At 34.0% G+C, this 72089-nt stretch overlaps 2 protein-coding genes and 1 long non-coding RNA gene across 6 annotated transcripts; 1 reads left to right on the forward strand and 2 right to left on the reverse strand.

Annotated features, from left to right (window-relative positions):
- Positions 1-847: 847 nt before the first annotated feature.
- Positions 848-19302, reverse strand: LOC132625108 (cysteine-rich receptor-like protein kinase 10). 3 transcript variants are annotated; one of them, XM_060339901.1, is made up of 7 exons: positions 18295-19302; positions 3774-3932; positions 3513-3640; positions 3188-3398; positions 2670-2907; positions 1692-1842; positions 848-1303 (listed from the first exon to the last, which is right to left on the reverse strand). In XM_060339901.1, exons 1-7 carry the CDS (start codon positions 18803-18805, stop codon positions 1001-1003), a joined length of 1701 nt encoding a protein of 566 aa, XP_060195884.1. In that variant the 5' UTR covers positions 18806-19302; the 3' UTR covers positions 848-1000. The 3 variants fall into 3 exon arrangements, with proteins under 3 accessions (XP_060195884.1, XP_060195885.1, XP_060195886.1); XM_060339902.1 differs by lacking the exon at positions 3774-3932 and having other exon boundaries at positions 18295-19301; XM_060339903.1 differs by lacking the exons at positions 3513-3640; positions 3774-3932 and having other exon boundaries at positions 18295-18484.
- Positions 19303-37036: 17734 nt separating this feature from the next.
- Positions 37037-39374, reverse strand: LOC132623944 (cysteine-rich receptor-like protein kinase 44). 2 transcript variants are annotated; one of them, XM_060338761.1, is made up of 3 exons: positions 39109-39374; positions 38150-38300; positions 37037-37552 (listed from the first exon to the last, which is right to left on the reverse strand). In XM_060338761.1, the coding sequence occupies exons 2-3, from the start codon at positions 38291-38293 to the stop codon at positions 37238-37240; spliced, it is 459 nt and encodes a 152-aa protein (XP_060194744.1). In that variant the 5' UTR covers positions 38294-38300; positions 39109-39374; the 3' UTR covers positions 37037-37237. The 2 variants fall into 2 exon arrangements, with proteins under 2 accessions (XP_060194744.1, XP_060194743.1); XM_060338760.1 differs by having other exon boundaries at positions 38150-39374.
- Positions 39375-53506: 14132 nt separating this feature from the next.
- On the forward strand, positions 53507-54362 carry LOC132623945 (uncharacterized). The gene is made up of 2 exons (XR_009576486.1): positions 53507-53834; positions 54061-54362. It is a non-coding gene; the product is annotated as an uncharacterized LOC132623945 (long non-coding RNA).
- The last annotated feature ends 17727 nt before the right edge of the window (positions 54363-72089 follow it).

The following is a 72089-nucleotide window of genomic DNA, read 5'->3' on the forward strand; positions in this document are numbered from 1 at the left end:
TTTAATTAATAACTATAGTAGAAGAGTGGGTGGATGATGACCAAACCCACTCTTCTAATATAGTAGAAATGTGATAGACTTTACTTTTTAGTCTGTCTTCTCAGAATAATTTTACACTTAATGAACTGATTTAGCGTCACACAAATATCTATAAGTCCATAGGCGGAGCCAGGATGCGAAGCTTGTGGGTTTGGGGTTCTAATTCTTTAAAGTTACTGGATTCTTAATTAATAGTGTGTACAAAGTTGACAAAAATTTTAATACAAATAAATGGTTTGGGCAAAAGCTACTGGGTTGGGTCGAACCCACACTCGATGGGCTGGCTCCGCACCTGTCTATGACTTGTTTTAAAGCTCAAGTTTCAAAAGGTTCCTTTCTTTCTTAAATTCCGTGCCTAGTCAAATTATATCACATAAATTCAGACGGAGGAGTAATAATTTCAAAGTCATTTACCAATATATCGTACATATAGAGAGTATGAGCAAAAGTTATTCGGTCCCTAGAAGCCCATACCTAAAGCTTTGTATCCCCCCTGATGCTCTTGTAATGTAGAAGAAGCTGGCCATGGGCGGTAGAGAATAAAACGAAGAGACGTTGATTTCAGGTGTGAGATGGTGGAACAGGGGTGGGTTAATGGTTGTGCATGGAACAATAGTGATGAGCTGTTGTTCTGAGATATATAGTGTCATTGGATGGGGATGAAGAGTAGTGTCACTTTAATGTGCAGTGAGGAGCTCTGTCTAATCCTCCAAAAATATGACTGAATTTGTGTAAGTTTTGTGTGTGCGCGCGCGTTGTGAATTGCAAAGAGAAAAAACAAAGGAGTAGTACTCATGAAACAAATCCGAAACACAAAATCATTAATTAATCATGCAACATTCCCTTACTATTGGGTGGTTCGAACAAATAGCAAAGTAATAAGAAAGCACAGAAAAACGCTATTATGTTTAAGGATGTTATCGGGGATATAACTCAGTTAAAGCTATTATGTTTAAGGATGTTATCGGGGATATAACTCAGTTATTGACGCCTCATTTCGCGATACACAAATAGATTCACTTTTAGCTAATTTACTTGACTCTGACATTCTTGAATTGGATTCTTGAATAAGTGGAAGACTCAAAGAATGGCTATTGAGCATGAGAACAACTGCACCCATGGTTGGTCTATTTGCAACATCTTCTTGAACACACAATAAAGCAATGTGGATGTATCTCATTATGTCACGAACGGATCCTGAGCTTCCAGTCAACACGGGGTCGATCAAATTTGAAGTTGTTCCTTCACGCCAGTTTGACCAAATCTGTGATAGTTCAATTCTAGAGTCAGACAAAATCATAGATCACACTACCTCTAATCCGTATTATACATTTCTTGAAGTTTTTCGTTCCTCTTGAGAGCGATACTTGAAAGCCTTAATTATAATAATATTTGTCTAGAATTAATTTCTCTCTTAAACGTTTCAATTAATTAAAGTTGCACTAATTAGAGTAGTAAGGGTGAATTTGGAAACAAAAAAAAAATGTGTTCTTCTTAATTTCCTAAAGGTTAAAATTATGGAATAAATTTAGTATACCAAAAGACTAAAATTTGAGAGGCGAAGAAAATAACATATTTCATATGATGCATGTTGCGGGTCTCCATTAGTTTGGTATTGAGTTGCACTTGATTGAATTGACCGGGTTACTTACACAGCTCAGAAGGTCTTTCACAGATTCTCCATGTCTGAAACAACTGTTTTTTTGGCCACTTACAATTTCTAGGACTAGTACTCCAAAGCTAAAAACATCTGACTTGACTGAAAATTGCCCGTGCATTGCATACTCTGGTGCCATATACCCACTGCAAAACCAAAACAAAAATTACAAGATATTGAATTCTAACAATTCCACAACTTAAACTGCTTTTAAGTTTTTCTTTTACACATGTTAAGCACTTCCATCAACGTACTAAGGTAAAAAGGCCAAAAATTTGATTATGTCACTTAGTAGTCAGAACAGGGTGGTCAGCAAGACAATTGATATGCTGCAAACAACTTAGGAAGTAGTAGAACGTGTGTTTATAGACCAAATTGGGTAGTTAAGGGCTCTTGTAAGTAATGCCTGTTTTTCAAAAATTATTTTTTGTCGCTCGTTAGTGAGAATGTATCTCACTCCAATGTGAAGACCATACTTGAAATAAACTTCATTTTCATCATCAGATATTTGCAGCTTTGGTGGTGAGTGACGACCAAACGTTACATACAGTTTTAGTACATATATGGTACTCCAACGATACCGAAATCGGAAATCCCTTTAACCCAGCTCTCCATTACGGAAAAAATTTTGCGCACCAAAATTCTCCCAAGGCAATACACACCATTTCGGTGTTTGACCACTTTTTCCAATATGTATGTAACACACCAGTAATATCATTATATTATGCCATTAACCATTAAAAAGATGGAAGAAAAGGAAACCCCATTATTTATCACGATGGGTCGCTCGAAAAAGATGGAAGAAAAGGAAACCCCATTATTTATCACGATGGGTCGCTCGAAACCATCACCCGTCACCGGCAGTCAACCTCCCATCCCAACACATCGAGGTTTTGATTTGCTAAATTGTTAAAGAATCCTTCCTGGCGATAGCAAAAATGACAGTCCATCTAATGAGAGATGTAAAACTTACTAGGTTCCAACGATTCTCTTTGTGTTGCCATGAGTTTCATCCACTGTAAATAGCCTTGCCATGCCAAAGTCTGCAATTTTAGGATTCAGTTCTGCATCAAGTAGAACATTACTAGCTTTGAGATCACGATGAATGATGCGAAGTCTAGAATCCTCATGAAGGTAAAGAATTCCCCTTGCAATGCCTCCTATGATTTTGGATCGCCTTTCCCAATCCAGTTGGCCACATTTAACTCGATCTGGAGATAGGAGGAAATTATATAACTTAAAAGTTAAACTTCTATACATTAATACTATAAAAAAATTACTTTATAAAATAAATTAAAAAATTACCACAAGTAATTTCCATAATAGGTACAATTAGTTTACTGAAAAATAAGACAGACAACAGATATGAGATAAAAGTGTCAAATTAAGTTGACAAAATAGATATCATTTAGATCATACGTGTATCTACGTTAACTTCATAATAGTTGATGCTGAAGCTCCATAGTTGATAAAAGGTTAAGCAATATTTACCGAATAAAAAGTGGTCAAGGCTCGCATTGGGAACAAATTCATAGACGAGAAGTCTCTCTATTCCATCTAGGCAAAATCCCAGCAACCTAACCAAACTCCTATGCTGAAGTCTGGCAACCAACAAGACCTCGTTTTTGAATTCTAGATCACCTTGGCCTGAATCTGCTGACAATCTTTTCACAGCTACTTCTTGTCCATTTGGAAGTTCGCCCTGAAACACAAGAGCACAAATTGAAAAATTAACAACAAAGCCTCAGTCCCAAGCAAGTTGGGGTCTTTTGTATGAATCCTCACGTCCAGTTATGCATCAAGTAGGCCTAATCACCTTATACACAGGACCAAATTCGCCCTGTCCCAATTTATTCGCATTTGAGAAGTTATTTGTTGCTGCTCTAATTATAGAAAAATCATATTGCAAGGACTCTACTTTGCTAATGTCATCACCGAGTGTACCTTCACCAAAGTAGTAATAAAAACTTACAACAAATATTTAGTGAAACATGGTCCAAAAAAAAAAGTGAAACATGGTCCAAAAAGTTGAATTTTCCTTAGTCATACTGTTTGATAATATTCTATGTTGTCTCACCTTGAATTTTGTCCGCCAATTTCCTCTTTCGCTTCTTCATTAAGATGACAAAGATACATACAGTAAAAATAATAATAGTAACAATTGGCACAATGATAGCAATGTGGGGTCGAGCTGTTTTATCATCCTTCACTATTGTATCATCATTCCCTGTCGGAGCTGTTTTATTATCATTCCCAACAAAGATGCTTCAAGTTAGTATCGTAGGAGTATTAGTTTTTAACTACTCCTCAAGTGAAAAACTGTTACCTTGTCTTCCCAATTTGACTTTCCTACTTCTCTTTTCAGGTTATTTCAGAAACTAATACATACTTTAAATATCACAAATACAATGTTGTTCCTATATAATGTGGTCCGTTTTAACACAAGTCAAATTTTGTACTATGACGCTGTTGAATTGTGACACTATTTGTCTAAAAGCTTAAGTTATTGGCAGTAACATACTTTATTTACTTATTTTTATTTAACACTTCTATTCACGTACTTGCCGGCTGGGTCAAGCATGAGAAATTTTTCTTATGAGGGGATGACGGTGAGAACCCGGGATCTTTATCTGCTTTGCTATATGTGTACAAAGAAACCAAAAAAAAAACACATCAAATGGATAATCCGAGTTAACTCGAGAAAAAATCCGACTAGTGGTTTGGTTTGACTTAGTTTGGTATTTAAAAAAAAAAAAAAAAAAAAAACTTGACCATGCTTGGTTTGGTTTTAACTAAAAAAAAGTCCAACAGAATCAAACTAACCTAAAATTATATGTATACAATTTGTAAAAATATTTTATGCATAAATGTGATTTATCATAGTGTAATTATAATTTTTTTAAAACTTTTCTTTTTGCCTTTTAACATATTATTTCAAGCTTGAACTTAAAATTTTGAATGGTCCAATAAGTTTTATAGCCCATATGCCCCATAGATGTTGGTAACTCAAATAAAGCTCAAACCAAAACCAAATCAATACTAATAAAAGAAATTCGATTCAACACTAGGAATGACAATAGTGTTGGATATTTATTTTTTATGCATTGATTTAGACAGTTAAAATATATAACTTAATTTTATTATTTTCCTTAATATTTAGTCACGTAATTTATGTGAACCTATTACTATTTGGGCAGTCTTCGAGGTGGATCTTTGACCACGTTTTCCTTACATTTTTTCTAAATTATTTGAATTATAAATTATCATGATTTATATTACTTCTTATGTAGTTTCTAAATATATAAATTTTATTTTTACAAACTTGAAAAATCAATGTCAAAATTTAAAGTCAAATTTATAAATATATAATGTATTACATAGACAGTGGATAATGATATCAAGGGCATAATAGACTGCATAGCATAAAAAGGGGGAGAATGACTATTGCTCAAAGTTGAGCGGAAGTTTGATTTTTAAGGTAAAATTGAGGGGGTAAATGATTTTCACCCTTTCAGAAACTAATACATGTTAAATATCACAAATACAATGTTGTTCCTATATAATAGGGTCTTCTTTAATGAGTCCGGAACCAAAATAACCCAAAAAAAAAGGGTATGAACCAAAATACCCCAGGAAAAAAAAAAGGTACAAAAGTACCTTTAACGCATGATTTTCATGCGTTATTGGATGGTCTCTTTTTTTTTTTCTTTCTTTCTTTCTTTCTTTCTTTCTTTCACACTTTTTTACATACTTTAGCCATAGATGAATCATGCTTCGAGACTCCAAAACTTGAATATTTTATATAGAACTCTATTTATTTTTGTGCGATTAATAAGGTAGGATCAACACATCAAGGATACACAAAACTTCGGATTGTCGTTTTAGTGGTTGAAAAGTGGTCAAAGTCCATTTTTGTTTGAAGACTTGTTGTCATTAGCTTTAAGTTATTTATGTTTTAGGGTTTCGTGTTATTTTTATATTAATGCGTAACTTTATTTTGACAAATTCACAAATAAATAAATTAACAATAAATAAAAAAAATTAATAATCCATAATCAATTAACAAAATATTAATTCATAATCAATTATTTCTGTGTAATTTTTTTTTCCGTTATACCCTTCAACACCCAACTAATTGGAGTCTGCAACTTAAATAACTCCAAAAGTGGGTGTGGGTACCAAAATAATCCATTAACGAATAACGAACAATAAGCTAAATCCCGAATAACGAACAATAAACTAAATCCCGAATAACGAACGATAAATTAAATCCTGAATAACAAACGATAAGCTAAATCCTTAGTTTTGGATTGAACATCATTAACATAATTTCTGAAAAGGATTAGTTAGTTAACATAATTTTTGGACGAAGGATTAGTTAGTTAATATAAAATTTTGTTCGTTATTACTTTAACTATATGAGTTAAGTAAATTATAATCAACAATACAATATCATGGATTATTCAAAATAACTAACTAAATCCTCCATAACTTATCCTAGTTAAGTAAGTTCTAATTAGATATAAAACTTTAGTTAATTTCAAGAATAATGAATAATTTAGTATTTACAAATACGCACCTCCATGGATCTCCGTTAATTATTTATTAATTATGGCATTGTTAATATTTGTTAATTATGTCATTGTTAATATATTGATTTCTGAAATTATGTCATTTTTGTTTGAAGACTTGTTGTCATTAGCTTTAAGTTATTTATGTTTTAGGGTTTCGCGTTATTTTTATATTAATGCGTAACTTTGTTTTTAGTGATTACAACTTTATTTTTATAATCAATTAACAAAATATCAATTCATGATCAATTATTTATGTGTAATTTTCTTTTCTTTTTTGCGTTATACCCTTCAACCCCCAACTAATTGGAGTCTGCAACTTAAATAACCGAAAAAATGGATTTGGGTACCAAAATAACCCATTAAAAAACCTTTTGCACACTAATTTATTTGTAAGTTGGTGAAATTTTAAATGGTCATAACTTTGCGCTCGGATGTCCATTTGATGCGATTTTTCTTTTATTTTAGGTATTTTTTCGAGATATATGAGTCTGAACTGCCGCAAGGCTGTTCGCCCGCCCCGAATTTTCCAAAAACGTCCGTTATCCCATTCAATTTTAATTTCCCCCCAAATTCGTGCGCAATTTTCATTTATTTCTTTTTTAAATCTAATGGCGAAAAATATATTTCAATTCCATAATCCCGTGATAATGATGTTTTCAATGTCAATTTCAAGATTCCAAATTCAATTTAAGAAAACAAGTTAGATAGCATTAGTGAACATACAAAATAATAAAAAGTGTCTACATTGTTACTTTAACCAACTTGGCTTGGTGGTAAAGCCTTTGGCTTTTGACTTTTTTTTATCTCATCCACCAGGGATCAAACCTCGGCAGGAGTGTTGAGAAGATGTTATTAGTAAAAAGCGAACTAATTTATTTAACGATTAACATGGGATAAACAAGTAATTAACATGGGAAAAACAATTTCAGAAATAAATATATTAACAATGACATAATTAATAAATATTAACAATGCCATAATTAACAAATAATTAACGGAGATCCATGGAGGTGTCCTATTTGTAAATACTAAATTATTCATTATTCTTGAAATTAACTAAAATTTTATATCTAATTAGAACTTACTTAACTAGGATAAGTTATGGAGGATTTAGTTAGTTATTTTGAATAATCCATGATATTGTATTGTTGATTATAATTTACTTAACTCATATAGTTAAAGTAATAACGAACAAAATTTTATATTAACTAACTAATCCTTCGTCCAAAAATTATGTTAACTAACTAATCCTTTTCAGAAATTATGTTAATGATGTTCAATCAAAAACTAAGGATTTAGCTTATCGTTTGTTATTCAGGATTTAATTTATCGTTCGTTATTCGGGATTTAGTTTATTGTTCGTTATTCGGGATTTAGCTTATTGTTCGTTATTCGTTAATGGATTATTTTGGTACCCACACCCACTTTTGGAGTTATTTAAGTTGCGGACTCCAATTAGTTGGGTGTTGAAGGGTATAACGGGAAAAACAATTACACTGAAATAATTGATTATGAATTAATATTTTGTTAATTGATTATGGATTGTTAATTTTTTATTTATTGTTAATTTATTTATTTGTGAAATTATCAAAATAAAGTTACGCATTAATATAAAAATAACACGAAACCGTAAAACATAAATAACTTAAAGCTAATGACAACAAGTCTTCAAACAAAAATGGACTTTGACCACTTTTCAACCACTAAAACGACAATCCGAAGTTTTGTGTATCCTTGATGTGTTGTGCCTACCTTATTAATCGCACAAAAATAAATAGAGTTCTATATAAAATGTTCAAATTTTGGAGTCTCGAAGCATGATTAATCTATGGCTAAAGTATGTAAAAAAGTGTGAAAGAAAGGAAGAAAGAAAGAAAGAAAGAAAGAAAGAAAAGACCATCCAATAACGCATGAAAATCATGCGTTAAAGGACTTGACGGGTCCGTCTCTGTCAAGTCCTTTATCATGCGTTAAATGTACTTTTATACCTCTCTTTTTTCCTGGGGTATTTTGGTTCATACCCTTTTTTTGGGGTTATTTTGGTTCCGAACCCTTCTTTAACCCACTAGATAACCTAAAGCCTATGCATGCACGGCCCCAATATGATTGATTAGGAACTTCAAATCAATTACATATAGAGCAAATTAAAAAATTTCTATTGATATTATGCCAATTTAAGGGAAATAAAAGGGAAAATGAAGATATTAAAAGTTCACAAAATTTGTGTAGATATTTTAACCAACAATTTATTGGTCCTAAGCAAAACTTTCGAATAATTTAAGTGATAATGTAACCTAATCCTACAATTTTGTCAAGTATTGTTAAGTATTAATTATGATAGATTTTTTTTAATTATAAATCAACTGGAATCTACCATTCAAATTGCTCTTTACCATTGTGCAATTATATAAATTCATGAGGATGAGCCATTATGTGTTGTTGTCCTGAAGGTCATCCCTTCCAATTTCTTGATCAGAAGTTGCATTTATATCTTCATACGGATGAACCATTATGTGTTATTGTCCTGATGGCCACTCATTTCAGTTTCTTGCTCAGTTCAATTTATAACCCATTATCGAACAAAACTAAGTGTGTAACTTGTGTCAACAAATAGTAAAAACTATTAGCATGATACAATATTTGTTTTCAGTTTTTCGATCATGATAAAATGATACATCATTAAAAATATTTGCATCATTTATGTATGTAATGAATAATGTTACATATAGTTTCAAATAATAAAGCGTATTTTTTAACATTTCTATTTGAATTTTAATTTTAATTTTAATTTTAAATTTATTTAATAAAGTTCCATTTCTTTATGATTTATAGTTACATATAAAATTAATAATAAAAAGGTTATTACGTTTTGCTATGAACATAAAGCTAGTGGAAACTCAAATTTGTCAATATAGTATGTTCATGGAATTTATTAATATTTCAAAATGTAAAAAGATTTTATTGTTGTTGTTGAAAATTGAAACCAAAATATACTTATTCTTTATATCAAATTTTAATTTGGTATGTAGGAAAAATAAATCAAATTGTTTTAGTTCATATATATAAATGAAATTCAAATGTTTAAATGAGACAAACTTCAAATATGATTTCCATTTAACTTTAAAAAAAATTCCCCCATTTCAATTCAAGTACACAATCTTTAATTCGGGATTATAAGATTTTAAATTTTATGCTTATTCAAATTAGACACTAAACTGAAATGGAGAAATTTCTTTTATTAAGTACTCTTTGTTTACTTTAATTGAAAGTAACAAAATATACTAATTAAATTGGGAATCACGCTAATTTTGTGAAGGGAAGGAAAAAGAAATTCAATAGTCTTGATTTTTTGTCTTGTTTTTTTTTTTTTAAATATGGGGCCTACATTCTTTTGCTCCAATGTGATGACACGCACGGGGCTATCACTGCACCTTGATAGTGACATGTTCACTGACTTAGTTGGGGTGGACCAGCAATTATATCTAAGTTGTTTGGTTTTTTCGCGAATTGAATATTGTCAGTGCACAGTGTACAACTACTCTAAGCTGGGATTTTTTTAAATAGACGAAATTGCCCTTGGTCGTCCTAGCTCTTCACTCTTTTATATAGTACTAGACGGCCTATGCCTGTGCTGCGCACGGGCCCAACACTTTAGATTATAGTGCATTTATGTGTATGTAGTTGTTTTTGAATAGTGACAATATATATATATATATATATATATATATATATTATGTTCAAAACACGATTAATATAACATTGTAATTTGTGCTCCGTATCTAAAATTTTATTATATTAATGTTTGCTATGAACACAAAATCGGCAAATTTATTAATATTTTTTAAAAGAGAAGACTTGTTTAAAAGGAAACTATTTTCTTCTCTTTGAGATAAAACAATAGCAATATTTAAGCATCAGTTGATACTTTCAATTTTAATTCGATTAATTTAAAGGTGTAAAATACTTATTATTTTTTATCAAATTTTGATTTGGACAATTCTAATTCAAATTATTAAATTAATTTTACATGTTTAAAATGAAACAAAGTAGAAATTGATTTTTTATTTAGACGAAGAAATACTATTTTTTAATTTTTAGTAAATGTTCTCGGTTTAGCTCATTTTACTTGTCATGTTGTCTTTTGCATGGTTTTTTAAGAAAACGTCGATTAGAATTATAATTTGACTAATTTACCTTATTCATTATTTGATCTGCATTTGATATATTTTTTTTACGACATTAATTTCTTTTCACATTTATTAGAGTAAGAATAAAAATAAAAAAGTAATTAAATTCTATCTTATTTTAAAATATAAATATTTTAAGTATATTTATTTTAATAAACATAACAAATAAATGACATGGCGGAATAGCAAATACAACAGTTTAATATCTAGATTACATCTCAGGCTAATATAAAAAAAGAAAGAAAATTGTATGGTTTGACTACTTAACCTTTTGAAGAAAAGCAATTTCATCGATTGACACGCACGTGGTAATGAATTTTCATTATTGACTTAATTAGATACATTGAAAATTACATGAATATTCTTTGATTTTTTAATAGGGGTGCACTTTTTTTTTTGACATTATTAATTTGCACTATTTTTATGCATATATATATATATATATATACTATATTCAAAACACGATTAATATAACATTGTAGTTTGTACTCCGTATCTAAAACTTTATTATATTAGTGTTTCCTACGAATACAAAGTCTGCATTTTTTTTTGACATTATTTTTTTTTAATATGGGGTTCACTTTTTTTTTTTATATATTATTCGATGTCGTTTAGTATGGAGTCCACCCTTTATGGGGTGCACTTTTTTTTTTTGGACATTATTAGTTTGTACTATTTTTATGCATATAATATATATACATATACTATGTTCAAAACACGATTACTATAACATTGTAGTTTGTGGTCCGTATCTAAAGCTTTATTATATTAGTGTTTGCTACGAATATAAAGTTTGCACTTTTTTTTTTTTACATTATATATTTTTTAATATGGGGTTCACTTTTTTTTTTAAGGGACAACGGACGACAAAGCATGGGTCTAAACCCATGCTTTATATAGTTTTTTTTTTATATTGCTTGGTGTTGTTTAGTATGGGGCCCACCCTTTTGGACATTATTAGTTTGCATTATTTTTATGCATATAATATATATTATCCGTATCTAAAACTTTATTATATTAGTGTTTGCTATGAATACAAAGTCTGCACTTTTTTTTGACATTGTTTGTTTTTTTAATATGTGATTCACTTTTTTTTTATATTACTTGATTTTGTCAATATGGGATACTATGTTCAAAACACGATTAATATAACATTGTAGTTTGTGTTCCGTATCTAAAATTTTATTATATTAGTGTTTGCTACGAATACAAAGTCTGCACTCTTTTTTTGACATTGTTTATTTTTTTAATATGGGATTCACTTTTTTTTTATATTGCTTGATTTTATTAATATGGAGTCCACTTTTTTTTTTCTCGTGAGTTTGGAGATGGTGGGTTCCACTTTATTTACTTCTTTTTTAAAAAAAATATATTGGTTGGTGTTTTTTTTTATTTTTTAATATTGGTTGGTGTTTAATATGTGGACCACACTTTTGTTTTTAAATGTTTAATTGGTTGGTGTTTTTTTGAATTTTTTAATATTGGTTGGTGTTTAATATAGGGATCACACTTTTTTTTTTAAGTATGTTGCTGTACAATAATTTCATTTGCTCCCACTAATGGGTTGATACGCATGTGGCAATAAATCCATCATTATTAATTTAATTGTTTGATTTTCTAAGCACTTTTGTATTTTAAGTATGTTGCTATGCAATAATTCCATTTGCTCCTCTAATGGGTTGATACGCATGTGGCAATGAATCCATCAGGCTATATGGGCCCACAATTTGTTTTTTCTTTCAAAAATTGGAAAACAGATATATATATAAGTATTTTAAGTATGTTGCTGTACAATAATTTCATTTGCTCCCACTAATGGGTTGATACGCATGTGGCAATAAATCCATCATTATTGATTTAATTGTTTGATTTTCTAAGCATTTTTGTATTTTAAGTATGTTGCTGTACAATAATTTCATTTGCTCCCTCTAATGGATTGATACGCATGTGGCAATGAATCCATCATTATTGATTTAATTGTTTGATTTTCTAAGCACTTTTTTTTTTAACATTGTTTATTTTTTTAATATGTGATTCGCTTTTTTTTTTAATATTGCTTGATTTTGTTAATATGGGATCCACTTTTTTTTTTCCCGTGAGTTTGGATGTGGTGGGTTCCACTTTTTTTTTCTTCTCTTTTTGTTTTATTACTGGTTGGTGTTTAATATGGGGCCCACAATTTATTTTTTAAATATTAGTAGTTGTTTAAAATATGTGGGCTCACAATTTTTTTTTAGGCCCACAAACGGACGACAAAGGGGCACCAACCGGTGCTTCTAATATAGTAGTAATAATAGACGGTCTAGCACGGGCCCAACACTTTAGATTATAGTGCATCTATGTGTATATAGTTGTCTTTGAATAGTGATTATATATATATATATATATATATATATATATATATATATATATATATATATATATAGAGAGAGAGAGAGAGAGAGAGAGAGAGAGAGAGAGAGAGTATATTATATTTAAAACATGCTTAATATAACATTGTAGTTTGTGCTCCGTATTTAAAATTTTATTATATTAATTTTTGCTACGAATACAAAATCGAAAAATTTATTAATATTTTTTAAAAGAAAAGACTTGTTTGAAAGGAAACTATTTTCCTCTCTTTGAGATAAAACAATAGCAATATTTAAGCATACTTTCAATTTTAATTCGATTAATTTAAAGGTTTAAAATACTTATTATTTTTTATCAAATTTTGATTTGGATAATTCTAATTCAAATTATTAAATTAATTTTACATGTTTAAAACGAAATAAAGTAGAAATTGATTTTCTATTTAAACGAAGAAATACTATTTTTTAATTTTTGGTAAATATTCTCGGTTTAGCTCATTCTACTTGTCATGTTGTATTTTGCATTAAATACTATCTTATTTTAAAATATAAATATTTTAAGTATATTTATTTTAGTGAACATAACAACTTGATTTTGTCAATATGAGATACTATGTTCAAAACACGATTAATATAACATTGTAGTTTGTGCTCCGTATTTAAAACTTTATTATATTAGTGTTTGCTACGAATACGCATGGTGTTTAATATGGGGCCCACTTTTTTTTTTAGCATTGTTTATTTTTTAAATATGGGATTCACTTTTTTTTTTCAATATTGCTTGATTTTGTTAATATGGGGTGCACTTTTTTTTTCCCGTGAGTTTGGATGTGGTGGGTTCCACTTTTTTTTTTTTAATACTGGATGGTGTTTAATATGGGGCCCACAATTTGGGATTCATTTTTTTTTATATATATATTGCTTGATTTTGTCAATATGGGATACTATGTTCAAAACATGATTAATATAACATTGTAGTTTGTGCTCCGTATTTAAACCTTTATTATATTAGTGTTTCCTACGAATACGCACGGTGTTTAATATGGGGCCCATAATTTCTATTTTTTTAATATTGCTTGATTTTGTTAATATGGGGTTCACTTTATTTTTACCGTGAGTATGGATGTGGTGGGTTCCACTTTTTTTTTTAATACTGGATGGTGTTTAATATGGGGCCCACATTTTTTTTTAATATTAGTTGTTTTTTAATATATATGGGGCCCATAATTTTTTTTTTACAATTTTTTTTAATCGGCCTGTTTAATATGGGGCCCAATTTTTTGTTTTATATATACTATGTTCAAAACATGATTGATATAACGTTGTAATTTGTGTTCCGTATCTAAAACTTTATTATATTAGTGTTTGCTAAGAATACAAAGTCTGCACTTTTTTTTTGACATTGTTTATTTTTTTAATATGAGATTCATTTTTTTTTATATTGCTTGATTTTGTCAATACGGGATACTATGTTCAAAACACGATTAATATAACATTGCAGTTTATACTCCGTATTTAAAAATTTATTATATTAGTGTTTGGTACGCATAATATGGGCCCATATTTTTGTTTTTAACATTGTTTGTTTTTTAAATATGAGATTCACTTTTTTTTTCAATATTGCTTGATTTTGTTAATATGGGGTCCACTTTGTTTTTTCCCGTGAGTTTGGATGTGGCGGGTTCCACTTTTTTTTTTTTTTTTTTAATACTGGATGGTGTTTGATATGGGGCCCACAATTTGGGATTCATTTTATATATATATATATTGCTTGATTTTGTCAATATGGGATACTATGTTCAAAACACGATTAATATAATATTGTAGTTTGTGCTTCGTATTTAAAACTTTATTATATTAGTGTTTGCTACGAATACGCACGATATTTAATATGGGGCCCACAATTTTTTTTTTAACATTGTTTATTTTTTTAATATGGGATTCACTTTTTCTTTATAATATTACTTGATTTTGTTAATATGGGGTTCACTTTTTTTTTCCCGTGAGTTTGGATGTGGTGGGTTTCACTTTTTTTTTAATATTAGTTGTTGTTTAATATATATGGGGCCCACAATTTTTTTTTTTACAATTTTTTTTATGGGCCTGTTTAATATGGGGCCCATTTTTTTTTTATATATATACTATGTTCAAATCACGATTGATATGACATTGTAATTTGTGCTCCGTATCTAAAACTTTATTATATTAGTGTTTGCTAAGAATACAAAGTCTGCACTTTATTTTATATATATATATATATATATTGCTTGATTTTGTCAATATGGGATACTATGTTCAAAACACGATTAATATAACATTGTAGTTTGTGCTCCATATTTAAAACTTTATTATATTAGTGTTTCCTACGAATACGCACGGTGTTTAATATGGGGCCCACAATTTTATTTTATTTTTCTAATATTGCTTGATTTTGTTAATATGGGGTTCACTTTTTTTTTACCGTGAATATGGATGTGGTGGGTTCCATTTTTTTTTTAATACTAGATGGTGTTTAATATGGGGCCCACATTTTTTTTTAATATTAGTTGTTTTTTAATATATATAGGGCCTATAATTGTTTTTTTACAATTTTTTTTAATCGGCCTGTTTAATATGGGGCCCAATTTATTTATTTTTTATATATAGTATGTTCAAAACACGATTGATATAACATTGTAATTTGTGCTCCGTATCTAAAACTTTATTATGCTAGTGTTTGCTAAGAATACAAAGTCTGCACTTTTTGTTTTTGACATTGTTTATTTTTTTAATATGGGATTCATTTTTTTTTTATATTGCTTGATTTTGTCAATATGGGATACTATGTTTAAAACACGATTAATATAACATTGTAGTTTGTCTCCGTATTTAAAACTTTATTATATTAGTGTTTGCTACGCATGGTGTTTAATATGTAGCCCATATTTTTGTTTTTAACATTGTTTGTTTTTTAAATATGGGATTCACTTTTTTTTTCAATATTGCTTGATTTTGTTAATATGTGGTCCACTTTTTTTTTCCCGTGAGTTTGGATGTGGTGGGTTCCACTTTTTTTTTTTTTAATACTGGATGGTGTTTGATATGGGGCCCACAATTTGGGATTCATTTTATATATATATATTGCTTGATTTTGTCAATATGGGATATTATGTTCAAAACATGATTAATATAACATTGCAATTTGTGCTCCGTATTTAAAACTTTATTATATTAGTGTTTGCTACGAATACGCACGATGTTTAATATGGGGCCCATAATTTTTTTTTAACATTGTTTATTTTTTTAATATGGGATTCACTTTTTTTTTTTTTAATATTACTTGATTTTGTTAATATGGGGTTCACTTTTTTTTTCCCGTGAGTTTGGATGTGGTGGGTTCCACTTTTGTTTTTAATATTGGATGGTGTTTAATATGGGGCTCACATTTTTTTTTAATATTAGTTGTTGTTTAATATATATGGGGCCCACAATGTTTTTTTTACATTTTTTTTATGGGCTTGTTTAATATGGGGCCCAATTTTATTTTTTATATATATATATTATGTTCAAAACACGATTGATATAACATTGTAATTTGTGCTCCATATCTAAAACTTTATTATATTAGTGTTTGCTAAGAATACAAAGTCTGCACTTCATTTTATATATATATATATATATATTGCTTGATTTTGTCAATATGGGATACTATGTTCAAAACACGATTAATATAACATTGTAGTTTGTGCTCCGTATTTAAAACTTTATTATATTAGTGTTTGCTACGAATACGCGTGGTGTTTAATATGGGGCCCATATTTTTTTTTTAACATTGTTTGTTTTTTAAATATGGGATTTACTTTTTTTGTTTCAATATTGCTTGATTTTGTTAATATGGGGTTCACTTTTTTTTTCCCGTGAGTTTGGATGTGGTGGGTTCTACATTTTTTTTAATACTGGATGGTGTTTAATATGAGGCCCACAATATTTTTTTAATATTAATTGTTGTTTAATATATGTGGGCTCATAATTATTATTTTTTATAATTTTTTTTATAAGTCTGTTTAATATGAGACCTAATTTTATTTTTTTATGAGGGGGTCCACAACGGACGACAAAAAAGGAGCAACAAGCAGTGCTTCTTAATAGTAGTAAAAGATAGACAGAAAAGTCAAATTTTGTGCTATGACGCTGTTGAATTGTGACACTATTTGTGTAGAAGCTTAAGTTATTGGCAATAACATACTTTATTTACTTAAAATTTATTTCAACACTCCTATTCACGTACTTGCAGACCTAATTCTTTTTAGGGTCAAACCGTCAAAGCACGTGAAAATTCTTTTTATGAAGGGATGACGGTGAGAACCCAGGACCTTTATCTGGTTTGCTATTTGTGTGCAAAGAAACCGATAAATCGCACTAAATCAATAATTCCTATCAAATCGAGAAAAAAATCTTACTAGTGGTTTGATTTGACTTAGTTTGGTATTGGGAAAAAAAACTCGACCATGCTTTGTTTGGTTTGGTAAAGCCAAATAGAATCAAACCAATCCGATATTACATGTATACCATTTGTAAAAATATTGTATACATTTATTGTAATGTAATTATATATATATATATTTTAAAACTTTTCATAGTTTTTGCCTTTTAACATATTGTTTCAAGTTTTGACTTAAAATTTTGAATGGTCCAATAAGTTTTATAGTCCATATGCCCCATGGATATTAGTAACTCAAATAAAGCTCAAGCCAAAACCAAATCAATACTAATAAAAGAAATTTGATTCAACACTATGAATGACAATAGTGTTGGATATCTATTCTTTAGTTTTGCATTGATTTAGACAATTAAAATATACAACTTAATTTTATTATTTGCCTTAATGTTTAGTCACGTAATTAATACTTATTTGTCGTACTTATTTTAGCATGACTTAGTACTTTTAATTTATGATCATTTCCACTATGGCTTATAATTAGGAGTAGCAATATTTTTTTATGCGATTTTATATATATATATATATATATATATATATATATATATATATATATATATTAGTACAATGTTATCAGTCATCTCACGTTTTGTTTATTTTCTTAAACAATACCTTAGATAGTTGTATCTTTACTAGGACTAAAGAAATATTTGAAGCACAAGTTATATGTTTTATATGAAAACTGTAACAAAATAACCCGAAAAATTCGAGAAATTCAAAAACCTCAAGGTTGAAAAATCTGATTTTTGTTGGCTTGATTTATAAATTTAAAAACATGACAAAATTAATTTGGTTGGTATATGAAAAATCCGAACTAACTTTGACTATGTACAATCCTAGTTATCATACTAAATTGTGTTATCATCTCATCTATAAATTTAATTCAAATTGGTAGAAAGAGTAAACTTTAATTTATTTAGTTATATATATATATATATATATATATATATATATATATATATATATATAGGTCTTCGCCAGTCAATTTGGAATAATTAATGTAATTCACCTGCAGGTGGCGGAGCTTCCAACGCCACATCCTTGAAGAAAGAGTAACTCTCATAACGGAAGTTGCACCTAATGCCTACTTCTCTGCCACCCTTCTTTCCATTGCAGCGAGTCAGATTTACATAAGCATCAGTTAGACAGTCGAAGCAATTCTGAGGTGATAAATCAGGAATACACTGCGCAAGTGCATATACAGTCTGAAAATCTGGACCTGTCGTATTACCACTAGCATATTTTAGAAGAGAACTACCATTTGCAGCACGGCCTTGTAAACTATCCAATAATTTATATACTTCCTGATTAAATTGCTCAGGTATTGAGGCATTCCACTCACTGCACATGTAATATAGAGCAGAATTTGACCTAGCGCCCAAAATGGATCGATTAGAGTACCGTAACATACATTCATCATAGCCACCAAAAGCTTCTGTTTGGTTAGGACATTTATGGACACAACCGCGACATTCTTGTACCTCCCAATCTGCTCTACATAGCACAATAGCACTGGCCATGTCGGAGTTTTGACCAATGGAAGCATTCTAGAAACCATATTTATCCATATTTGAGGAAAGGGAAGAGAGGAGCGAGTTAAGATTTTTCTGGTATACACTATTTTTAGTATAGTTACCCTCGACACCACATTTAGAGTATATTAACTCAGGCAGCTGTGCTAGGATGAGATCGTGAAGATGTATATGCAAAAACAGAAAGAGCAGCCACTTCTGAATAACCATGGTCATGGCTGTCTAGCTGCTGGATATATAGAAGAAAATAAATTATATAGAATAGTTGGCTACAAGTGACAGGGATTTTGATAGTAAATTCAGTGCTGAATGTGTGATAGTACCAAGAAATTTGTTTATATATAGAAGCTAGAACTACAAGAGCTTGAAAAGTAAATAGAGTTTGAGAAAACGTAATGAAAGGGTATAGTGGACTACATTTGCGTAACCAGAAACAAGTGTACAATTTCAAACACATGAAATCAATGAAGATAAGGACAATGATATTTTAAGGTTAGTTGCCTAGCGCAGAGGTCTTACCCTAGAATTAACACTGTTGGATTGGATGCAAAATTTAAAGAAAGAAAAAAAAAATGCTTTTACCATCAATGATCTTAAACATGCTATAAAATTCATGTGATTATAAAGTATGTTATTAAAGATAAACTGAAAAATATAAAATTAAATTATATTAGATATAAAAAAATGTTCTTCGTACCAATTTGTTTGACACTTTTCCCTCCGTAATTGTTTCATTTGTCTTTTAAATTATTAATTATGGTAACTTATAGTACGTTTTACGTAGTTGCCAAAATTTTATTTCGATAATCTAAAAATTTTATGTTCAAACACACGGTCAAAATTAATAAGTTTGAATCTTGAAAAATGAAAAGTGACAAACAAATTGGGACAATATCAAATTTCTTTCAATCAGACTAACAATTTCTTTTTTGTTATAAATATTAATATGTTTGTCCATGAATTTACTTGTAAATTGGATGCCCACCAAATATTTGGGCACCAAGTTGTCCCTTATGGCCACCAAGTTCACTTATTTCCTCCTATAAATAGGAGTGTGTTTTCTTGTATTAGAACCACCACAAAAACAAGAAGTGAAATATAAAATTTCCTCCCTTTCTCTAAAGTTTTTCTTCTTTGCAATTATTTAGTTTTATAACATTTTTGAAATAATAAACCAATAAGAAAATAATGCCACGTATAGTGGAATAGGGAATATCTACTTTTGACTTGGTCAATATCTGGACTAATTATCTTTTAGAATTTATGGAATTCCACGACTCCAATACATGGGGGCGATGGAAAGCAGTGGATAAAAACAACGAGAAAAAACATCAATGCCACTGAAATAATTATCTTTTCATGTCTCCTTTATTTTTATATTCTAAAACTATTTACTTTTTTTATCTATTGTAGTTTTTATAGGTAATTGTCTCCTTTTTTTTTATTTTTATTTTTTATTTCTCTACTTCTTATCTTTTTCTTCTTTACTTTTTTTTTTCGTTTTTTTTCCTTTTGCCCCTTTTTTGTTCATTTATTTCTTTCCCAAATTGTATTATTTTTATTTTCTTTTTCACCATAATTTGATTCCATATTTAATTCTAGCTCCTTTATTTTTATTTTTTCTCTATTTTTTAAATTTCTTGTTCATTTTTAATTTCAACTATTTCTTTTCTTTTTCTTTTTTTTATCTCCATAATCTAATTTCATTCATCTTTTTTGTTAGTTTTTTTTTTATTTATTTATTTTCTCTTTTTTTAATTTCATTTTTCAAATTATTTTTTTCTTTAGTTTTTGTATTTTTTTCATAAACTAATTATGACTTTTGGCTTCTTTATTTTTATTTTGTTATTGTTTATATCAATAAGAATGATAACTAATATATTTTTCACTGCCAGAAAAACTCAAATTACTTGGGGAATTTCTTGGTGATTTTGAAGAAAAATTCGCAAGTAAATAAATTTCCTGCAGATTTTTCGGCCACACAAATTCCATTGGAAAAAAACTCGTGTGTAATTATTACCTGGGGATTTAAAAGTCCCCAGATAATTTACTTGGGGATTTTGATTTTGCAGGTAAGTTACTTGTGGAATTTCTTGCCAAAAATACTAATTGTTCGGAAAAAAATTTGGTAAAAGATCATGAAAAGAGGAATTTTCTTGTGAATTTTTTCACAAGTAAATCCGCATGACAAAATCCTAGGCAATCCACAAGGAATTTCTTGGCAAAATTGTGGAAGAGAGGATTAATTATTCTAATTTTATTTATCCATATCCTATTGATTTAATTCTTAATTTATTAAGACATAGAGACCCCTCAACTGTATATAGCAAACACACCATTACCCAACCTTGGTAGCAGGGTTTTAGCTCTTAGAAGATGTGTACGTACCAGTTACCTTTTTGATTGGTAGTTGTTCCTAATAAACCGCAAGTTCTTGTTATTTTTCCTCGATGTGGTACAACATAGCACCACATTATTCTCTCTCGTCTATTAAATCAAAGAGGTAAAAATATTCATTTCTTTCTATAATTTTTTGTGTTAATGACACTAAATATTTTTAAAATATGATTTAATTTTGAATACACCTTATGCATTTAAATTTTTATTTTTTTTAATATATTATGAAAATCATATGCTTACATCTCATGTGAGGTATATCCGTAATTAAGTATATTAAAATAGATAAGTTAGAATTATAATGTATTTACTTTTTATGAAACTAAAAAGGATAATTATTTTAGTTGAAAATATTTATTTGATCAAAATAGAGTTTTTTTAGAATATTGAAACTTTTAAGTTTTACTTTACTATATATTAGAAATGACACTTTGGGGTGGACGAACAGGGACGAACACTGCTTGCAAAAGTTGAATTTGTGCTTAGAATGGCGTAGAACCAACAGGGCATTTTGGGAATTTCGGATGACTTCCAACAATACAACTAATTGAATTAACAATCCCTTCCTTCAAATGAAACACACGTGTTATATGTACTTTTTGAATTGATAATCCTTGATGTATACTTTAATGTTCAATTTGAGCAAATGATATCTTCAAACAAAAGGACAACTTGAAAATCCAAAGGGACCACTAGAAAATCCAAACAAAAGGACCACTTGAAAATCCAAAATTATATCCACAAGGTAAATTATTTAATTGTATGCAATCACTAATTTTTGTAACTTCTAAAAATATATAATTTCTTAAATTTCTAATGAATAATTTTCAACTAAATTCACAGCAATAAAATCTCCAAGTAATTCTATGGTAATAAAACTCTCAGGTAAATCTCCAAGAAATTTACCTGGGAGTTTATCCACAACAATAAAATCCCCAAGTAATTTATGTGGTAATAAAACTTTAGTGCCTTATGGTTGACCAATAGAACATGACGGGATATGCAGGAAGCATAAGGGAAGTGATAAATTATGATTTCTCAATGGAAGATGTAACACGGAATGGCTGAATGGTTTTCAAAAGGGGGCATGCATGCATAGCCGCCCCAATTTAATTACTATTTTGTTCATTCTAACATAAAAGTGGATAAGCTTATGTACTTTTTGAACTAGTAATCTATGATATATACTTTAATATTCGATTCGAGCAAATGATATCTTCAAACAAAAGGACCACTTGAAAATTCAAAATCGTATCCACAAGTAAATTATTTAACTTGTATACAATCACTAATTTTCGTAACTTCTAAAAATATATATTTTCTTAAATCTCTAAATGGGGCATGCGTAGCCGCCCCCCTTTAATTACTATTTTGTTCATTCTAACATAAAAGTGGATAAGCTTATGTACTTTTGGAATTGGTAATCCTTGATATATACTTTAATGTTCTATTTGGATGGTACTTAAAAAAAAAAAAAAAAAAAAAAAAAAAAAAGGACCACTTGAAAATCCACTCAAACTCCCAAGAAATTTACCTGGGAGATTATTCACAGCAATAAAATATCCAAGAAATTTATTCACAGCAATAAAATCCCCAGGTAGTCTCTATGGTAATAAAACTTCAGTGTCTTATGGTTGATCAAAAGAAGATGACGGGATCTGCAGGAAGCATAAGGAAAGTCATAAATTTTGATCTCTTAATGGAAGATGTAACACGGAATGGCTGAAATGGTTTTCAAAAGGGGGCATGCGTAGCCGCTCTCCTTTAATTACTATTTTGTTCATTCTAATATAAAAGTGCATAAGCTTATGTATTTTTTGAATTGGTAATCCTTGATATATACTTTAATGTTCTATTTGAGCAAATGATATCTTCAAACAAAAGGACCACTTGAAAATCCAAACAAAAGGACCACTTCAAACAAAAGGACCACTTGAAAATCCACTTGGAAATCCAAAATCGTATCCGCAAGTAAATTATTTAATTTGTATACAATCACTAATTTTTGTAACTTCTAAAAATACATAATTTCATAAATCTCTAATGAATAATTTCCAGCTAAATTCACAGCAATAAATCCCCAAGTAATTTCTATGGTAATAAAACTCCCAGGTAAATCTCCAAGAAATAATCCCCAGCTAATTCACATTAACGAAATTCCCAAGTAAATTCTTAGGTAATAAAATCCCCAGGTACATCCCCAAGTTATTATTCTCATCTAAATTTGAAGCAATAAAATTCCTAAGTAATTCCTTAGGTAATAAAATTCCTTGGTAAATCTCCTAGAAACAATCACTAGCTAAATTCGCAAGAACATAATCCCCAAGTAATTCCCTAGATGATAAAATTCCTAGGTAAATTCTCAAAAAAAAATCCCCAGGTAAATCTACAAGTACCAATACCTGGGGATTTTCCGATGAGTTCACAAAGATTTTTTTTTTTAGATTTTTTGTTGTTTACCTACGGAATTACTGACGAAAATGATACTTGGGGATTATATTTTCATATAAATCCTCTGGTAATAATTTGGCGCTAAATTTACTCACAGATTTACCTGGGGAAATCGTATCCACAGGTAAATATTCTAGAAATTAGGAATTTTTAGATTTTCGCATGAAAATCCGCAGGAATTACATGCGGAAAAAATTCCCAGGTAAAATTCCCATGTAATTCTAGTTTTTCTGGTAGTGTTTTTTTAAATTTTTTTATATCTCAAAAAATAACATATTTTAGCATATAGTACACCAAATCAGTAGCAGTTGAAGTATACTATTACCGTATACTATGATACCCACGTGGTATATATATCATATACTAACATGGTAAGATAGGGAACTATGAGTTCATTCCTTCAAGAAAAACACTCTGTCCTCTATGATACCCACACGGTATATATTATATACAATTAAGGTATCATAAACGTTGGATCATTCCTTCAAAAAATACTATTCAGTCTTCAGTGATACCCACATTGTATATCATATACTGACATGGTATCATATAGGGCTGACAGGCCATTCCTTCAAGAACACATTGAGTTCTTGATGATACCAACTTGGTATGTAATATATATAAACAAGGTATCGTAGATAGCACATTCACTCCAACACTTCTCAATCCTCTATAAAGCCCACACGGTATATTCATATACTACCAGGGTATCATAGAGGACTGATTCATTTCTTTTAAAATACACTCATCGCTCCTCTATGATACCCACACGGTATATTCATATACTGCCAGGGTATCATAGAGATCATAGAGGACTAGTTCATTTCTTCGAAGAAGAAAACACTCCTTGGCCCTCTATGATACCCACTCGGTATATTCATATATTGTCAGGGCATCATAGAAGGCTAGTTTATTTCTTCAAAAAAAAAAAACACTCTTCGGTCCTCTATAAAACCCACACAGTAATATATTCATATACTGTCAGGGTATCATAGAGGACTGATTCATCTCTTCGAAAAAAACACTCCTCGATCCTCTATGATACCGTGTATATTGCCACGGTATCATAGAGGACTGGTTCATTTCTTCAAAAAAGAAATACTCCTCGGTCCTCTATGATACCCACACGTATATTCATAGAATGTCAAGATATCATAGAGGACTGATTCATTATTTAAAAAAAAAAATACACACTCCTCGCCCCTCTATGATACCCACACGGTATATTCATATACTGTCAGGGTATCATAGAGGATTGGTTCATTTCTTCCAAAAAAAAAAAAAACTCATTGGTCCTGTATGATACCCACGATATATTCAATATATTGTCAGGGCATCATAAAGGACTGGTTCATTTCTTCGAAAAAATACTCCTCGGTCCTCTATGATACCCACACGATATATTCATATACTGTCAGGGTATCATAAAGGACTGATTCATTCCTTCAAAAAAAAAAAACTCCTCAGTATTTTATGATATCCACATGGTATATATCTATACTGATATGGTATCATATATATAAAAGACATGTTCATTCCTTCAAAAGAATAAAAATTATAAGAAAATGCAATAAACAGAGTTTAAGCTTATATTGATATTTTGGTTTTTATATTATTTTATCAATTAATTTTTATAAAAAACATAGATTCGTAATTTTTATATAAATTTAATTTCACTTCCAAAAGAGAAAAAAAAATTAAAAAATATATTTTTTATTAAATAAGATTTTAATAATAAACTAGTGACTTTAGTTATTGTTCTCTAATTATTTCTTTTGTAGTCTAATTATTTAATTTTTTATATTATTATTTGTCTATAAATAATTAGTTAATACTTTTATCTTTTTAATTTATTTTTATTTTTGAAAAGAAAAAAAAGTGAAAGACAAAATAGAAATTAAAAAATATAAAAAGATAACTATACACAGACAAGCACGTTGTTAAAGTAGTGGCCCATCATGGGAACACAGTACCAAAATTCGGATGTCCATTTCTCTTTTCTTCATTTTTTTCAAATTCTTATTTGGATGAAAGACATGTGTCAGGGTTAAAAATTAATGGTTGAGATTTAATTAACCAAAATTAAATTCCTAATCATGATTAGGATAATAAATATACCATATATTTGCTTCAAATTTTATTGGAAATCCCATAACTTCGGCTACACATGTTCATCCATACATATATAAACACTTTTCTCTCGTTTTCTAGCTTTTTTACGAGTTTTTTTTTTTGAATAGTTCTTTTCTTTCTTTGAACAGATGGGAATATAATTGAAAAAAATAGTGGCCATCAAATGCTTACTGGGAGTAAATTCAGTAAGATGGCCAATTAATCAATGTATTATATCAAAAAATTAAAAAGAACAAAGAATAATATTTGTCTAATAAAAGTAATTTGTACAAATTTTAAAATTTTAGTGGCCATTAATTGTTAAAAAGAAAATAGAAAATAACTTAAAAGAGAAAGGGAACACAACGAATAACTGAGTAAAGGTTAACTTGACATATAAAAGCGAATTATTTGAAGTTCTGAAGTTTTTAAAAGAGGAATTATCATAAATTACAAAAATTGATAAGGAAATATATATTTATTATCCAAACCATGAGTAGGACTTTGTTTTGGTTAATAAATCTCAACAATTAGTTTTTAATCATGACACATGTTTTCCATCCAAGTAAGAACTTGGGAAAAATGGAGAGAAGAGAAATGGAGAGGAGTCTCATCCCCAAAATTCAGCATTGAACAGAATGAAGCAGCAGCTTCTCGAGTAATTGTTTTGTGCTCCGTGGCCATCTTGTGTAAACAATTTGTGAAGGGGCATTTCCGAGTAAATAGTGCGTTATTGTGGGCACGTGGTGTTGTTTCCCCTAAAAACAAGCCGCCAAGGTGGGAAAATTATGGGAGAAATGTTGACATTAACCCAACTGTCCAGGCCCATTGCTCCAATCCGGACTCCTGGCCCAGTTGATAGTTAATTGCACAGTTTATTTTTGCTACTTGGTCCTTGTATTTTCTGATATTGTAATAGATAAAGGGTGATGGAACATTCGAGATGAAACACAAGAAAATAGATTCATTTTATTTCCTCTCTCTACGCACATGAAAAGCTCTCTCTTCTCTCATATGAAACCTTAGGGTTTCTAGGTATATTTGTTGTATATCTTCAATGTTTTCACTCATAACATGGTATCAGAGCAGGATTTTCGAGATCCTCTCTAGATTCTTCATAGATCGATTGCATTTTTGATGAAATTCTTTCGTCGTCTTCACAAATTTCACAAAATTTGCTTGTTGTCGAATTTTTGACATACATTGCAATCTCTTCAAGACTTGTGGCTAGTCGACTGAATGTGTTTCAAATTCGAAGAAATTTGGGGAAAGTATGAAAATCTAGGGTTTCGATCTGCAAATCTAAGTTTCGATCGAAATTTTGTGGTTACAAGGTGAGCGAGCTGTCGCTGAGTTCGATTATCGTGGTTCCCAAGGCCTTACTTCTTCAGGTTGCGAAGAAGGGCGGTAACAATTTCAAATTTCTCTTGTTAAGATCTGGTTAGGGTTTGTTTCGATTTAGGATTGATTTTTAGTCGATCTCTGTTAAAATTGTTGACCTCTGAACCTGTTATTAGTACCTCGTATTAGTGAGATAATGGCTGCTCGTGTTACTAGTAGTTCTGAGGTATTTGAGGAATTTACAATTTCGACAAACCATCCCTTTTATGTGCATCCCTCAGATATCCCTGGACATCACTTAGTTTCTCCCAAATTTGATGGTATTGGCTTTGTAGTTTGGCGAAAAAATATGTTAACTGCCCTATCTGCTAAGAACAAATTAGGGATTATAACTGGTAAAGTTGATACTCCATTAACTGATTCTCCCCTTTACCCTTTCTGGGAACGGTGTAACGACATGATAATTGCTAGGATAACGAATTCACTCTCCACAGAAATTGCCACTAGTGTAATGTGTTTTGACACTGCCAAAGATATTTGGGCTAACATAAATGAGAGATTTGGCTCTTCTAATGGGTCAAAGTATATCCAGATTCAGAGGGAGATTAGTGCTACCTCCCAAGGATCTTCTAGTGTGGCCTCTTACTTCACTAAACTTCATAGCCTTTGGGACGAGCTCAACACAGCCTATGTAGGACCTATATGTACATGTGGGGCTTTGCCTAAGTTCATTGAGCAACAAAGTTGTTTCAGTTCCTCAGTGGACTGAATGATTCATACTCTACATGCAAGAGCAATATTCTTATGATGACTGATCTTCCGAGCTTAAGCAAGTCTTATTCAATGATACAACACGATGAGAAGCAAAAAAAGAACTCCTCTCCTATATCTAGCTTCTCAAATGAGTCTGCATCTTTCAATGCCACTGGTTTTTGCAACTACAGTAGTGGGCAAAATAGGCCCATGCCTTCTAATCCTAGTTCCAACAGAAACTTTTCTCACAGGGTTCAATTTGATCCTCCTACTCATACAAACAACAACAATAGGGTTCCATTTGATCTTAAGAGGGGTCCTTCCTCTACTTCCAACTCAAATCTGTTTTGCAAATACTGCAAGAGGTTTGGACACCTTATGGAAAAATGCCACAGGCTTCATGGCTTTCCAATATATTTCAAGTTCACAAAGAACAAAAAATCTGCCTCCTGCGTCCAGACTGATGCCACCTTCAACCCAGATCATGTGTCTTCCACTTCTCAGTCTGATAATGGTGGACAAGGTTTCACCAAAGACCAGTATCAACACTATCAGCATCTCCAACAGATGTTCAAGCAAACTCACCTAAGTGCACATCAAGGTGCTGAGACTGAGAATCTGGGCTTTGCTAATTTTGCAGGTGTGTTTAGTCACCCTAAGGTTAATTCTGTAGCTTTTCATGCATGTGCAGTTTCCACTCCAGGTTCCAATCCTTGGATAATTGATTCTGGTGCAACAAATCACATGACACCCCACAAAAATTTCCTTCACAACATTACTCCCCTTATTACACCTTTCTTAATTACTCTACCTAATGGTTATAAAGTTAAAGTAATTTCAACTGGTTCCCTACACCTTCGATCAGACATGACTCTACATAATGTCTTACTGGTTCCCTATTTCCACTTTAATCTCATTTCTGTTCACAAGTTACTTGTACAATTTAATTGCAAGGCACTTTTCTCAATATCTAATTGCATTTTACAGGGCCCTTCTCTGAAGAAGCAATTGGAAATTGGTAAAGCTGCAAATGGATTGTACTTTCTAAACTGTGATGGTTTACTGTCTACTGCTACTTCATCTATGTCCTCCAGCCCTTTTGTTTCTGTTTCTAATTCTGTGACTTGTAATACTTCTTTACCTGCTAGTTCTGTTTCTCATTGTCCTCCATGTAATTCAACACTTGACATCAATAAGACTGATTTAGTTTGGCATCAAAGATTAGGTCACATGCCTTTTAATAAAATGAAATCCATCCCTTGCTTATCTAATGTTTTCTCTTCCAAACAACATTTCTTTTGTGGTATATGCCCTAAAGCTAGGCAACAGAGGTTACCTTTTCACACTAGCACCACTCACACATCTGTTCCTTTTCAGCTTGTTCACATTGACATATGGGGTCCCTATAACACTCAGACTTATAATGGTTTCAGATATTTCTTGACATTAGTGGATGATTTCTCCAGAGTAACGTGGACACACCTTCTATCATCCAAAAGTAACTCTTTTTCAGTTTTTAAGGCTTTTGTTGCTATGGTCAAAGTTCATTTCAACACAAATGTTCAATCCTTCAGATCTGATAAGGCTTATGAGTTAGGTAGCTCTATTGAAATTCAACAATATTTCTCTGACAATGGTATTCTTCACCAAACCACAATCCCTCATACCCCACAACAAAATGGGATAGTAGAAAGAAAGCACAAACATCTTTTAGAAGTGTCTAGAGCCCTTCTTTTCCAGTCCAAGCTTCCATTGAAATATTGGGGTGAGTGTGTCCTCACAGGTAGCTACCTCATCAATAGAATGCCTTTAGTTGTTCTACAAAATGGTACCCCTTTTGAAGTTCTTCATGGGTATTCTCCTGTTTATACTCACCTAAAGTCTTTTAGCTGTTTTTGTTATGCTATTATTCCCACTTCCACTAAAGATAAATTTCAACCTAGATCCATTCCTTGTGTCTTTATAGGTTATCCATGTGGTAAAAAGGGGTTCAAGCTACTCAACCTAAGTACACATTCTATTTTTGTCTCAAGGGATGTGGTGTTCCATGAGCACATTTTCCCTTACCATCAGTCCTCCACCATATTTTTTCCTCCCCCCCCCCCCCCCCTTCAACCTTTTGTTGATGTTCCTGCTCCCTCTCATTCCTCTCCAGTGGTTGACCAGGCTCCACCCCTTGTTCCTATTATTCCTGATCCTGCCCCTGCACTCTCTCCTGTTCCTAACTCTCCTGGTTCTAACACTCCTGTCCCTCCTAGAAGAAGTTCCAAGCCATCTCATTTCCCTCAACACCTATCTGATTTCATTTGCAACACTGTCCTTCCTTCTTCTCCTTCCCCTTTATCCCTTCCTGTTAATTCTAAAGTCCCAGTCTCTGCCCTGCATATGCATGAGCCTCAGTATTACTAACAGGCAGTTTCTAATCCTGCTTGGCAAGAGGCAATGCGAAAGGAATTTGAAGCTCTTGAAGCGAACCATACTTAGGACATTGTTCCACTTCTTCCTCATAAGAAAGCCATTCCTTGTAAATGGGTTTATAAGATCAAAGAAAGGTCAGATGGTACGATTGAAAGGTATAAGGCTCGGCTAGTTATTAGAGGTGACACTCAAAAAGAAGAAATAGATTATACTGAGACCTTCTCACCAGTGGTTAAACTCACTACTGTCAAATGCCTTCTCTCCTTGGCTGTTAAGAGGCACTGGACAGTATTTCAACTTGATGTGAACAATGCCTTTTTGCATGGTGACCTGTCTGAGAATGTGTATATGAAGATTCCTCCTGGACTTCAAGTTTCCTCAACTTCTTCTCCTTCTCCTCTGGTTTGCAAACTCAAGAAATCTTTATATGGCCTTACACAAGCTTCCAGGCAGTGGTTTTCTAAACTGTTTGAAGCTTTGCTATCTAAAGGCTACATTCCAAGCAAAAATGACTATTCCCTATTCACAAAGTCTTCCGGAGATTCTGGTTGTTCTTGTGGTCTATGTTGATGATATCTTGTTGGCTGGTTCTAATTTGGCTGAAATGACTAACATAAAGTCCTTTCTTGATTCTCAATTTAAGATTAAAGATTTAGGTATGGTTCACTATTTTCTGGGTTTGGAAATTGTTCCTCACCCTGGTGGTTATCTCATGAATCAACACAAATTTACGACTGACCTACTGGCTGATTTTCATTGTTCTCATTTCACCCCTGTCACTGCCCCATTGGACTCTTCTATGAAACTGGCTTCTGATGTTGGTGATCCTCTTCCTGACCCCAGCATCTATAGAAGGCTTGTTGGCAAGCTTAATTTTTTACAACACACTAGGCCTGATATATCCTTCTCTGTTCAGCATCTTAGTCAGTTTCTCACCTGCCCTCGGGTACCTCATATGCTGGCTGCACTACATGTTCTACGGTATCTCATGGCTGCTCCTGATTTAGGGATTTTTTTGAGTTCTTCTACTGATTTTTCCCTTGTTGCTTTCACTGACTCTGACTGGGCTGCTTGCCCCTCCTCAAGGCGCTCTGTTACTGGGTTTTATATTACTTTGGGTGGTTGTCCTATCTCATGGAAGTGTAAGAAACAACCGACTATTGCCTTATCATCTGCTGAGGCCGAATACCGAGCTTTACGCAAAGTGGTTGCTGAAGTTGCTTGGCTAGTTCGCCTCCTTAGGGATCTTGGTTTGCGCATTACTGATCCTATCCCGGTATTTTGTGACAGCCAGGCTGCCCTTCAGATTGCCAAAAATCCAGTTTTTCATGAACATACTAAGCATATAGAGATTGATTGTCACTACGTTCGTGATTGTTTGAAGTCTTCACTCATTTCCCTTCATTATGTTCCCAGTGCTCTTCAACTTGCAGATATTATGACAAAGAGTCTACCGGGTCCTCTTCATCACACTATGTTGGGCAAGCTGGCCGTGTGTACCCCTTCCAGCTTGAGGGGGGTTGTTGACATTAACCCAACTATCCAGGCCCATTGCTCCAATCCGGACTCCCGACCCAATTGATAGTTAATTGCACAGTTTATTTTTGCTACTAGTCCTTGTATTTTCTGATATTGTAATAGATAAAGGGTGATGGAACATTCGAGATGAAACACAAGAAAACAGATTCATTTTATTTCCTCTCTCTACGCACATGAAAAGCTCTCTCTTCTCTCATATGAAACCTTAGGGTTTCTCGGTATATTTGTTGTATATCTTCAATGTTTTCACTCATAACAAGAAATGGTTATTTGTCCCTTTATAATCTTTTTTAGTTTTATGACCCTTTTACAAGAGATCTTCATTTTTTACACATAAGTGATATAAAAAAACACATAAGAGATCTAAAAATGTCATTTTCTTCTATTCAAATTGCAAGAGGCCAAGAGATCATATTTCCTCGAAAATTACTGTCGCTACTTGCTCTTCTTTGATCTTTTAACTTTATATGGTTTCTAAAATCCAACGAACTTTTTACAATTATCTTATTTTCTTTTTTCCTAGAGTTTTAAATTTCACCCCATAGTGATTTTTCTTGTATTTTTGGAGTTAAGTTGAAAAAGAGATTTGAAAGTTAAAAATTCTGTTTGGACATGAAAACGCAATTGAAATTTTTTGTTCCAAACATCAAATTCCTTATTTTTCAAATTTGAAGTTAAATAATGGCCAATTTGATAAATAAACTTATTTAAAGGCTGAAAATCATTTACCTCTTCCCAACTTTACTTTAATAAACAAACTCCCTCCACAACTTTGAACAATAGACATTCTCCCCATTTTATCCTAATTGACTTTTTAAAATGCCTATTTTATCCTTACATTTGTCTTTTTATTTTACTTTTTAAAAATCATGATAATTTTTTTAATCTATGTTACAAATTTTCTATGAAAAAGGTAAATATAGTAGTGAGAAATACTAATTGAGTGTATAAGTTAATGATATTCTATGATGAAATAAATGAGCCAAATAGGAAATTATTTTTATTAATATTAATCAAAACTCTAATATCTATATATACAAGTGAAAATAACATGTAATAATAACTTTATAAATATACTTCAATGTAGGTAATAAAAAAATAATTTATAAAAATAGAGGTATATTGTATGATAAATTGGCAAAAGATTATCTAGTTATACTGTAAAAAACATTTAATTAAAATTTAGAAAATATTTCATTATTAACAAACAAACTCGTTTATTTATATAGACAATAAGGAATTGAAACATCCATTTATGTATATGTAACATACTTAATACATGTAATATAAAAATAACAATCATTCTATTTATAATTAGTTTCATGAGGTCCAGGCTTCCAAACTCAAAATATAAAAGTAGTATTTTAAATTTAAAAAGTATAAGTGTATCACATTTTTTAATTTCATAACTAATATAATTTACTGGCACGTTAAACATATCTTGTTGATAAGTCTTCATAATTATTAAATTTCGTAATCACATGATTGGATAAGTTAAGTAAAAAATTATTTATGAGGAAGAAAGTTTAGTTGGAGAATTATTAAATATGAAAGGGACTACAAGTGATTCGCTATTCTGTAAAATAACATAATTGAAAATATGTTAATAATTACAACTTGGCGGAGATCATAATTCAAAAAATATTGGCAATTCTATGAATTTGTGAGCATTTAATTTCTTAGTTATTGACAGTTCTAAATTATTTCGGTGTTTATTAAGTCCTAATTTCACTTATAAATTCATGTAGCAAGAGTTTTTGACAAAACTCATTTTTTTCATCTTCTAAAATCATCTAGTACGACAAAATTCTCAATGACTTCAAGTTTATATCACAATATTAATAACATTGGTTAGAGTCTTTACATAAATTAATCTAATAATAATTAAAGTACATAAATAATGTACTTCCCTCCAATCCATTTTACTTGTCATGTTTATATTATGCACGCCCCTTAAAAAATACTCACTCCATCCCATTTTAGTTTTTGTTTTAGCTCTTTTCACGCTCATTAATAAAAATAATAAGTAGAAGATATTATTTACTAAGTTACCCCTGTTTATTACATGCATTTTTAGACTTGAGAAATATTAAAAAGAATTACAAGGGTATAGTGGAAAATAATTACAAATTTTAATCTTGATTATCTAAATTAACAGTTACTTCAGGATAAATATTTTTAGCTAAATTCATTGTTAATTTAGCATTTTAGATCAATTATTCTTAATAACCATAAAAAATAGAGTAGACTAAAAAGAGAAAATAATTTTTAGTATTTATACCTGAAAATTAATTAGAACAAATCTTTATAAAGATATGTATAAGCTCATCAAAGAAGCAAAGCCCAAAATATATAACCCAAATAATGCAAAAGCTCATTCAATAAGGGGACCCAAGTGGGTTTGATTTTAAAAGAAAAGATGAGGCAAAAATGGAAGCATGCAAGAAGAGTCGACACTAATACACGTGTAGGGGTGTAGCTGATCCAAATCATCAAAGAATGAAATTGCTATTTTGATCATGTGAGCACTACAAAAAATTTGTATCCTCACTTATATATAGTATAGTAATGTTAACTTAAATGAAAATATATAAATACCTAAATTAAGAAAAATAAATATTATGTACAATTAAAAAAAATATTAGACAGATAGAGAGTTGAAATTATGTCCCACATTTCCATTTAAAAAACTTATGTCGCTGTAAACATAAGTTCAATTAGTGAAGGGCAAAAATTAAAGACCAACCCATCTGAAAGGCAAAAAGTAAAGACCAGCCCATTTGAAGGACAAATCGTGCAATCTATTCTCTTAAATACGAAGGACAAATCGTGCAATCTATTCTCTTAAATACGTTATAAATTTATGTGATTATAAAATTATATCATTAACGATAAAATGTACAAAATAAAATGAAATTATTTCAAAAATATACAAAATATCAAAATTTCTTTTAAAAAGACTAACATATATTTTGGGAAATAATAAACCAATAAGAAAATAATGCCACGTACACCGGAAGGGAATATCTACTTTTTGCTATATCAAATCTCTTCTTTGAACGTTTCAACTTGATGTGACTCCAAAAAACGAAATCCAGCTAATTTTTTTTACAATTTCCTTATTTTCTTTTTTGCTACAGTTTTAATCACTCCACAATGATTTCTCTTATATTTTGGAGTTAAAAGTTGAAAAAGAGATCTGAAAGTTAAAAAAAATGTTTTGGACTTGAACACAATTGATTTTTTTTTTTGTTTCAAACATCAAATCTAGCCAACTTTACTAAATTTACCCCTCTGCTTTACTAAATTGTTCAACTTTATTCTCCATATTACTCTCTAATCAATGTTACCGTTGCCCCTACGAAACTCATCAGATTTACCCCCAATTAACGGTTTCCCAAATTTGGCCAAAATTACTCATAATTTGACTTTCAATTACCTAATTTGAACTGACTGCCCATTTAAAGCCGAGACCTGCTGCCCCTAACCCACACCAAATCACAACCAAAAGTGAACCAAATCACAACCATAATTACGATATCATTGATATGAATTAAAAAGCTGGAAATGTTCAAACAAAAGGACTGAGGCGAAATTGTTCCCAAATGTACAGATACTATGGGGGTGATGGAACAGGAGTGGGTAACAGTCAACCAATAAGAAGATAATGCCGCGTACTAGAGTAGGGAATATCAACTTTTCACGTACAATAGAATAAGAAGATAATGCCACAACCAAATTTATGGGGGTGATGGAACAGGAGTGGATAACAATCAACCAATAAGAAGACAATGCTACTTACAGATACTAGGGATTTGGAATATTTTATCATCAATTGCAATGTACATGAAATGAAGAGTTACAAATGCTCCTGAAAAAAGTAGATGCCCCAAGTATTTATAAGTATCCCAAGCATTTTTTTTTTGTTTGCTCTGGACACGGACTGTTTTTGGTACGTCGCTAATGACGCTGAATTCACTAGCCAATCAATTTAATGATGTACATATACACAGATTTGGTGATGAACCACTAAATACCTTCCCGTAGATTAAAGTGACTTGGATAAAAAATAGAGCATCTATAGACAGAGATAGATCTAAAGCGGGTTCTATAGGTTCAACTTAATTTATTGTTTTGACTCGAACTACATGAAAAATGCAATACAGTTTTAATTTGGAAACTAAAAGAACCAATTTTACATTCCGAATTCACACTCTTGTAAAGTTAGTGATCCCCCGATTTTCCACTATCCTGAACCTACGACAAAATCTGACATTATTCCTATCTGAGATTTTTCCATTTGATCCGATTGAAAAAATACCATTCAAATTTAGAGAACGGTGTTTGCTCTTAAAACCCGACGACCACGTGCAACATTTTCATGAATTAAAAGTCTCTTGTTATTCCTAGCAAGGATAAAAAATGCACCTCTATTTTGGGAAAAAGGCTAAAAATATCATCAATTATAAATTTGGGTCAAAAATACCCCTCCCATCATTAAAGTTTTCAAATATATTCATGTCTTAACGGAAATCCCCAACGTAACTCGATTTTATTTTTAAACCCGCTCCATTAAACTCGACTCAACTAAATAAAAAACCTATATGGGTTACCCGCACCTGTGCCTAGTGGCTCCAGATGTAGGACTCGGGAATAAGTTGGTCGCATATGGATTTTTTATGTAGTTGGATCGGGTTTAAATGGAACAGGTTTAAAAATGAAATATGATTATTTTGGGAGACTTGGGGATTTCCTTTAAGATAGCGGTATATTTAAAAACTTTAATGATGGAAGAGATATTTTTTACCGAAAGTAGAGGGACATTTTTATCCCTTTTCCCTTTAAGCGAAAGAACATAAATAACATATTCAAAAGTTAAAAGCCGCTTGGTATTCCTAAAAGTACTACTTTTATTTAAGAAAGAAAAGGACAAACAGAAGGGATTGGTTTGACAGTAAAGTGCCGTAATAATAATATGGCTACGGAGTCGAAAGATGCTTCAGAATTTCAGGTTTCCAGTGTGAATAAATAAAGGCAAAATACATTCCGTGACTAATAGAAAAATTCCACCATTTTTACAAGTTCAATAATGTTTATGAAGCAAATTAGTCCAAAAACACAAAATCATTTTCGCAATATTCCCTAACAAATTGGGCCGGGTTTGTACAACTAGCAAAGTAAATAAGTAACTTCATAAAACGGTTAGGTAGAAACTTATCTGCATCCGGTGTTTATATCTAGTCAATAAATGCATGACATGTGTTTGCATATAAACTTATAGCATTATATTTAAGGATATTACTGGGGATACAAAGGGGTAAAAACTTAATCTCACTCAGTATTTACACTAAACCAATAAATACATGACATGTGTTTGCGTATAGCTTGTTTGCATTGTGTCTAAGGATTTTATCGAGGATACAACTCAGTTATCCACACCTCACTTCCTGATGAAGAAATTAATTTACTTTCAGTTAGTTTGCTTGACCCTGACATTCTTGAAATCTGTGGGTTTACATCGTTGTGTGGCATTGGAAGATTCGGAGAGTGGCCACTGAGCATGAGAAGTACTGCACTCATGTTTGGTCTATTAGCAACATTATCTTGAATGCACAATAAAGCTATGTGGATGTATCTCATTATGTCACGATTCGGTCCTGTGCTTCCCCTTAGCATGGGGTCTATCAAAATTGTAATTGTTCTTTCACGCCAGTTCGACCAAGCCTGTGATACTTCAATTTTAGGGTCAGACAAAATCACAAATTACACTACCTCTGATCCATATTCTACGTCTTTTGAAGTATTTCATTCTTTCAGAAAAACATTTGATAACATTAATTACATAAAGTGTTCGTCAAAATGTCCATTAGTGGTGAATTTTGAAAAAAAAAAATTAATAAGATTCCTTATCAATTTTCTAAATTATTAAATTTTGGAATAATTCGAATTACTGAAAAACTACTCCCTCTGGATAAAAAAAAAGTCCACTTAGCCATTTGCACATACCTTAAGAAAATACTAACTCCTAGATAAAAATAGGTAATTTGACTAAACTACCCTAAATAGGCATTGGAATTTGATCATCTAACACTTAATGGGGACAAATCTGAAAAACCAAGCTTAATTCTTTCTTGATTTGATAAATGGATACTTTTTTTGACCAAAGAAAAAAAAAAGCTAAGTGAACACTTTTTATTTAATTCAGAGGGAGTAATATTCAAGAGGCAGAGGGAGTAACACATTCAATATAATGCACCTAGAAGGTCTTAACTAGTTTGGAATTGAAGAACACTTAATTGATTGATTGACCTGGTTACTTACATAACTCACAAGGTCTTTCACATAATCTTCTTTTTTGGAACAAGTGTTTCTTTGGCTGCTTATAATTTCCAAGATTAGTACTCCAAAGCTAAAAACATCTGATTTGACTGAAAATTTTTCGTGCATTGCATACTCTGGTGCCATATACCCACTACAAATCAAAACAAATAAGAAGATAATGTCACGTACAATAGAATAGGGAATATCAACTTTTCACGTACAATAGAATAAGAAGATAATGCCACAACTCCAATTTATTGGGGGGGGGGGGGGGGTGATGGAACAGGAGTGGATAACAATCAACCAATAAGAAGACAATGCTACTTGCTCTTTTCTTTGAACGTTTCAATTTATATGATTACAGAAAACTAGAAAGCGAAGTCCAACTACTTATAATTATAACTAGTACTGATCGACTGCCATTTAAAGCCATTACAACTAGTACTGACTGCCATTTAAAGCCTGCAGCCCGCTAGACCCACACCAAATCACAAACAAAAATGAACCAAATCAGTCCCAGATTGGACCAAAGCAGCAGCAACTAACTGAACAAATCAGAACCAAAATCATGATATCATTGATATGAATTATAAGGCTGGGAATCTTCAAATTCAAAAGCACTGAAGATGTAAGATGTTATCGAGCTTAAAAGTTTTATGTTACTGAGGCGAAATTGTTCCCAAATGTACAGATACTAGGATTTGGAATATCTTATCATCAATTGCAATGTACATGAAATGAAGAGCGTACAAATGCTCCTGAAAAAGGTAGATGCCTCAAGTATTTCTAAGTACGGAAAAGGGCCAAATATAACCATGTACTATAAAAAAAGGGCTAAATATATCCTTCGTTATACTTTGGGTTCAAATATATCCCTTCACATTTCAAGTTGATCCCAATCCTACATGACATTAATATATTAATAAAATAAATATAATGTGGCATGCCACCTCACTTACAAATCCAATTTTACCCCTCCCTTTCCTTATCTTCTTCCACCACACCTCCCTCTAGTACTGCAGTCCTTATGCCCACCACCAATAATTATTGAGGAATCCCTGCTGCTGTTGTAATTTTTAAAGCAAAACGGAGAAACACAGCGTTTTGCTTTAATTTACAAAATTTGGACAGAATCACTGAAAGGCTAGTGATGTATTTTGCTAGAGAAAATCATTAGTCACGAGACTTCAGAACTTAGAAACAATTCTTCTCAAAATGTTCTTTTTTTCAATTTGGGTGTTTTAGTGCTCAAGCTATGATACTTATAACTTATATATATAAGTCTCTTGCATACTCTGTAGGAAATCAATCCGTAATCTGTATTGATGTATGAAAGTCATTATATACAAAGTAGGTATCTAACTATCAGCATAATACCAGGCTAAATTATAGGACCTAATTACTATACATAAGGAAGAGATCATGCCTAATGTACAGTTGCTAATTATGAAAAGATTATCCTAATATTTACGTAGACTATTACATCGTCTATCACACCCCTGCAGTCGAAGCGGGAGGTTGTCGAACGCTTAGACTGTCTCTGAAATCATCAAAGAGCACGCGCGAAAGACCTTTAGTGAAGATGTCTGCGATCTGGTAACGGGACGGGACGTGAAGAACACGGACTTCTCCACGGGCAACTTTCTCACGTACGAAATGTATGTCCATCTCAATATGTTTAGTGCGTTGGTGCTGAACTGGGTTACCTGATACGTATATGACACTAACATTATCACAATAAACCGATGTAGCTGTCCGGATGGGACAACGGAGCTCCAACAGAAGGTTGCGAAGCCAACAGGACTCAGAGACGACATTAGCGACGCCACGGTATTCGGCCTCAGCACTCGACTTAGACAGAGTAGGTTGCCGTTTGGATGACCATGAGAGGAGATTATCGCCAAGGAAAACACAGTAACCGGATGTGGATCGGCGAGTGTCCGGACAACCACCCCAATCTGCATCTGTATAAGAAACAAGAGATGCAATGGAGGATTTGTACAGATGGAGACCAAACTCAATAGTACCTTGAATGTATCGGATTATGCGTTTAAGAGCATGCATATGTGCAACCTTTGGATCATGCATGTGAAGGCATACTTGTTGAACCGCATAGGAGATGTCTGGTATTGTGAATGTAAGGTACTGCAATGCGCCGGCCAACTTACGATATTGTGTGGGATCATCACAAGAAGGCCCGACCGTGGCACCAAGTTTGGCTTTGGTGTCGACTGGTGTCTGACTCGGCTTACAGGCAGTCATGCCCGCACGCTCTATAATATCTGCTGCATAATTTTTCTGAGAGAGAAACATGCCGTGTGAAAGTCCGGGTAACAACAATACCCAGAAAATAGCTTAAAGGGCCCAGATCCTTCATAGCAAATTCGGCACTAAGCACAGAGATGATGGATTTTCTGAGGGCATCTGAAGAAGCTGTGAGAATAATATCATCAACAGATAGCAGAATGTAAGCAATGTCAGAACCTCGACAATAAATAAAGAGAGTGATCAGATCGGCTATGTGAAAAACCAATAGTAGAGACATAGTCTGCAAAGCGTTGGAACCATGCACGGGGAGCTTGCTTAAGTCCGTACAACGATTTCTTCAGGAGACAGACATGATGGGGATGCTTTGGATCCTTAAACCCAATAGGCTGATGCATATAAATAGTCTCATTAAGATTACCGTGTAAGCATTCTTGACGTCCAACTGATGAATGGGCCAAGAGTGTGCAAGTGCAATGCTCAAGGCAGCGCGAATAGTAGCTGGTTTGACAACCGGACTGAAAGTCTCGTCGCAGTCAACTCCAATCTATTGAGACCTGCCATCACAGACAAGACGGGCTTTGTGCCTCTCAAAAGAACCATCAGATTTCTTTTTATGACAAAAAATCCACATAGAACGAATAAAATTCACATCAATGGGACGTGGAACCAACTCCCACGTCTTATTTTTAATTAGAGCATTATATTCATTAACCATGGAAGCTTTCCAATTGTGGTCATTTAAAGCAGTTATGGGATTTCGCGGGATAGGCGAGATGGTGGAAGTGTTTAAGTTAAACAGTTGTTTGGGCTTGAAAATCCCATGTTGGCTTCTAGTGACCATGCGGGTGGGCTGTTGGGCAGGCACGGGTGGGGCAGTGGGGGGGAGGGCTTGCTGGGCAGTGGGCGGGAGGGGCAGCTGGGAAGTGGGGAGGGGGGGGGGGTCGGGCTGGACCGAGGGAACGACGGGCGGAGTAGGCTTCGACAGAAAATGCAGGGTGTATGGAGAAATCCCATAGTCCAAAAAATCATAAGAAGTTGGGGTTGGTGAGTGCAACTTTGAGAAGGGAAATTGAGTTTCCTCAAAGATGACATGCCTTGATATGATGATTTTGTTGGTGGATAAATCATAACATTTATAGCCTCTATGATTTAACGGATAACCCAAAAATACACACGGGGTGGATCTTGCTTGCAACTTATGAATAGTTGTAGATGGGAAAAGTGGATAGCATAGACACCCAAAAACCCGGAGATGGGAATAGGAGGGGGTTCGTTGGTAGAGAACTTGCGTTGGTGATTTATACCCAAGGACCTTGGTGGGAAGTACATTAAGGAGGTATGTGGCCATTTGGAGAGCATGATGCCAAAGGGAGGGGGGCATGGAGGAGTGGACAAGAAGAGTGCGCACTATGTTGTTAATGGATTTAATTTTTCTTTCCGCTTTGCCATTTTGAGGAGAGGTATGGGGGCAAGAAAATCTGAAATTTAAACCATTAGAGGCGCAAAAAGATTGAAAAGGCCCATTGGCGAACTCCAGCCCATTATCACATTGAATGTTTTTGATGTCTCTTTCGAATTAAGTCCATATTAATGCCTTAAAAGATAGAAAAGTAGAATAAACTTGGGACTTGTTAGAGATTGGAAAAGTCCAAAGAAAATTACTATAATCATCAAGAAAGAAAACATAATAGCGGTGCCCATTAGAACTCAAAACAGGAGATGTCCATAAATCACTATGAATGATATCAAATGACATAGTAGTAGATGACAATGAATCATAAAATGACAATTTAACGTGTTTCCCTAAAGGACAAGAGGTACAAAAAGAAGTTCGGGCCCTATTACATTCAATTAAGGCATTACTACGAAGAGAACAAAGGATAGAATTTCCCGGATGGCCGAGTCGGGAATGCCACAAGCTAGGTGATGCGGCAATGAAGGTTGATGGTGGAGTGGTCCGTTTTGTGGCAGTGATAGGATAAAATTCCCCGGTGCTCTCACATCTCATTAGGCGGCTCCCCGTCGGTAAATCCTTCACAGAAAACCCAAGAGGATCAAACACAACAGAAACATTATTGTCCTTAGTGAATTTACGTACGGAAATAAGGTTTTTGATGAGTTTTTGAGCATGCAAGACATTTTGGAGACGTAATTGGGGATTAGGTGGGGGTAGGGATGTATGACCATAGCCTCGAATTGGAATAGTGCTACCATTACCAACAATGATTCCAGAATTATTGCTCAAATTAAAATAAGACGTGAGAGTACCTGAGTTAGCAGTCATGTGGGAAGTCGCTCCGGTGTCCATATACCAATTATCATCCGGTTGATGCATGGACAGAGTGTGCATGGCTGCCTCCACGTCTGTCAGAGTGTACCCAGAATAGGACGGACCATGCATGGAATAGGCCTGCTGAGGTCGTGGACCCGCACCTAGAATGCCGCTGTCGGGCAGTGGCGTTGTGGGACGCTGCTGCCACGGCCTTGTTGGACACGGGCAGGGGGGCAGTGGCCACTGCTGTGGCTGCCAGGCAGGCCAGTAGTAGCCCCCCGCTGGTGGCTGTCCCGTCGGCTACTGGCCGTGGCTGGTTTGTCCGCCACCGCCGTGACCGGATTTCCCGTGATTGTTGTTGTTGTTGTTCCCTTTTCCGTTGTTCCTGTTGGAATTCCTGCCATGATTATTATCACGACGGTTAGTTGAATTATTCGTGTTGCCAGGTGGTGAGGAGGGAGTATCATTGTCAACAAGTAGAGCCACGGTACTAGAATCGCGGGCACGTTCCTTGGCTGCGGCGTCTTCGAGCTTGAGTTTGGAGCACACTTCAGAGAAAGAGGGCAGCACATCCTTCTGCTGGATGGTGGTGACAAAGTGTGCATATGTCTCCGGTAAGCCTGCAAGGAGGCGCAAGACCAGACGTTGGTCGGACACCGGCGACCGCACGTTGGCAAGCTGATCCGCGAGTGACTTTAGCCTATTATAATAGGCCATAACTGAGCCGAAGTCTGCCATTTTTGTGGTGGTGAATTCAGTTTCAAGGTATGCTGCCCTTGAGTGCTTGTTATCTTGGAAAAGTTGAACAACTTGATTCCAAGCCTTCTCCGAAACATCATCCGCCACGAGAATAGAGGTAAGAATATCATGGGATACGGTGGCGTATATCCATTGAAGGACCACCGCATCTAGCCGTTTCCAGAGCGGAAGATTAGCCGCCTTCATTGCGTTGCACACGGTGAGTTCAGTGGTGTCAGTTGGTGGTATGATGTGCTCAAGTACGGAGTGGACGCGGGCTAGAACTTTGAATAGTGTCGCCCGTTAGTGATAATGGCCGATTTCCATGTCTAGAGCGATTGGTATTAAAGATTTCACATTGGTGACGGTTAAAGCAGAATGAAAATTTTTGTTGTCAGCCATTGAAGAGAGAAGAAGGAGGAGGTAGGAAGGGGGGGGGGGGGGGGGGGGGGGGGCGGCTACGGCTAGGGTTAGGAGAGAGGGAAGTGGACGGCTAGGTTTAGGAGGTGAGGAAGGAAACCTAGTCTGATACCATGTAGGAAATCAATCCGTAATCTGTATTGATGTATGAAAGTCATTATATACAAAATAGGTATCTAACTATCAGCATAATACTAGGATAAATTATAGGACCTAATTACTATACATAAGGAAGAGATCATGCCTAATATACAGTTGCTAATTATGAAAAGATTATCCTAATATTTACAATATTTACGTAGACTATTACATCGTCTATCATACTCAAATATGTCAAAGCAAACATTAACTGTGGGTATCTCCAACCCATTGCACCATTTTTTGCACCAAAAGAGAATATTCCTTTTATATTCTTCTCTCTCTTTTATATTATATTATTTTCTTTTAATTAAATTTTATTTTTAATTTCATAAAAAAAATCCTTTTTTTTCCTTTTTTACATATCCATCCCATGTAATTCATAATCTTTTGTTATATAATCATTTAATATAAAATTATTTTATACCATAAAATTTTAAATAATATCAATTGTAAGCAAATATTATACGTTATACATATTAATGGATAATTCAAATAAAAGTGAAATCATTGATAAAATATAATTAAATAAATACTATTACATTAAGATAGAATTTATTTTAATTTCTACATAAATATTCAACTTCCATGATTAGTACGTTGCTCCCATAAATGCTCTACTAATGCATTACGAAGTGCAAAATGAGCATCTTTGTTCTTAATTTTTTTGTGTCGAGCTAAAAATTGTTCAAATCGATAATTTTCATCTACAACCATTTTTATTGTTAGAGTTGGACCTTCCCAAGCATCTTGAATTGGTGCATTAAGATCACGCTCATCCTCGATTATCATGTTGTGCAGTATAATACACGATGTTAATATATCATGTAGCACTTCTTTTCTCTAAAAACGCGACAGCCCTGCAATAATTGCAAAATGAGATTGCAAAACTCCGAATGCACATGATTCTTGTTTCATCGCGAAATATTTCTTCTTTTGAGATTGTGGCTCATGAATGGTTTGCACAATTGTATACCATTTTGGATATATACTGTCAGCTAAATAATAACCCACATCATATTCGTTTCCTTGAATAACATAATGGGCGGGAGGAGCAATACCTTTATTGGTGATCCAAATATTCGTGAATTTATTCGACAAGAACAAAAACGAATAATGGATAAAAGAAGTCAACAATTTCAACAACCACAACCACAACAATCCTCTGCCCCATACACTCAATATTTTAATGATATTGGTGGATCTGGAAATGACCTACCAGAATACTAAATTATTGTTATAATTTTCTAAATTATTATGTTGTTTAACGTATTTTCAATTTTAATGTATTGAACATTGTTACGTTATTAAACACTGTGTTATATATTCGAAATTATTACGTTATTGAACATTGTGTTATTTATTAACAACATATTATATTTTATATTTGCACTTTTTATTTTTGTGATGGTTATATTTTTTAATACAATTATAACTTATAATAAAATTAACTTACAATTTTATATAAAATAATATATACGAAAATTAATTTATAAAACTTACACTTCAAAATTAAGATGTAAAATTAATATTATAAGATATTACATAAAAAACAATTAGGTATATTAGGAATCTAAAATTATAAATTAAAATTTATAATATGTTAAATTAAAAGTGTTATATAATAAAAAAATATTAATGAATAGTAATGGTGTAGATGAATAGGTATATTAGGAATCTAAATGTAAAAATTAAAATTTATAATATGTTAAATTAAAATATTATATAATAAAATAATAATAAATTATTAATGAATAGTAATGGTGCAATGAATAGTGTTGCACCAAGTGCAACACTATTTATGCACCAAAATGGTGCAAAAAAATAATGCAAGGTTGGAGCTTCAAAACATCATTTTTTACACCAAAATAGCATTTGGTGTAAAAAATGACGCAAGGTTGGAGATGGCCGAACATACGGATAGATTTGCCTCAAAAAACACATCTCAACCTGCCTAAAGCATTAACAGGAACAAACCTATGTAAAGTCTATCGAGTACAAACTCAAAAGAAAACTCTTGCAATATTTCCCAAGCAAAAAATGAAAAGACAACAAAAGGCACAACATCTATATCTCATAACTTGATTCCTATTCTAACATTAACTACGAATATATATGGACAAAATGAAGTTTTTGTTCTGTCAGTGATCCCCCTTTAAAATTCTTCGGATACTAATTTCCTGTTAAAGAACGTGATGACTTATGAAATGGGTCCAGGTACAAATACTCAACTATACAAAAGGAAAGAGAGAAGAAGAAGAGGAGGAGGAGATCTTGAGGACACAAGGAGTGTAAAATTGTCAGCAAGATCTCCCCCCAAACATGGCCTTAGCAAGTGGGATCTTCTTTAATGTTATTTCGTTGGCCCTCTACAAGAAGAGGAATGAAATAGCAAAGTTGTCAAAATGGATCTTTGCTTTCAGATTTACAAGGAAACACAATACAGCAGCAAGGATTTCCCAATAATTAATGGCGGTGGGCATAAGGATGGTAATAATAGAGGGAGAGGTGGTGGTGGAAGAAGATAGAGAGGAAAAGGGTAAAATTAGGTTTGTAAGTGAAGTGATATGCCACATAATATTTATTTTATTAAAATGTTAATGCCACATAGGATTGGGGTCAACTTTAACCGTGGAAGGGTATATTTGAATCCAATGTATAACGACAGGGGTATATTTAGATCCAAAGTATAATGAAGGGTATATTTGGCCCTTGTCCGCTCTAAGTATCCTAAGTTTTTTTTTTTTTTTTTTTGTTGGACATGGACTGTTTTTGGTAGATCGCTAATGGCGCTGAATTCACTAGCCAATCAATTTAATGATTTACATATACACAGATTTGGTGATGAACATCTAAATACCTTCCAATAGATTAAAGTGACTTGGATAAAAAATAGGAGCATCTATAGACAGAGATAGATCTAAAGCGGGTTCTATAGGTTCAACTTAATTTATTGTTTTGACTAGAACTATATGAAAAATGCAATGCAGTTTTAATTTGGAAACTAAAAGAACCAATTTTACATTCCGAATTTACACTCTTGTATAGTTAGTGATCCCCCGATTTTCCACTATCATGAACCTACGACACAATCTGACATTATTCCTATTTGGGATTTTTACCATTTGATCCGATTGAAAAAAATACCATTCAAATATAGGGAACGGTGTTTGCTCTTAAAACCCGACGACCACGTACAACATTTTCATGAATTAAAAGTCTCTTGTTATTCCTAGCAAGGGTTAAAAATGCCCCTCTACTTTGAAAAAACGGCTAAAATATCATCTATTACAAATTTGGGTCAAAAACACTCCTCCCGTCATTAAAGTTTTCAAATATATCCATATCTTAACGGAAATTCCCAACATAACCCGATTTTATTTTTAAACCCGTTTCATTTAAACCTGACCCAACTAAATAAAAAAACCCATAAGGATTACCCGCACATGTGCCTAATGGCTCCAGACGTAGGACTCGAAAACAACTCCAATTTATGGGGGTGATGGTACAGGAGTGGATAACAATCAACTAATAAGTGATGAGTCGTGAAATTACGCGATATTCGACGCTAATTCCTTAAGCTTTTGTGACTCCTTAAGCACTTTTGTTGTTACTTTTTGTGTTTTTATGTTGTTTTGTAGGAAAAGATGCCCGAAGAGCATAAAAGAGCAAAATGGATCAAAATGGACCAAAATGGAACAAAATAGAGCAAAACAAGCCAAGTAGCTGAAATGAGTGATCGGAAGATACCAAGTGAAAAGAAAGTCAAAAAGAGGTCAAACTGGACATTTTTGCAAAACTGTCAAAACTGGACAGTTTTGCAAAAACGGGACAGATTTGCAAAACTGTCAAAAAGTGGACAGTTTTGCAAAAACGGGCAGAATTGCAAAAACAGAAATATGGGGGCAGATTTTGACATTTTTTGGACTTGGAAAAATTGGGGGGAGCTACAAAAGAGAGGCTAGGGCAAAACATTTTCTATCTTTGGTCATTTTGCAAGTTTTGGAGGCTAGGGTTTTCACCTACACCATTGAAGGAGAAGATTGGAGCACTTTAATGAGATAATTCTTAAACCTTTCTTCAACTCCTTGTTTTGTATTGAATATTTTAGTGTGTAGTATTTCATTTCTAGACTTGAATCTCGTTTATGAAAGTATTCTTGATTAAAGTTTGGTTTGAAACTCTTGTTATGCTTATGTATTGAATGATTCTTATTGCTATAGAAGTGGGTCTTTGTTGATTTAATTAATCTCGTTCTTGAATGTTTCCAAAGGGATTAGCTAACCCTAGGACTCACCCATTTACTTAGATTGAGCTTGGAAAAGGAAATCTAGGTTGGGAAAGATTAATTAACAAGAATTTGGGTCATTAAACTCATCTAATAACTTGAGCTCGGAAGAGGATAGTTACTTGAGGTTAAATTGATTGTGCCTAATATCACACTCTAAGGCTTGGAAAAGCTTAGAGTGAAATTCATTGATTTGGTTGGAAGACTTTCAATGAGATTTTAGAAATCATTATCTATTGACATAAACCCGTTCTTAGTTGTAAAATCGTGAAATACATTGGATCGTTACTTGAGTGTAATATCCTATTATCCATGCTTGTGGCCATTGATCATTTTACTCGCTTTCTAGGTAATTTTACATTTCCGCATTAGTTATAATTTTCTCAAAAACCCAAAATATTATTTATCGTTTGGCTTTAGCGTAGTTGGTGAAAGTTCCTTACTTTCTTAATCGCCTAGCATATTGTTCCCTGTGGGATCGACCCCGACTCATAGTTGGGTAAATATATTGCATACGACCGTGTACACTTTCTCTTTGAGGAGTGTATTTGGACGTTATCAAAAATGGCGCCGTTGCCGGGGAACAATTTGGCGTATTTGAGTTAGTTTGGGATTTAAGCTTGCTTGCTTTGGTCCAAATTCGTAAATATTAGTGTAGTTGTTTTCTTTGCTTGAATTTTATTTTTATAAAAAAAAAAAAAAAATATGGCATCATTCCATGAAAATGGGTCGGATGGAAGTTGTTCATACTTTGATGACCCTTGTCCCTATTGTGGAGGACCCCACTCTTGGCAAAATTGTTTAAAGTCTCCCGGGGGAGGATTGTGCGCACAATCTCGAACCCATGAGTGGAGCATATGTGATAGATGTGGTGGTCAAAATGGCCATGGGGCTAATTGTGCTTATGTGTCCTTCCCTTCCCCGAACCCCCACTATGACGTGTCTACTTTTTGTTGTGACAATGATAGGGAAATGGAAGTGGAAGAAGTTGAGAATGGACAAAATGGAGAGTTCAAGCTCATGATGGAATGCCTACTTGAAGGAGGAAATGAAAAGCAAAAAGTCTTGGAGGAGTACTTGGAAACTAGTCTCCAAAATGACTTGATGAATGAATACAAAAATCTTCCGTGGGCATTTGAACAAAATCAAGAAGAATTCTCAAATGCTCAATATGAGGAGAGAATGCCCATGTTGGAGGCCAATCATGAAAAGGAGGAATCAAGAATTGAAAGTCCTCCAAACGAATCCATTTTCAGTATAGATGCCAAAGAAGAAAAGAAATTAGAGTCAACAGTTGTCTTGAGAAAAATAGTGGAAGTTGACTCTAGTTTGGGGGAAAATGAGAATGTCAAAATCCGAAAAAATTTGCAAATTGGGAGGTTGAAGTCTCATTCCAAGCATTTTTCAACATTGGATTTGTATGGTGATATGGGAATTGAGCCACATACATCCATGTTGGATGGTGAAGAAGAAAGACAAATGCCTTACATCTTGCAATTCGAAAGAGTAAGAAGGCAAAATGACATTCCTCATTTGAAAGCCAAGAAGTGCAAAATGAAGAAACTAACGTTTGGCTTGTTCATCTACTTACCACCCCCCACCGCTCGTGGTCACAAACTTGAGTCCAAGTTGGGTGCCCAATTCATATCTTCCAAATGGAAGGAAAAGTGGTAAAGGTAACCGTCGTGCCGCGACGTTAAATCAAGCGCTTGGTGGGAGGTAACCCATCGTTTTAAAAGTTTTTAATCGTTTTTGAAATTTTATTTTTTAGAATAGTTTAGTTTATGGTTTTTGACTAATCTGCAAAGTTTCAGAATTTTTGGAGTTATTTTGAGCATATCGGATACCCGGACAGCCCCTAAAACCAGTAAAAGCTGCAAAAAAATATTTTCTGGTGTCACAACATGCGATTCGCATGTTGCGTCGCATGTGGTGACAGACACTAAAATAAAAAAAAAAAAAAAAAAAACTTTTTTTTTCTTCTGGTGACATCACATGCGACTCGCATGTCATACATGCGAATCGCATGTGGGGTCGCATGTCATGCCAGTAAAAAAAAAAAAAAAAAAAATTCTTCCTTTTCTATTTTTATGTTTTGTTTCGATTATGTGCAGCGAGGACACTGCAATGTTTATAGTTGGGGGTGGCACGTGGTAGCGCATTATATTTTGAAATTTGTTCAAAATTTCTGAAAATTTTGTTCTTTTGACATGTTGTGGATTAGTCACTCTTATTATTTTATTTTCTTTCTTAACTTCTTTCATTAGTCATGTAAGTTTAGGTGTAGGTTCTCGTTTGAGGAAAAATGTGAAAACTCTTGGCTTGTTTGGTACTAATAGAGTTAGTCTCTTGCATGTGAAATTGAAATGTGAATACCTCTCCAAATTGTTGTGAAAGTTAAAAAGCAAGGTGCATAGGAAAGAATGATTTTTGTGACAACTTTTTGGCTCATTTTGTGACTCTTTACCTACTAGTGTGTTGACTTTGGATTATGAGATATTGCGCTAGTTGTTCTTGCTTGGGAAGTGAAATTGATCCATCTTGACTAGTTCATATGCCATGTGTGTGAGTGTTTGTCGAATAATTCTTGTGTTTACTTTTATCATCTAGAACTTGCCCGGTTAGTCGTTCATTGCTAATTTTGATTATGTTGGTTGGAGAGATGACCTTGGGATATCTTTGTGATTTTTGAAAAAGCCTCTTTAGCCTTTCTAGCCTACCATTGCATAAATAATATCACTAGTAACCTCATTTGAGCTTATGACCTTTTCTTTGATTGCCCCATTACAAGTCTTTACCCTGTTCGATGAAAAGTCTCTCTTTTGAACCTTTCCCTCCTTGAACATGAAATTGTGAATTTGAGGCCAAAAGCCTAAGTTGGGGGTGTTAGTGTTGCTTGAGAGTGGTGAAGGTTGGTGTTGTGAAAAAATCAAAAGAAAAGAAGAAAATTTGAAAATACAAAAAGGTTGCAAACTTTTTGTGCAAAAAAATGTATCTTAAAAAAAAAAAAAAAAAAAAAAAATTTGCAGGTGGCATCACCTGCGACTCGCATTTCAGACATGCGATTCACATGTGGGGTCGCAGGTCGTGCCAGTGTGTAAAAAAAAAAAAAAAATTTTTTTTTTTTTTTTCTTTCTCTGTTTTGTTTTGATTATGTGCAGTGAGGACACTGCAATATTTATAGTTGGGGGTGGAATGTGCTAGCACATTATATTTTGAAACTTTATAAAGGAAGTGTGAATAATTGGGGAAACTGGTATGCAAAGGAAGGAGTGATATTTCGAAATGAAGAAGAAAGTGGACATAAAGTATGTGTAGTGTTCAAGGAGGGCGTAGTCAGTTGTATCTCAAATACTTATCCTACCCTTCCCTAAGCCTACATTACAAGCTTAAAAAGCGCCTATGTGATCTCCAACCGAATGTTCTTGAGTTAGTGATAAACGAAAATAAAGGCAAGCTTATGGTGTGATATTTGTTAGCACTAGAACTTCTTTGTTGAGTGTGAGCGACTTTTGTGTATTTGTCCCTTGTGTCGTTGCTGTGAATATTGTGATTTTGGGACTTTCTTTCTTGTGAGGGCATATGGATTACGGTAGAGTGGTGATGTTCAAAAATTCCAAGTTGAGTCAAGTGAGCATATCTAGCAAACTAGTGGTTTTGAGTCACTTATTGAGACTTGAGTGTTGTTGCTTGATTATTTTAAATCTCTATTGCATTCTTGAAATTGTATTTTGAATGAGGGAGTTATTTGGTTGAAGCTTCACATGCTTGTAGCCTAATTGTTGGTACCAACCAAAGTCATGCTTTTGTGCTTAAAATGGATCCTCATTGAGATTTTTGTTTTAGTTTGCTTGAGGACAAGCAAAGACTTTAAGTTGGGGGTGTTGATGAGTCGTGAAATTACGCGATATTCGACGCTAATTCCTTAAGCTTTTGTGACTCCTTAAGCACTTTTGTTGTTACTTTTTGTGTTTTTATGTTGTTTTGTAGGAAAAGATGCCCGAAGAGCATAAAAGAGCAAAATGGATCAAAATGGACCAAAATGGAACAAAATAGAGCAAAACAAGCCAAGTAGCTGAAATGAGTGATCGGAAGATACCAAGTGAAAAGAAAGTCAAAAAGAGGTCAAACTGGACATTTTTGCAAAACTGTCAAAACTGGACAGTTTTGCAAAAACGGGACAGATTTGCAAAACTGTCAAAAAGTGGACAGTTTTGCAAAAACGGGCAGAATTGCAAAAACAGAAATATGGGGGCAGATTTTGACATTTTTTGGACTTGGAAAAATTGGGGGGAGCTACAAAAGAGAGGCTAGGGCAAAACATTTTCTATCTTTGGTCATTTTGCAAGTTTTGGAGGCTAGGGTTTTCACCTACACCATTGGAGGAGAAGATTGGAGCACTTTAATGAGATAATTCTTAAACCTTTCTTCAACTCCTTGTTTTGTATTGAATATTTTAGTGTGTAGTATTTCATTTCTAGACTTGAATCTCGTTTATGAAAGTATTCTTGATTAAAGTTTGGTTTGAAACTCTTGTTATGCTTATGTATTGAATGATTCTTATTGCTATAGAAGTGGGTCTTTGTTGATTTAATTAATCTCGTTCTTGAATGTTTCCAAAGGGATTAGCTAACCCTAGGACTCACCCATTTACTTAGATTGAGCTTGGAAAAGGAAATCTAGGTTGGGAAAGATTAATTAACAAGAATTTGGGTCATTAAACTCATCTAATAACTTGAGCTCGGAAGAGGATAGTTACTTGAGGTTAAATTGATTGTGCCTAATATCACACTCTAAGGCTTGGAAAAGCTTAGAGTGAAATTCATTGATTTGGTTGGAAGACTTTCAATGAGATTTTAGAAATCATTATCTATTGACATAAACCCGTTCTTAGTTGTAAAATCGTGAAATACATTAGATCGTTACTTGAGTGTAATATCCTATTATCCATGCTTGTGGCCATTGATCATTTTACTCGCTTTCTAGGTAATTTTACATTTCCGCATTAGTTATAATTTTCTCAAAAACCCAAAATATTATTTATCGTTTGGCTTTAGCGTAGTTGGTGAAAGTTCCTTACTTTCTTAATCGCCTAGCATATTGTTCCCTGTGGGATCGACCCCGACTCATAGTTGGGTAAATATATTGCATACGACCGTGTACACTTTCTCTTTGAGGAGTGTATTTGGACGTTATCAATAAGAAGACAATGCTACTTGCTCTTCTTTGAACGTTTCAACTTTATATGATTACAGAAAACTAGAAAGCGAAATCCAACTACTTATAATTACAACTAGTACTAACTGACATTTAAAGCCATTACAACTAGTACTGACTGCCATTTAAAGCCATTACAACTAGTACTGACTGCCATTTAAAGCCGTGACCTGGCGACCTGCAACCCACTAGACCCACACCAAATCACAAACAAAAATGAACCAAATCAGTCCCAGATTGGACCAAAGCAGCAGCAACTAACTGAACAAATCAGAACCAAAATCACGATATCATTGATATGAATTATAAGGCTGGAAATCTTCAAATTGAAAAGCACTGAAAAGGTAAGATGTTATCAAGCTTAAAAGTTTTATGTTACTGAGGCGAAATTGTTCCCAAATGTACAGATACTAGGATTTAGAATATTTTGTCATCCATTGCGATGTACATGAAAAGAAGAGTGCACAAATGATCCTGAAAAAGGATAGATGCCCTATGTATATTTAAGTTTCCTATTTTTTTTTTTTAATTTTTTTTAATCTTCTTTTCCCCATTTCTTCTGTGGTTTAGATATTGACTACAATATTTGCTCTGGGCATGGACTGTTTTTAGCACATCGCTGATGACGCCGAATCCACTAGCCAATCAATTTGATGATGTACATATACACTGATTTGCTGATGAACATATAAATACCTTTCAGTAGATTAAAGTCACTTGGATAAAAAAAGGAGGATATATAGACAGAGATAGATGTAAAGCGGACTTTATAGGTTCAACTGAATTTAGGGCTTTATAGCTGGACAAGAGTCAAGTTAATTATGTATTAATTTATATCACGTTTGGTAGTAAGTAAAGAGACACCTTATTCATATATTGATTTCTGCATACTTATATCGCGTTTGGTAGCTAGTCAGGAAGTAATTTATTCATGTATAAAATTAGTTCGACGTTTGGCTTGCAATTTGTCATGTGGGATCACACTGGGTATGTTGTTGTTGTTGTTGTTGTTGTTTGGTTTGCAATTTAGAAACCCATATAACTAATACATGTATAAGTTATGAGGGAATTTATGTATTATGTTATGAGGGATAGAAGATGAAATAACTAATACTCCCTCCGGATAAAAAAGAGTGTCTACTTAGCCATTCACACAACTCTTAAGAAAATACTAACCCCTAGACAAAAATGGGTAATTTGATCAAATTATCCTTAATTAAATAGGTATAGAGATTTGATCACACAACAATTAATAGGGCAAATCTGGAAAGATAAAGGTTAATTCTTTTTTGATTTGATAAGTGAACATTTTTTTTGACTCAAGAAAAAAAAAGCTAAGTGAACACTCTTTTTGATGAGGAGGGAGTACATGAATAAAAAGTTAAAATGACAATATTACCCTGATCATTCCCCACTTAAATATTTTCCTTTCTAAACAAATATTCTATATAATTTCTTAATATAATATTTTAATATTTTTAAAAAAATAATATTTTAATTTTAATTGTAAACAAATATTTTAATTTGGGTGAAAATCACTTTGCTTTGAAAATCAAACTCCCTCCTCAACTATGATCAATAGACATTCTCCCTCGTTTATCCTATGCAATGTCTATTTTACCCTTGACATTTTCAATCCTTCATCTATATAATACCTTTTTATACTATATAAAATTTATTTTTTTAACCCAGGTATTTAAAAGACTCATTCATGTCACTCGTTAATAGTTGGGCAAAAAAGGCCACCGCCGTTACCATTTTGGGTCATATATGTTATTACTCGCTAAAAGAATTCTACTACAATCATATTTTGCCACGTGGCATTATCTAAATTCTTCATTTCACGACTGACATATATGAGTCATTTCGTAATTCAGCGGGATATTTGAGCCTTTTCTCAATTCCTATATAAACCTCAATCTCTTCTAATTCTATGTAACAAGCTTGTAAGGACAAGTTTGTCCCGTATACTAATAACATTGTTCTTTTACATGGAAAAGTTATGCTCTATTATTTAATTAGATTACGAATCTAATCTTATTCTACATCCTTCACAATTTTTACTTACTTTACGGCTCTTTAAAAAAAATTAAAAACACATAAAATTTATTTAATTAAAAAAGAGACAAATTTATAAAAGAGTACACTAATGATGTGTAGATGAGTATGAAAAGTTGCATATGAGTAAAATTTGGGGTATTAATAGTGGTCGGGGGAAGGCTCAAATATGTCACACTCATATGTACTTTTCTTACTCATCTACACCTCATTAGTGTACTCTTTTTTGTACCCGCCTCTTTTTTTTCTTAAATAAATTTTATTTTATTGTTAAATATTTTTAAAGATCATAAAGTACGTAAATTTTTTGAAGGATGTAGAATAATATTAGATTCATAATCCAATTAAATAAGGGAGCATAATTCTTTTTTTATGTAAAATAATAATGTTATTAGTTTAAGGAACAAACTAGTTACATAAAATTAGAACAGATTGAGGTTTCTATTGGAATTAGGAAAAGGCTCAAATATGCTACTGAACTACAAAATGACTCATATATGACACTCTTAAAATGAAGGTTTTAGTTAATCCCACGTGGCAAAATTTGATAACGGCGGTGGCATTTTTGAGCCCAACTATTACGAGTGGCATGAATGAACCTTTTCTAATAGTTCGATGGTATATTTGAGCCATTTTCGTTTAAAATATTCCATTAATGACAACAAAGACTCGTTTATATATTAACAATCGTAAATAAGATAGAAGTGAAACTTAAATTTACATACACATATATATGTAAAAATAACAAGTAATATGTGTGTGTGTATTAAAATAACAATCATAAAAAGTAACATTCGATTTTGTGATAGATTCATAAAAGGATTATTCTACTTATATTATGAATTTAAATAATAATCTATAAATATCTAGGTTAAAAAAATAAAATTTATATAATATAAAAAGGTATTATATAGATGGAGGATTGAAAATGTCAAGGGGTAAAATAAACATTGCATAGGATAAAGGAGGGGGGGGGGGGGGGTGTCTATTGTTCATAGTTGAGGGGGGGAGTTTGATTTTCAAAACAAAGTTGGGGGGTAAAAATGATTTTCACTCTTTTTTAAATCACATTAAAATTAAATACCTCTTTTAGGAATTTGTTATAGAAGATACCTTTATTTTTATTAATTATTTTATATTACTTGCATTGAAAGATATTTATAAAGTTATTATTATCTATTATTTTTTACTTGTATAAATAGATATCAGAGTTTTGATTATTATTAATTAAAAGAAATTCTTTTTCTTCTCATTTATTTCATTATAGAACGACATTAATATACTCAACTAGTATTTCTGACTTTTCTTTTTCCGTCTCGAAACTAATATTTATTTTTTATAGAAAATTTGTTACATAGATTAAAGAGATAAAAAAAAAACATGATTTTAGAAAAGTAAAAGTAAAAAAAGAAAAGTTGATAATGTAGAGGTAAAATAGGAATTTAAAAAAGCCAATTAGGATAAAGGGGGAAGAATGACTATTGTTCAAAGTTGAGAACAGAGTTTGATTTTCAAAGCAAAGTTTGAGGGGTGAAAATGATTTTCACCCATTTTAATTTTAAAAAGTATATAATATTTATTAACTTTTAATATAATAAACCAACATTCAAAAAGATAATTTATGCCTAACTAAACCTTGCATAACTATTACCTGCATTACTAATACCTATAAAACTAATACCTGCATAATCCTAACTAGCTACCAAACGACCCCTTAGTGTTTTTATTCGAACTATATGAAAAATGCAATATTTATATACGCGCGAAGTGAACTTTTCTTCTTAAAAAATATATAATTGAATATTAATGTCATATTTTATATTAAACTAATTTAATCTTTCTTAGTCAAAACTACTTTTTCACGATTCTAACTTCTTTAGATGATATGCTTAACACCTTATATAATTTTTTTTGAAAAAAAAATATGTGAAAACATTTCAGGTTAAATATGGAGTAACCAATTAATCAGTATACATGAATTCAAATAAGAATATAAAAATTTGAAAGAAATAGGAAGGAGAATTAATAATAATAATGTAAAAATTTAGGTAATGTAAACCTAAAATGTTGTTTGCTTTTTCCAACACGCTCTTTATTTCCTTATCATTTTGTCTCTTTAAGCACAAAACCCATGATCTCCTTCCAAGGAATAGCTCAATAGTGCACCAACATCATACCAAGTCAAAAAGTTTACTTTACGTATAAAAACACGGCTTTAATTGGTACCAACAATTAATCCAAGAAATATGAATCACCAACTTCTCAAAAGTTTCATTTCATTTCAAGTGATCCAACACTAAGTTAATCAAACCAGTAATTAAGTCATGACACTAAAGCTTCAAAATTTGCCTCATTATCACAAAACAACTTTTTTGTGTTCATTCATCTCAATTGGAATATGGAACAAATTCACAACTCAATTCTTATGTGCCCTCACAATTAAGAGAGAATCTCAACTCACAAAATGCAATTTAAAACACAAATGAGATATCAAATGGAAAGAATTAACTCTCTTTCTCACAAAGATGTTCTAGTGCACAAGTAGTACCATAAGCTTGCCCTTCATGTATATCTCCACTAATGTAGACACACTTGGTTCAAAATCACTTAGGACTTAAAGGGTTGTAATGCAGGATTTTGGTTAAGGTAGAAGCATAATTTGGAAATAGTGACTCAAAAACCTCCCTAAACACTACAATTTTCAATAATCAAAGCACACTTCCTTTAAAACTTTTCCACCATTTTCTTCGTATTTTCTTTTCACCACTTAGTATTCCCATTATTCACAACTCTTTATTCTTCCTTCATTTTTCTTCAATCATTTTGTTGTTGGTTTATTTTTTTTTTCCTTTTTCATACTTTCAAGGAAGACCACTGTTTCTTTTCTTTTTCACTTTCACCTTTCAACTAACTTCCACATCACACTTTACCAACCATCACCCTCAAACGTATGTTTGCACTTTCAACGCACTTAAAGAGGTAGGGTACCAAAAGATGGATCAATAAAGAACGGGGTAAAGATTGTAACATGGTTGTCAAAGAAAAAGTTAAAGGCTCAAAAGGGGTTGACTAGGGAAAATATGCAAGGGTAGAAAATTTAAGGCACAAAAACGGTCCAAGGAAGGCCTAACATCATTTTTCAAACCAAGTGTAGTCTAGGATTTCGTCTTGAAACACATTCCAGGCAAGATCTAGACCACAAATAATACAAAAGAACTCACAAAAACCTCACCACACATGGCACATGAAAATCCAAGTGGAATATGTATCCAAGATCCAATTGAAATAAATGAACTCAAAAAGCCACTCATAGCCTAAAGAGACTAATTAGTGAACATAAGAGCCAAAAATTGAATCTAGAGGTCACAACAAGAATCATCACTTCAATTTTTTCTTTTTCAAGAATCAAGAATCCATATGCCAAGGTTTAAATAAGTTCGTACCAAGCAACCCAAAGGTTGGCCAAGAGGCACAAATCGCATCCCAACCATTCAACTTAACTATTAAAATAAAAAAACTAAAGAAGCTAGCAATTTGTTTTTTTTAAAAAAAATCATACTAATATTAATGTCATAATAAATACCAAAATAAAAATCAATCTATCAAATTATCATCCGACATATCACACCCCAGCACAAAAATATTTATCAAAATACAGCCTCCCCAACTTAAAATATCGCATTGTCCCCGGTGTAACTAAACAGTGAAAGCCAGAGTTAGGAGCAGCTCCCTATTAACATGTGTTCTGAGCTGGGCAACAATGATAGGCAAAAAAAATATCTTCCTCCATGACGTGATTTGTTCCTCCTTGAAATGCTTCTGATGAACTAGAAGTCCTTTTTTTTTTTAACAAGTACTTGAGAACTTGCAACTGAGTAAAAAAATAACAAAAGAGATGTTGGGGTTCCCTTGTCAGTTAAGCACAAACACACTTCAGCAAATATCAGAAACAGTGCCCCTAAAACTTGAACTATCTGAACACCATTTAGACCATTTAAGTTCCCAAAAAAGAGTCACAAAGAAACCATATTAAGCATGTTTAAACTACATAGAGGACTCCCCATATCAGGGTATTCTCCCAACAAAATCACCACGAAATCAATCATCAATAAAGCTCATTCAGTAAGTCTCATTGTGACATACCAAAGCACAAAAAGATGGAGTTACGTAGTCCATTCAAAGCAAGACAATGAGCACCCTTTTCATCAGCTCATTTTAGACCAAGTTCCAAACATAATGACACCATGAAAGTGTTTACGCACACAAGCAAGCTCCCGAATTGATTGAAACAAAATTCATGGTTGAATATTCACTCAAATCAATGGCAACTAATTCTTGGTCAAAAATGTTGTGACAAAAAAATGATCATCCGATGAAGAATAACAACAACACAAAGTGGTGAATGCACCAAAGTCATTTTTTTATACCTAAAGTTCACTATCATACCTCATTTAACATTGTAAACAACTTCCATCATTATGTACCAAAGGAGGTTCAAATATATTAAATTCTCAACCCAGCAAGTTTAATCCATAAACACTAACCATAGAAAATATTGCAGCAAGCCAACCAAGGTTTAAGCTCACAAAATAAACTAAGCAGCACAATTCTTGAAAAACGGTTGGGACCATCCCTCAGCCTATTCAGCCAACAAATCATTTTTTTTAAACAATTGGACACGCAGAATGCTTTAGGGGACAATATTGCAGTTACACAATGTATTAAACCTCTTGGCAGCTCACGTACTGTCACGACCCAGCCCCGTGGGCCATGACTAGTGCCCAAGCTGGACACCCGTATGTACCTGTCAAACATTATCGGAATGATACTATAGGCCCTCAATTAATCACATCGTATTAACATACGCAAGCCGACGAGGCTGCCACTGTATATGTCATTATTCTACGCAAGCCGATAAGGCTGCCACTACGAATGAAAATACTACGCAAGCCGACAAGGCTGCCACTACGAAATGATAATATATTGCAAGCCGGCAAGGCTGCTATAATGACAGAATATCCACAACGATCATATAGACATAACCGAACACATCTGAATACAACCCACATACATGTCTACAGACCGCTAAGAGTTTCAACAGTGAAATATGACGGGACAGGGCCCCGTCGTACCCCTAGACAACATATACATATATACATCAAAAGGGTCTGTACCAGAATCTAGGCTCCGGAACAACGGAGCTATCCAAGACAGCAGAAAGGGAATCCTAAGCTGGCGGATCACCAAAGCGAGTATCTGCACCTGCGGGCATGAAACGCAGCCCCCCAAGGAAAGGGGGTCAGTACGGAGTATGTACTGAGCATGTAAAGCATGAAATACAGTAAACAGGATCATATCTGAAATAAGGAGTACAGAAAATAAGTACAATGTCCAGAATAGCCAAAACACTTGCCTTTTGAAACACAAATCGCACATGTCAATAACATAAGTCATACTCAACCAGTTATGGGACTCAGTGACATAATTAGATAATCATCCTGTACATATGTATATATAACGTGTCCCGACCCTCTAGTGAGGGACTCGGTGAATAAAATCATATCATTATCATGTATATATAACGTGTCCCGGCCCTCTAGTGAGGGACTCAGTGAATAAAGTCATCATATGCCATCCTGGCCACCATCATCGTATCATCATATCATCATGTCATCATATCATCATATACATATACATATAACGTGTCTTGGCCCACTGGTGAAGGACTCGGTGAACAATGCAGTGAAGCTGTGCACGAAAACCTGTCCTGGCCCGGGACTCAGTGAAAGACATATTGAGACTTGCACGAGTGGAGTAGTGAGCAACCATATGCAAATTAAAACATTTTCAAAGACTCAATGGAATAATCAACACGAGCTATCATTTAAAAATCAAGACAGTAGTCATATCAAATACCTTTTGAATGCCACTCGGAACATATCAAACAACCCTCGAATGTCATCATAAAGTATATCAAAAGAGTCTTAGGAATCATAGTCATATGTCAATAAAGTATGAAACATCTTATAGAAGTCCGAGCATTAGTTATCATAGAGTTCCTGAGAATAGGAACGGATATATACCGGCTACTACCCAACGTACAGAAAACTGCATGGGGAGGCTCAATCACATGAGAATTCTAACATCAAAAAGTGAATAAGAATCATAAATCACACTTAAGCTTATGAATAGAATTACCCCAAAGTTCATATCATTCATCTCTTAGATCTAAGACATGCCAAGAGAAAGAAGAGACAACTTTACATACCTGCTAGCGACTATTCGTAAATCCGTTCGCCTCGTCGCTCTTTTAGCCTATTTAGTATAAGAGTAACGTTATCGTTAGTACCTATACTTTCTAGTTCACAAATCTACAACCCATTGTTTATAGGACTTATCCTTTAGCTTACACAACCTCGTTTAGGGTTTCCTATTAGTTAAAGACTTAACGAAAATCGGGCAACATTTCCTCTATATATTCGCTTAACCCGAATTTCCAATTACCCTCCTGTTAACACAGAAACACCAACAACAACCTATGGACATAATCATATCTTCAATTCTTTCAATTCCATAAGGATAACAACATGTTCATATCAACACAACTTTAACCTTATATCTAATTCCTTCATTCTTTCACCATATAATTTATGATAACAACAACCATATTGTCACTTAAAAATCAATTTACCATGTACAATTAAAGCAGCCCCCCCTACACAGCTCAATTTACATTTCAACATCAACATCTACAACTTCTTACATTCATCACACATTTACCAAATTTATACAAGTTTAATCACCACCAAAACGTGCTTAAAAAGATCAAATCTTACCTTAATAAACTAGGCTCCTTAAACTTTCTAATCACTTGAATAATTACAACACCTTGAGGTATTAATCACACTTGAAATCTATTTTTTTTTCCTATCTTGCTCGGCTAAACAGCCATGGCCGAGAGCTTCAAGCTCTCTTCTTTGTTTTTTTTTTGTTCTTGTTTTGTAAATGTTGAAAGCAATGACTTAGGAGTCATTTTGATGCTATATATATGTCTTTCCTAGGACCTACACGTGCCTCCCTTATGTTTCATCCATTTGGGATTTGTTTTTCTTTTTTTTTAATTAACATTCGGGTGGGGCCCACCAAGGTAATTAACTTTAATTAATTTAATTAATTACTAATTACCACTTAATAATCTAATCACAATTAATTAATTCCTAATCTCCAATAATAATATTTTTTTTCTTTATACTAAATAAAATTTATAAACAATTAGTTCTAATTTAGAAATTGAAAATTAAGGGTTTCTATTCCGTGTCCGAGAATGATCCCGTCTTTTAACTTGAGTCGATTCTCTTGTGAATAACTCGACGTATAAAAATACGGGGTATAACATCCTCCCCCCCCCCCCCCTTAGAACATTCGTCCTCGAATGTTGACTTGGTCCCGTAAGGTTCTATAAGAATTTTGGGAAGGTTTCCCTTATCGTTATAATATACAGTTTCATCAGGCAATCAATATAACCAAGTGAGGAGTTTGAGTTACCTGTAGGTGTAGGGAACAAGTAAGGGTACTTGTTCTTCATCTCCTCCTCGTCTTCCCAGGTCATCTCTTCCCTATTGTTGTTTCGCCATAACACTTTGACGGAAGCCACGTCCTTAGTTCGCAACCTTCTAATTTGTCGATCAAGTATGGATACAGGCTGCTCCTCGTAGGATAACTCCTCTGTCACCTGGATGTCATCTACGGGAAATACTCTGGAAGGATTGCCTATACATTTGCGAAGCATTGACACGTGAAAGACTGGATGCACTGCTTCCAAATCAGATGGTAGGTCCAACTCGTAGGCAACTCGGCCTACCGTACGGATAATATGATAAGGCCCAATGTATCTTGGGCTTAGCTTCCCTTTCCTGCCGAACCTCATAACACCCTTCATGGGTGACACCTTCAATAACACCCAGTCACCAACCTGAAATTCTAAGTGTCGACGTCGATTATCTACATATGATTTCTGCCGACTCTGGGCTGCCAGTAATCTCTCCTGAATAAGCTTCACCTTATCAACAGCCTGCTGAACCATATCTGGGCCTATCAACCTAACTTCACCAACATCAAACCAACCAATAGGTGATCTGCACTTCCTCCCATACAAGGCCTCATACGGTGCCATCTGAATACTCGAATGGTAGCTGTTATTATAGGAAAACTCAATAAGTGGCAAATGATCATCCCAGCTACCCCTGAAATCCATAATACAGGCCCGTAACATATCTTGTAGTGTCTGAATAGTACGCTCGGCCTGTCCATCAGTCTGAGGGTGGAATGCTGTGCTAAGACTCACTTGTGTCCCCAATCCCTCCTGGAAGGATCTCCAGAAGTTGGCTGTAAACTGGGCTCCTCTATCGGAAATAATAGCTGTGGGAACCCCGTGAAGTCTCACTATCTCCTTAAGGTACAACTTGGCATAGTCCTCAGCTGAATAAGTAGTCCTGACTGGAAGAAAGTGGGCTGATTTTGTCAACCTATCAACAATGACCCAAATAGAGTCATATTTTCGCGGAGTGCGAGGTAGACCTGTGACGAAGTCCATATTGATTACCTCCCATTTCTAGGTTGGAATCTCCATCTCCTGTAATAATCCCCCAGGCTTCTGGTGTTCGATCTTAACCTATTGACAATTAGGACACTGAGCAACAAACTCTGCTATATCCTTTTTCATGCCATACCACCAATACAAGCATCGGCGGTTATGATACATCTTCGTTGACCCTGGATGAACAGAATAACGAGTATAGTGTGCCTCTCCCATAACCTGTTGTCGTAACCCTGCAACCTCAGGTACACATAATCTACCTTTGTATCGTAGCACTCCGTCAAGTGCAATCTCGAATGGGGTCTCTTCTTTTTGAAGAGCTATATCTCTATGATGTACAAGAATAGGGTCCTCGTACTGGTGTTTATTTATCTATTCTATGATAGAGGACTCAGCAACTCCTCGAACAGAAACCCTGCCATTATCAGAATCAGCCAAACAAACTCCAAGATTAGCTAACTGGCAAATCTCACGGACTATCTCTTTCTGTTCCGGCTGTACGCCTGACAAACTACCCATAGATTTACGGTTGAGTGCATCTGCTACAACATTTTCTTTTCCTGGGTGGTATAGAATGTCAACATCATAGTCTTTCAGCAACTCTAGCCACCGCCTCTGCCGCAAATTCAGCTCCTTCTGCTTAAAAATGTATTGGAGGCTCTTGTGATCTGTATAAATATCAACATGCACACCGTATAGATAATGTCTCCATATCTTTAAGACATGAATCATCGCTGCTAACTCCAGATCATGGGTGGGATAATTTCTCTCGTGCTTTCTGAGCTGTCGGGAGGCATAGGCTATAACTCTGCCATGCTGCATCAACACACAACCTAACCCGACGCCTGAGGCATCACAATAGATAACGTAGCCATCTGATCCCTCAGGAAGTGTTAGAACTGGAGCTGTAGTCAACTTCTCCTTCAATAACTAAAAGCTTCGCTCACAAGCGTCGGTCCACTGAAACTTGGCTGCCTTCTGTGTTAGCCTTGTTAAAGGCGCTGAAATTGAGGCAAATTTCTCTACGAACCTCCTGTAATACCCTGCCAACCCTAGAAAACTGCGTACTTCAGTAGGCGTCGTAAGTCTAGGCCAAGTCTTCACCACCTTAATCTTCTGTGAGTCTACCTGAATGCCATCAGCTCCAATAATATGTCCCAAGAATGCTACCGAAGTCAGGCAGAACTCACATTTAGAAAATTTAGCATACAGCTTCTGATGCTGAAGCACTCTAAGTACCGTCCTTAAATGATCTGCATGTTCCTCTTCTGACCGTGAATAAACTAGAATATCATCAATAAATACAATCACGAATAGGTCAAGGAACATCTTGAACACTCGGTTCATCAAATCCATAAATACTGCTGGAGCATTGGTCAGCCCAAAGGACATCACTCTAAACTCATAATGCACGTATCGAGTCCTAAATGCAGTCTTAGGGATATCTGCCTCCCTCACTCGCACCTGGTGGTAGCCTGATCGTAAGTCTATCTTGGAGAAACACTTAGCACCCTGCAACTGGTCGAATAGATCATCAATTCTGGGGAGGGGATATCTATTCTTTATCGTCACCTTGTTCAGCTGCCTATAATCAATACACATCCGCAACGACCCATCTTTCTTTCTCAATAACAACACCGGTGCTCCCCAAGGTGATGTACTGGGCCTAATAAATCCCTTTTCTAATAAATCTCTCAGTTGCTCTTTCAATTGTTTCAGTTCTGCAGGTGCCATTCTGTAAAGAGGAATAGATATGGGCTGAGTGTCTGGCAACACGTCTATAGTGAACTCCATCTCACGCTCATGAGGAAGACCTGGAAGTTCATCTGGGAACACATCTGGAAATTCGCTAACTACCGGCACTGTCTGAAGAGTCGGCGCTTCTGCCTTCAGGTCATGCACTCGAACCAGATGATATATATACCCCTTTCTAACCATCTTCCTTGCCTTGAGGTATGAAATAAACTTACCCCTCGGCGATGCTGTATTCCCCATCCACTCTATAATTGGCTCTCCTAGAAATTAGAAATGAACTACCCTTCCCCGACAATCGACATTGGCATAACAAGAAGCTAGCCAATCCATACCCATAATAACATCGAATTCAGTCATATCCAACTCTATCAGATCCGCTTTGGTGCAATGGCTACATATAATTACCGAACAATCTCTATATACTTGCCTTGCTATAACAGAATCTCCTACCGGTGTAGCTACCTCGAACGGTTCTATCGGTTCAGGTTTTATCCCAATTCTACTAGCAACAAGGGGAGAAATATATGATAAAGTAGAGCCTGGGTCTATCAATGCATATACATCTCGGGAGAAAATCGATAGTATACCTGTGACCACATTTGGTGACGCCTCCTGATCCTGTCTATTAGCCAAAGCATATATGCGGTTCGAGGACCGCTGGAACTGGAAGCTCCGCCATGACCTCTACCACGGCCTGCCGGTACTTGAAAACCCCGCCCCAAGGGCGCATAACTACGGAAGAAGATGAACCAGCAACCGACCCAGTAGGCTGAGCTGTACCACCTGGACTACCCCCATACGGACACTCCCTCATAATATGGCCTTGACGGCCGCAAGCAAAGCAAGCACCTGTAGCGAGACGGCATTCCCCAGGATGGAGCCTATCGCACCGAGAACACCGAGGCATAGATGGCCCCGTCTGGCTCAAACTTCTGCTCGACTGCGAACCCGAAGCCTTGGAGCTCTGACCGACTCCTGAATATCCTGTGCTATCGAACCTTCTACCTGTGAGCTCTGGGGGTGCACTTTGGGCTGGCTGAGAAGGGTATCTATTATACTGCTGAGGTTGTCCGCCTCGAAACTCGCCAGAATAACCAGCTGATCTAACTCTCTTGTGCTGGCCCCTGTCATGATCTCTATCGGGCTGATGCCCTCTGTGTCGATCCTCTACCTCTTGTGCATATGCCTGTACCCGGGTAATATCCATCTCTGACTGGGAAGCCATTACCATACAGCTATCAATCAAATAACGATCTAACCCCATCACATACTGATGTGGCGTGATTTTACACCACAATCGATGCTTTTTAACTATAAGTTTTACTTGTTTTTAAGCAAGTCTATGTCATTTTACGTAGTTTTTGTCATGCTTCAGGTAATACGAGGTCCCTAGAGCCTAAGTGTGGAAAACAAGCAAAAAAGTTGCAAAACTGGAAATAACTGGAGGTTCTGGAAAAATTCGTGGAAAAATACTCTGCGCGTTCGCGCAGGTATCCCACGCGATCGCGCCTACGCGCGATATTAATTATACGCGTTCGCGCACACGCGCGATATTAAGTCCACGCGTTCGCGCTGAAATTGCACGCGATCGCGCTGAAGGAACCAAGTGGAGCTGACGTCATCCACGCGATCGCGCAGACACATGGCGCAATCGCGTTGAAGGATTTTCAGCATTTTCGACCAGAACTCAGATTTTGACGATGTCTTCCATTCCAGTTCATATAAATAGAAAACTAGGGCAAAATATGAGATATCTTTGGCAGCTCCCACAAGTTGGAAGCTAGGGTTCCTACAAAAATTGTTCTTTCTTCTTTTTAATCCTTGTTGATGGAAATCTCTTGGTGACAATTAAGATTGATACTCTTGTTGCGCTTATTTATTCATTTGCATTGTTCTTAATCAAGTAAGTTTTTGCTATTTTAATTATTCTTGTTCATGAATGTTTTCAATGGAATAGCTAACCTTTGAACTCGCCCATTTACTTTATTTGAAACTCGGAAGAGGAAGAACGGGGTTGGGATAGAATAATTAACATAAATTTGGGGCGTTAACCCTCATCTAATGGAAGTTGACCTAGGAATAGGCAATACCACTTGTAGCCATATTCGGGTGTTCTTAATGTTCCTAATTGCTTGAGGGATCTTCAATTGGGTAGCCTAGTTAATCTTCGGAAGAAGTTAATTTAGAGTCATTATCCGAGGCTAAATAACATAAACTTGCTATTATTTACAATTCGTGAAATAGATTGGATCGTTACTTGAGAAGTAGTTTCCCTTCTTCCATTCTTGTTGCCATTGATCAATTTACTTGCTTTCTAGATTAGAATTTATATTTTCATATTTTATCAAAACCTTATCAAAAACCACCATTGATGCGTTCGGGCATAGCTATTGTTAGTGATAATTCCTAATCTGCTTAAATCGCCTACATATTGTTCTCTGTGGGATTCGACCCCAACCTTGTTGGGTTACTATATTTGACAACGTTCGCGTTATACCATTAATAGGTGTAAATTGAGCGTATCAAATTTTGGCGCCGTTGCCGGGGAACAATTGGTGTATTTTGGCTAATCTAGGAAATAAGCTAACTTGCTTTGAACCGAACCCGTAAATATTTGTGTAGTTGTTTTCTGTGTTTTATTTTTATTTAAAAAAAAATAAAAAAAATGGCATATTTCCTTGAAAACTTGTCTAGTAATGACTTTTATTGTGAGCATGGCCAAATTGGTGAGTTCAAACTCATGATGGAGTGTCTACTAGGTGAGGGTAATGAAAATCAAAAAGCCTTTGAAGAGTACTTGGAAACTAGTCTCCAACTTGGTTTGATGAAAGAAGAAGAAAATCCTCCACGGGCAAATCATTATGAACTACCCAATGCTCAAGATAAAAGGGTAAATCATGAAGATGAGTTTATTGGGAATGCCAAAGAAAAAAATGAATGGGAGTCAACCATTGTTCTGAACAATATGGTTGGTGTTGACCCCAATCCGGGGGAAAAAGAGGATGTCATAGTTCAAAAAGTTCAAGAGCCTTATATTTTGCAATTTGAAAATTCAACAAGGCAAAATGACATTCCTCACTTGAAAGCCAAGAAGTGTAGAATGAAAAATATTTTACTTGGCGTGATCAGATATTTACCACCCCCCGCTGCTCGTGGTCACAAACTTGATTCCAAGTTAGGTGCCCAATTCATAAGCTCCAAATGGCGAGAAAAGCGGTAAAGTTGGTAACCGTCGTGCCGCGACGTTAACTTAAGCGCTTGGTGGGAGGCAACCCATCGTTTTTTTTTTTTTTTTTTTTTTTTATCATTTTTGAAATTTGATTTTTTAGAATTGTTTAGCTTATGATTTGTGACTAATCTGCAAAATTTCAATTTTTTTGGAATTGTTTTGAGCAGGTTGGGTTTTCAGAACAGCCACAAATCAGTAGCTGCTGGTTTCTGTAATTTGTTAGACTGGTTTCTGTGCTTATTTTCTGAATCTGGAAAAACAGGGCCGAATTTATCCCTTCGCGATCGCGCCTAGAACCCACGCGATCGCGTTAAAAAAAAAAAACGAGTAAATTACTTTGCGCGATCGCGCCACATCACCACGCGATTGCGCAGAGGCGCGTTTTTAAAGAACTAAACAGACCTGGGGGTTAAAATCCCCCGTTTTCCTCCCATTTTCCTCCCATTCTCTTCCCATTCCCCTAATTCTCTCTCAAACACAATTTTAATTTTTTTAAAAAAAAATTCTTCAACTTGCAACCACAAGGTATGTGATTCTTTCATTGTCTTGTTCCTAGGGTTGTTTTTATCATCTTTCCATGTTAGAAATTGTGAAAGAAAAATTTTCTTCCACTTGTTTAAGCATGAAAATGTGATGAAATTGTTGAATTTCTTGTCAAGAAAATTATTGTTTGTTGTGAGTGATGTGAGTTGAGAGTTGGGTGTTGATATGAAAAGAAAAAAATGGGGCAAAATACGTGCTAAGAATCATTGAATTAAAGCCCCAAAAATGATGCCCAAAACCTGTTTGTGAAAATGTTTCTGAGAATCTGAAATGACTCAGCGCGATCGCGCTGATAATAGACGCGATCGCGCTGAATAATGGCTAAATATTACGCGATCGCGTCCTGTTGAACCGCGATCGCGGTGAAGAACATTCTCAAAATGGCGCGATCGCGCAACAAACTGGCGCGATCGCGCTGAAGGAAATCCGACAGTTCACAAATAGAAAGCTAGTACAGAGCTGCCCAAAACTTTGGCAACCAATTTCTCTGGCCTAGTAACCTCATTATACATCATTTTAGGTATTCATATGTGTTGTTTTTGTTTTGTAGGTACTTAAACTTAAAATTTCTGAACAAAATGATGAGCATTCTGTGGAGTGTATGCGGAGCACAACATGAAGAAGAGGAAAATGAGGATGATTTTGTCCTGCCAGAGCCCAGCAACTCCAGTTCAGAGGGTGAGCAGAGATGACCATTAGCACGCAGTGCTAGGAGGTATGAAAAAAAAAAATCTGTGTTGATGTACTGCAGTGAGGACACTGCAAGTTTTTTTAGTTAAGGGTAGGAACCTCCTCGGCTTTTCTTTGCCAGAGTTCTTTTCCTGAGGGGGGTTTTTATTTTGTTGAAACTGGCATGTTTAGGATGTTACTTAGGTTGAATAGAGTAATTTTGTTTTATTTGGTACTACTTGGTAACTAATGGCATGTATTGTGTTTTGTTGAAATTTTTAGACCCCTCGAAATTTCGAAAAATGCATACTTAGAACAGTTATTGTCTGACATGATTGATTCTTTATATGACATTATTATTATTGGGGTATTGTGTGTGATAAATTACTACTTAGGAGGTCACAAGTGTAAAAATTATTGTCCTTATGCCGATGTGTGTGTGAGTTGTTAGTTTGATTCTGTTTATGCATGTATAATCTCGAACTTGCCCGGTTGGTCTTGTATGAAATCCGAAAGTTAGTTTGGTTGTGATATGATCTTAGGCTTTCTTTGTTGAAATAGTCACTTTGCCTAAATAAGCCTTACCAAAAGCGTTAAATACCCTTAGTTTCCCTTTTGAGCCTTTTTGACCTTTTTCTTGGCTAGCCAATTATGAAACCTTACCCTTTGTGAAATTAATCCATCTTCGCACCCGTTCCCTCCTTGATGCTACTAGTTAGATGAGGCAAAATGCCTAAGTTGGGGGTGAATTAAATGTGGAGTACATGTTAAAAACATAAGTTGGGGGTGGTGGAGTTTGCTAGTGAAGATTCGATGTGGTAGCTGCGTATATATTTATACATAAAAAAAAAATTGTAAGTTGGTTAGAAGTAAAACCACATCGAGGTCGAAAACTGAAAGAAAATAAAAGGGTGGAAAGAAAAGAGGCGAATTAAGGTGACAAGATGTTGTAGTGTTCAAGGAGGGTGAGTCACTAATATCCAAAAAGTATCCGACCCATCCCTAAACCTACATTACAAGCCGAAACAAGTCCTAATGAGATCACAACCGAACGATCCTAGGATGAGAACATAGAAAATAAGGGCAAGCCTATGGTATTTGCATGTGTAAATATGAATTGTCTTTGTGAGTGTGAGTGTTTTTCTCTTCTCTTTCGTCTTCGTCCCATTCTTGTCGTATATATGTGTGTTGGGACATTCTTTGTTCTATGTGAGGGCATAAGGATGCAAATTGAACAAAATAAAGTGACAGCCTAAAGTAGCGTTTGTGTGCACCATAATATGTTCGATAATATGATGTCATTCATTGAAGCTTCATGGTTAGTCGTAGTGTTCTTGAGTTGTGTATATTGCTTTAAAACAAAAATTGGGGTGCTCCTTGGAAGAAAAACATGCATGCCGGTAGTTCAAAGTCAAAACCAATGTAGACATTGTTAGTCTATAATATCTAGGTGTTAGATTGAGTCATGATTTTGTATGGCTTGCTTGAGGACAAGCAAATACTTTAAGTTGGGGGTGTTGATGTGGCGTGATTTTACACCACAATCGATGCTTTTTAACTATAAGTTTTACTTGTTTTTAAGCAAGTCTATGTCATTTTACGTTGTTTTTGTCATGTTTCAGGTAATACGAGGTCCCTAGAGCCTAAGTGTGGAAAACAAGCAAAAAAGTTGCAAAACTGGAGGTTCTGGAAAAATTCGTGGAAAAATACTCTGCGCGTTCGCGCAGGTATCCCACGCGATCGCGCCTA

The sequence above is a fragment of the Lycium barbarum genome, chromosome 12 (genome assembly GCF_019175385.1).
Source record: "Lycium barbarum isolate Lr01 chromosome 12, ASM1917538v2, whole genome shotgun sequence".
NCBI classification, from domain to species: domain Eukaryota; kingdom Viridiplantae; phylum Streptophyta; class Magnoliopsida; order Solanales; family Solanaceae; genus Lycium; species Lycium barbarum.

Excerpts from the sequence above, each read along its gene's own strand:
- LOC132625108 (XM_060339901.1), bottom strand. The coding sequence starts at position 18,805 with ATGGCCAGTGCTATTGTGCTATGTAGAGCAGATTGGGAGGTACAAGAA. Across the intron at positions 2,908-3,187 it reads CCTTGACCACTTTTTATTCG|ATCGAGTTAAATGTGGCCAA; the intron begins GTAAATATTGCT and ends TCCTATCTCCAG. Across the intron at positions 1,843-2,669 it reads AAGAGAATCGTTGGAACCTA|TGGGTATATGGCACCAGAGT; the intron begins GTAAGTTTTACA and ends TTGGTTTTGCAG.
- LOC132623944 (XM_060338761.1), bottom strand. The coding sequence starts at position 38,293 with ATGGCACCAGAGTATGCAATGCACGAAAAATTTTCAGTCAAATCAGAT. Across the intron at positions 37,553-38,149 it reads TGAAAGACCTTGTGAGTTAT|GCTTGGTCGAACTGGCGTGA; the intron begins GTAAGTAACCAG and ends GAAGTATCACAG.